Source organism: Caretta caretta, chromosome 26 (genome assembly GCF_965140235.1).
Source record: "Caretta caretta isolate rCarCar2 chromosome 26, rCarCar1.hap1, whole genome shotgun sequence".
NCBI lineage: Eukaryota > Metazoa > Chordata > Testudines > Cheloniidae > Caretta > Caretta caretta.
The window spans coordinates 16,367,224-16,438,788 of NC_134231.1; the positions used below are offsets into that span (position 1 = coordinate 16,367,224).

The window sequence follows — 71,565 nt, forward strand, 5'->3', positions numbered from 1 at the left end:
ACTACTGTAAACAGCCTGGACACTGGAAAAAAGAGTGTCCAAGACGACCTAATAATTATAAGGGAAATCAAGTGAACCCCCCGCTGGTTCCTCCAGCTGATCCCCAACCCTATTTTTCACCCCAACAATGATGGGATGCTGGGGAACCTCACAAAGTTTTAGCTCCCTTATTACCTCTGTTCCCTACTGGAGAATGTGTCCTGACTGTAAATGATCTCTCTCTCCCTTTCCTTCTTGATACTGGAGCTTCTCTTTCTACAATCCACACCACTGACTTGCCTGAGGTTCCCCGATCTGGAAAATCTGTGTCTGCTGTTGGCATTACAGGGATCCCTACCTCTTTTCCCCTCTCAAAACCTTTGTCTGTTCAGGTCGGTCCCCTCTCTGAGGAGCATGCATTCCTCCTCTCTGATTCCACCCCTGCAAACCTTCTGGGACGGGACTTGCTATGCAAACTTGGCTATTCTATTTACTGCTCCCCAGATGGTGTCTATCTGCAAATTCCTCAATCTTCCTTATGTGATTCTGTAGCCTCCCTGCTGTCTGAAACTTCCCTCTCCACTCCGGTCCCTTGCTGTCCCTTAACTCCGTCCCTAGAGCACCTAATCTCTCAGGTTCCTTCCTCCCTATGGCCATCGCACCCATCTGAAGTGGGCCGATTAAATACTGACCCAGTTCGGATTACTGTAGACAATTCCAAACCTCTGCCTCGCCTGTCTCAGTATCCTTTGAATCCTGAGGCAGAGGCTGGGATTGCTCCAGTTATATCTGCATTAAAAGAACAAGGAATTATTGTCCCTTGTTCCAGCCCCTGTAACACCCCTATCCTCCCAGTTCAAAAGGCTGATGGCAAATCATGGCATTTTGTTCAAGACCTTCGAGCTATTAACCGAATTGTCATACCTTCTTTTCCAGTGGTTCCTAACCCTGCTACAATACTAGCGTCTATTCCTCCAAATGCAACCCACTTTACTGTTGTAGGTTTGTGCTCCGCTTTCTTCTCTGTCCCAGTTCACTCTGAATCCCAGTATCTCTTTGCCTTCTCCTACAAGGGTCAGCAATATACATGGACTACCCTTCCCCAGGGGTATACAGAGAGTCCATCCTATTTTTCTCAAGCCCTAGCCAGGGATCTCGCTGATCTGGTTTTCCCATCAGGGTCCACACTGATCCAATATGTGGACGACTTACTCCTGTGCTCCCCCTCTCTGTCTGCCTCAGAAACTGATTCACTATCACTTCTCACAGCTTTAGCAAACAAGGGTCATAAGGCTTCTCGCACAAAATTGCAGCTCTGCCAAACCTCTGTCACATACCTAGGCTTCCTTCTCTCCCAGGGCTCCCGTACGCTCTCTCCAGCCCGGGTACAAGCCATCCTTAGCTTTCCCCAGCCTTGCTCTCCACGCCAGGTCAGAAAATTCTTAGGCATGACAGGGTTCTGTAGGCAATGGATTCCCCAATATGCTTCTCTGGCTAAACCACTCCAAGAACTCACTCGATCCTCTGTACCTAACTCCATGCCATGGCCACTTGAAGCAAATGCTGCTTTCATCTCCCTTAAGCAGAATTTAGCCTCTGCCCCTGCCTTAGGGTTACCAAACTATGACAAGCCTTTTACCCTTTTCTGTCACGAACAATCTGCTTGTGCCCTCGGGGTTCTTCCTCAGGAGCACGGTGACAGAAATCGCCCGGTGGCTTATTTTTCTGCAACCTTGGACCCTGTAGCCTAGGGTTTACCCCCTTGCCTACACACTGTAGCTGCTGCAGCGCGCCTGGTCGAGATGTCTGAGTCCCTTGTCCTCCGCTCTCCTCTCACTCTCCTGGTTCCCCATTCTGTGGAAACTCTCCTTCTGCAACGCAACACGGCTCACCTCTCCTCTGCTCACCTCACTAGGTATGAACTTTTGCTGCTTTCAGCCTCACATATCACTATTAAGCGCTGCTCCCGGTTAAACCCTGCTACCCTCCTTCCTTTACCTAGTGATGGTGAACCCCATGACTGCCTTGCAACTGTCTCCGCTATCACTGTCCCGCACCCCGCCCTTTCAGATGTACCTCTCCCTAACTCTGAGCTGGTATTATTCACTGATGGGTCCTGTTATAGAAATGACCAAGGCCACCTTCTTGCAGGGTACGCTGTGGTCTCTCTCTCTCTGAGACCATAGAAGCTGCGCCCTTACCCTCTGTGACCTCTGCCCAGGTGGCTGAACTGATTGCTCTAACCCGTGCCTGCTTTCTAGCCGAGGGGCTCTCTGCCACTATTTTTACTGATTCTCGGTATGCCTTTGGGGTTGTGCATGACTTTGGCAGGCTCGAGGTTTTCTTACCTCTGCTGGTACCCCTATCAAGAATGGCCCCTACATTGCCGCCCTCCTGTATGCAGTTTTGCTACCGTCTGCCTTGGCAATTGTTAAGTGTACTGGCCACTCAGCGGCAGACACCGAGGTGGCAAAAGGTAATGCACTTGCTGATGCTGCTGCAAAACATGCCGCCACTATAAAATCTTCACCAGAAGCATTTCTTGGTCCCCTCTCTGTCTCTGTAACGCCACCATCCCTGTCTCATCTCGCTCAGCTCCAGGATTCTGCCCCAGAAACAGAGAAAAACTCCTGGAGTGCTTTGGGTTGCTCTTTGCATTCTGATTCCCTTTGGCGATTGCCCACCGGTACCTTTGTAGCCCCCCCTCACTCTACCCATCTCTAGCCGCCCTGCTACATGGTGTGTCGCATGTCGGCAAGGAGGGGATGGTCTCTGCTATGAGTAAGGCGGGGTGGTGGGCTCCCCATTTCAGCTCCTTTGCAACCCGCCACTGTGCCACTTGTGTTACTTGTCAAAGCCACAATGTCGGCAAATCTGTAAAAGTAATACAAGCGTTCCGGGGTTTGCCTCAAGCACCTTTCCTACACTGGCAACTTGATTTTGTACAAATGCCAAAGTGTCAGAAATATGAATTAATTTTAGTTATAATATGTCTGTTTTCGGGTTGGATTGAAGCCTTTCCCTGTCGCAAAGCTGATTTATTGTCCGTTGCAAAATGTCTGTTAAACCACATTATCCCTACCAAGGGATTCCTGCCACTTTGTCTAGTGACCGGGGAACACATTTTACTGGAAAAATTGTTCAACATCTAAACCAGGTATTACATGTCACCCCCCTGTTGGACTGCCCTTACCATCCACAGAGTGCAGGGGCAGTGGAAAGGCGAAATGGTGTGCTTAAAAATAAGCTGGCAAAAATCTGTAGTTCCACAGGGTTAAACTGGCCAGCTGCTTTACCACTGGCCCTTATGGAAATTCGGTCATCCCCGTCCCAGAGACACAAATTGAGTCCATTTGAAATCATCATGGGACGCCCTATGCGAACAATGGCTACTATTACCCCAGCCCCAGACCTAAACCTAACTCACAGCACGCTCCTCCAGTACTGCAAAGGGTTAATGCAAGCGGTGAGCTCCTTCCATTGGCAGGTGGGAGCAGCTTGGCCGAGGGAACCCACCTCTGCTGCCTGTCACACCCCTGAGCCTGGTGAGTGGGTCTGCCTGTGGCACCACCTTCGGAAGCACGCCTTGGAACCCCGGTGGAAGGGTCCATACCAGGTACTGCTCACCACCCAGACAGCAGTGAAGTTATCCGGCATCGCTGCACGGATCCACACCCCACAGTGTAAGCCAGCGCCACCTCATGGGGACCCAGCACCTCTGCAAGACCATGCAGAACCAGCTTCAACCCCAGAAGACAAAGAGGAACAGCCTGCAATACCTTACAATCTGCGCTCTCGTAACGGTTGCCAGAAGCAGAGGGTAAGCAGACAGCAGGACCCAACAAACAAGAAGCAGTAGTGAGCCTAGCGTCTGCTGCCTGGTGGACGTAGAACCATGACTGTGATTCCCTCAAAAGGGGTTGTTGGAACCAGAAAGGGTTCTGCTTCCAACATGTATCCTTTGAGAAGCTTAATCCTCAGCTACTGTGTCCTGAGGATCTGGGGAATCCAGAGTGACAGTGACAATTCTTTCATCCAACAACAGGTGCAGATAGCCCAGATCCTGAATATTTCTAATTGCTGGGTCTGCAGCCACATCCCAGCTCACTCACAAGCTAGTATCCCCACCATGGCAATCCCTTTGAATTCCTCAGAGCTTGCTGGAGAACCCTATCCACTTGAAAGGACATGGAAGGAAAATGACACTTGGGGGCTGGGAAAAACATATGTTCCTAAACTTATAAGTGTGGTGAAAGGAAAGGGCCACTGGTGCTGTGTGTGTAATGGGACAGGGCTGAATCTAGGGAGGAGCAGCTGTCTCCAATATATCGTGTCCCGTGGTGTATGGGACTATTCAAACAAGGTTGGAGAATGGCGAACCGGGTATGGAAAGATAAACTTCCTCTCAACCTGGGACCAAACCAAAGATTCAATCTCTTGCTCCCCCTACAGCCTCCCTGAGAAAAACAGCACCATCTACAAATGTCATGTGAATGCTACCTCTTCTCCCAGTGAAAATCATCCTGTGCCCTTTGGGGGATACTATTCCTCCTTCGTAAATTCTTACATGTCAAAGGGTTGCAGTCAACCCTTCCCAGCTTTAATGGGACATCATTGGGTTTGTGGGGAAAATGCTTACACTGTGTTACCAGCAAATTGGTCAGGTATCTGTTATCCTGCTCAGCTTTTCCCACAATTCCGGGTGCTTCAATCCCTCCCACAAAACTGCCTCCGTAATTTCAGGCGAAAAAGGAGGGACTTGCCAGATGCTAAATGGTATGTGGATAACATAAGCCCCTGAACTTGGGAAGAAGCTGTTGGCATTTCTTTAGTCCCAGTAGGGGGGGTAATCCACCATGCAAAAAGGCTTTTAAGGTTACAAGCGGTGGTTGAGATCATGGCCAATGAAACAGGAGAGAGCTTAAAAGCTCTAGCGAAAGAAGCAGGAGCGGTCCGACAAGTGGCCCTCCAAAACCGTCGGGCATTAGATATAATACTGGCAGCCAAAGGAGGGACCTGTGCTCTAATTGGAACAGAATGCTGTGTATACATACAATGATAATACTAATGAGGTAATAAATCGTGCTAGCCATCTGGAGCAAATTGCATACCTTCCCCACGAAGAACCAAGTTCCTTGTGGAAATGGATAAGTAACTTATTCAATTTCTCTAGTCTGGGAAACTGGTTGTTTCAAGGAATCCTGACAATCCTATTTGGAATTCTAATAATCTTTGTGTGTTTTCAATTGATTTCTTGTTGTATCCAAAACTGCACAAGACACACCATCCATCAGGTTACCCCTAACCAGAGTGCTAATCTAATGTTGTTAAATGTCACCAGTGAAAGTAATGAAAAAGAACGATTGATGTATGGAATCCAGTAAGTCATTGGTCATGGGCGTAGCCTTGACCAAAAGGGGGGATTGTGGAAGTTGTATAAGTATAACATTGTATAAGGGGACATGCTGGATACATTGTATATGAGAGGGCATGCCAAAACATGTTACAAAGTATCGGCGGGAGCACACGTAGGGACAGTTAGCTTTTGAATGGAGAAGCAATTAAGATAGAGCCAGCATGTCTAAGAAGCAGGCATCAGAATGGAAGGTGTGAAGGGCAATTAGTTAAGTTAACTGGAAGCTGTTAAAGGAGATTGTTAAAGGTGGCAGGTAATTGAAGATACGTGACTGGTCTCAGGGATCTCGAAGGGTGGTGACTAAAATCTTTTTCTTCTTTTGTCTGTAACTTCTCTGTAACTTGTTCTCCAAAAAACTGTATAAATTAAGAGACACAAGCCCCACTCGGGGGGCTCACTTCTAAATGTATTAGCAGAGCAGCTTTGCTAATAAAACAGAGTGGTCTGATAAATTGTGAGTCTGAGTCAAACTTTGACAGTGCTGAGTGGGTGCTGCCTGCAGGGTCTGTCGGGGGCTTGATGCTTTCCCTTGTTCCGACGTCTCTCCAGAGCCTTGGAAACCAGCAACCCCTTGTTAGCACTGAGCGAGGGCTGTGCCGTGACCCATCCCAGAGTCGGGCAGGGCCTTAGTCCTGCCTCTCGTGTCAGTTACACCCAGACTGGGTAGGGTGGGATGCCCTCCTGGGAGGAGGGGGGCTCAGGGGCATCTGACACGCGCTTGGCAGAATCAGCCCGGGCCTGTGATGTTAACTGGGCCCCATTGTAGGCATGTAGCAATGGCCCCTTCTGGCTCTTGTTCAGTCAAGCTGAGCACTGTGTGGGGAGCGGCTGGGACTGCCCCCTCCAACAACACTCACCCTGGTGCTGTGCTGTGCTCTCCTGAGGCCCTTGGAGAGCAGCAGCAGCGAGCGCCTGGACATCAGCTCCATCAAGCACCAGACCCAGGTACCCAGTGCTCTTGGCTCAGGGAGGAGCTCTGGGGCCCTGCCACTTGTTTTAAGAGCTGTGGGAGTGAGAGAGCAGAAACATGCTTCCTGTTCCCTCCATGCCTCTGGCAACAGGGGGCAGGAAGGTGAGAGGGGAAGCCTGTCAGCTGGTGCTCCTGGCTCATCCTGCTCCACCCCCAGGGCAGGGAGCAGCAGCCCACCCCAGCCCCCAGGGCCTGGCCACAGAATGATCCCTGCTTCCTCATGTCTAGTTATAGCTGCTGTTGTGGAGGGCGGGCGTGTGCGTGTGAAGCCTGGTGCTGGGGCTCCTGAGTTCACCTCCTGATCCCTTTCCCACATCAGAAAGGCTTGTGTGCCTTCTCCTGCTGTTTGATGGTGCTGTGGCTCCCCCCTGCTTGTTCTGCAGAAGCAGATGCCCAAATCCTCTGTTGCCAGAGCTTATCTCTGCACGGATGGGCAAAAGGAATGAACACAGTAGGTGCCAGGTTGGTGCCAAAGGGGCAGCAAATTCTGAGCCTCCTGTGCCAGACAGAAGAGTGACTCTCTGCTGTGGTGATGTTTGAGCTTCCAGGCCAGGAAAGGCTAGCACTGGAGAAAGCAGGCAGAGCCTGACTCAGTAGGATCTGGGGATCCCTGGCAGGGATCCCATAGGACTTTGTTGGGCCTTGTGGTACATAGCCCTGAGCGTTGGCCAGTCCCCCGGAGCCTGCACCTGTGCCTGTTATGATGTTTGTTGCAGTGTCTTTCCTGTATCTGACTCTCCATTTAAAAAAGGGTCCTACACTGACAGGCCCCCGTCTCTTCACTGGGGAGCCAGGGCAGGGCTGGGCCTCAGGCCATGCTGACTCACATACTGTCTCCTGCAGAAAGTCACTCATGAGATGGACATGTGCTACAGGAAGATGGGCAGCCTCTTCCTCTGTGGTTCCCGGCAGACACTCTTCGGCAACCAGCTGATGCGCTATGCAGACCTCTACACCACTTCCTTCATCCACTTCCTCTACTAGCCCTTCAGCTACCTGTTCCGTGCACCGCCCGTGTACACGCTTGACCAGGGCTAATCCAGGGCAAGAAGATGGGCTGGGTCCACAGGGAGCCTGGAACTCCTGGGTTAGAGAGGGAGATGATGGCCAGGACTCAGCCCTGGGTCAGTCTGGCTGGTCTGTCCTGGGAGCTTGGCCATTGTCCGGAGGGAAACTCAACAGGGCTATCCAATGGGATCAGGTTCACCCGAGGCCAGGATGCAGCTGGCCCTGATGAGGGCAAGAAAGGCCTTGTGGTTCAGGCACTGGGTTGGGAGCCCGGAGAGCTGGGCTCTATTCCCAGCCCTGCCAGGGACTCTCTGGGCCTCAGTTTCCCCAACAGGCATGCTGCTACTTACCCCTCTTGTGAGGCTTCATTAATATGTGGGAGGTCCTTTTGAAGCCCTCGATGGAAGATGTATAAAGGCAGGGAGGTGGCTCTTCTGGTGTCTCTTGATATGCGGGGAAAGGCCACTGCGTCTTCTGGGCACTGGGTCCATCCAGTCGCTGCTTCCCAAGATCCATGGGGCCGCAGAGCAGGAGGAAATCAGCCAAGTACTTGCCTGTAGTACTCAGTCAGGCCACTGGATGGTTTTGAATTAGACAGGAAGGTACAACTGTCTTTTGGTTCTTTAGTGTCCATCACTGCAGTATTCCAGCAAAGCTTTGAGCTGAGCACCGCAGGGCTCAGTGACCCCAGCCTTGTACTGCCTCCCTGATCTCCTTTTCGACTGGGTGCATCATACACACAAATCAAATCGTTAGCCAGATGCTGCTGGGTCAGCTTATCCAGGCCCACGCTCATGGCTTGGGGGAGATGTCGCAACCCAGCTCAGATTTGCTGTCTTCTCAAATAAATTGGTTAGTCTCTAAGGTGCCACAAGTACTCCTTTTCTTTTTAAATGTTTAGTAACTCAGAAAACTTGAAGCTCTCCCACCAGAGTTGAGGGGAAAATACAACAGGTTGCCCTGGACCCAGTGTGGCTGTGGGCTAAAGCCCTGCAGCAGGCCTGGGATCCCGCAGGACCTGCTGCCATAATAGTGGGAGTGGGTAAAATGTACTTTGTTGTGGGTGGGAAAAAAAACAGTCTGCAGGAATTTGCAGGAAAACACTAAATATCTCATCAGTTTGTCATAAATAAAATTTCAGCAATGTAAAGCCACTTTTTCTGTAAAAAATAAAGGTTTTAATACTTAAATTTAAGTGAGGGCTAGAAAGATTTGACATTATAACCAGACAAAATATTTTTTTACATGGTTTAAACAAGATTTGCTTAGTGGTAAAAATGTCTGAATTCCATTTTTATATAATAAATTTCTCTCTCTGTCTCTCTTTTTTCCCTGAAGTTGCATGGGGGAATCCATCTCTTGTGGGAGCAGAGGTTTTTTTGCGGGTGGGAGAGGGATAAAAATGCAAGAAACAATGCAGAAATGGGTATTGCGGGGCAGGACAGGAGTGGCCTTAAATATATAGTCCTGTGCTGATACCTACTACATGAGAGGGGGTTTTAGAGCAGCAGTGACATGGACACAGCTCTCAGGTGGTGCCAACCGTCTTTTCCCCACCTACCAGCTCTTATTCCAGAACCTCAGAGGCATTTTTCAGGACACTGACGAGGCTGAGGATGACGACGACGACGACTGAGCCGGGCCACAGGCTGATTGCTGACTGGACAGCAGCCGCCAAACCTAGAACAAAGCATTTTTCTGAGGCATCAAAATCCTGTGAAACGGGAGGTTTCAGAGGAACAGCCGTGTTAGTCTGTATTCGCAAAAAGAAAAGGAGTACTTGTGGCACCTTAGAGACTAACCAATTTATTTGAGCATGAGCTTTCGTGAGCCACAGCTCACTTCATCAGATGTAGTGAGCTGTGGCTCACGAAAGCTCATGCTCAAATAAATTGGTTAGTCTCTAAGGTGCCACAAGTACTCCTTTTCTTTTTGTGAAACGGGAGGGTGTTCTGAAACTGTCCCTGCCTAGGAGGCCCCTTTGGAATCCAGCAGTTATTTGCATTTTCCTCCAGGGGTTTATTCAGTGGAGACAGTTCATGGCCAGACATCCCCTCAACTGCCCCCTGAGGCAGGAAAGCTTGCAGCAGCCAGGGAAGGGAAGAGGCCACTGCTGATGCACAGGAAGTCTGGGGTACCCTAGTTTCTCTGTCCAGTCCCAACTCTGATTTCTCCTTTGCTAAATTGACTCATGTAGCAGTTGTTGCTTTGTGCAAGTGTACTACAGCGGTGGGATTCCTGTAGTCAGATACCCACCCCTTACAAGCCAGGAGTGACCCTGACCGATTCCACTGCCATTACATGGGATGTTTTGGAAAAGAAGGCTCCCCATTCTCTGGGGATTGTGGCTGAACCTGGATTCTGGGGCTTGGAGCAGGCAGTGCTGATCTGTGCCCTCTGCCTCCACTCCCCATCCATCCCCCCAGGCAGTGTGAACTCTCATTCAGTGTACATAGGATTTATTTGAGCTGGAATCCCAGCTCCTTCAGGAAAAAGAAAAGGAGCACTTGGGGCACCCTAGAGACTAACAAATTTATTTGAGCATAAACTTTCATGAGCTACAGCTCACTTCATCAGATGCATGCAGGAAACACTCTGCAGCCCCACTGCATTTATATCAGCAGGGATGCTTGATAGTGCCCAACCCCCTCCCACAAACTGAGTACTGTTAAGTTTCCTAGCCTGAGAACATTGGGCTTGTCTGTCTCACTGCAGTCTCTGTTTTTAAAGGCTTGTGCTATACAAATGAAGGCTTATGAATGAAGGTTGCCCTAGGTCTGTTCAAGGGAAGAAAGGAATCCAAGTTGTCCCAGTAAGGCTCAAACCTGACTGAAGTTTAAAGTCACAAGCTCCATACTTTTTCCCTTTGGTGCTAAACGATGGCTCCACTGGAAATGCAGGTGTACCTTAGCACTGCAGCCTTCCAGAGCAGGGCAGAGAAAGTTCCTGATCATAAATTTAAATCAAGTCAGCTACCAGAGTGGTGCAAAGACTATCCCATAAAGTGAATAGGCATCCAGATCACAGCAGCATCCAAGTATACATACCATCTATCCCTGAAATAGTGCTGAGAGGGCCCTACCTATCATAGGTCAAAGGGGATGGAGTGTGTGGGCGCGCATGCATTCTCCTTTGGGTCTGAGCACCCTAGGCTGTGTGCAGAGCTGCTCCTGCATTGCCTTTCATGGCTCAAAGCACACAGGCAGCTCTTTGAGAATGGAGGAGTTTGACGAGGTGGGAGAATTTTTAAGGCTATTGTATACATTTTTTAAAATTTAGTTTATTCATAAAGACACTACAAAATAAGACCAGCGGCTACTGTCTTCGGAGGGAGAGGGTCTGATATATGTCCCCCAACTCAGTGTGGAGACTGGGACCAGGCACAACCCCCTCTTGGTATTGAGCATTCAAGATGCTTTAGAAATACTTAGTCACCTGAAGAAAGGTGGTCACTGAAATACTGCACTGCTGTGGTAGTGGGAAGTCCTGCAGCCAAACCAGCTGCTCTAAATTAATCCTGAGAGTTTTCCTGCACCATTTTAAGAGGCACAAGGCTATTGGAGGTGCCAACATCAGTTGTGCTGAGAAGCCCTGCCCATGTGGTGGGATTAGGGCCCAGGGCCCCTTTGCAAGGTCTTTGCTTTGCTCTGGTGTCCCCTCTTGGCTCATCATACTGCAGGGCTGCTATTCTAAGGCCTGCAGTATGTGGTAGGGAAAAAAGCTTCTATTTAATGCTATTTAATGGCTCAAAGTATTCAGCATTAGTTTATTCATCACAGTACCACCACCTAGGTCTTACATAGTGCTCTTCCATGCATTGATCTCACAGCACTTTACAAAGGAGGTTGGTATTATTATCCCCCACTTTACATATGGGGAATGTGAGGCACAGACAGATGTTCAACGTCACCCAGCAGGCCAGTAGTAGAGCCAAAAACAGCTACCTTGTGTCCCAGGCCACTGTGCAATGTGCTAGGTTATACTGTGTCAGAGGGTATGTACATTATTAAGAGTAGTAACACTGTAGAAAGGCAATTACACATTTCCCCCAGTATATTTACAGCCTCCCCTTTAGTCAGGCAGAGGAAGCCATAACAGAAGCTCTGGCCATGAAGCTTGGATAACACTGTGGGTGCCACCAGCCTGTGCTTGGGGCCCCTTTTGATGCAGTGGAAATGCTTTGGATATTCTTGCTGCAGCATTTCTCTTCTGAGCACTACAAGCCCTAAAGCTCCAGGTCCTCCTCTTCCAGCAGGGCCTCATTTTTACGAAACACGAACTGGCTCACATCCTCCATGGCCATTATTTCATCAAGGGAAGACACTACAGTGTCATGTTCCTTCAGCATCTCTGGGTAGCTGGATATGGCATGCTCTATCCGCAGAGAACGCCGCACTGGGGTTAAGAATTTCCAGTCTTGCATATCAGACAGTCCCTTTATTCTGCAAAGAGAAGAAGAAAAAAAGCCCCTTAGCTGAAGCTTGGCTGGTTGAAGAGTCCCATTGCCCTGGTCTGGTCTCCCACACGTAGACCCTAGACAAAGACACAGCACTATAAAGCAGAAGAGGTTTGGGGAGCTACTAGATTCCTACCATCCAGGCTGGGATTACCCCTACCCACAACGAAAGGCCCGCGCCCATCTGAAAGGCTACAACATGGATCCCTTCACTGAGGCTTCCTTCAGATCGGTCTCCCCCTTAAAAAAATCACTAATCAGGGGTACCACAGCTCTGCAGGGCTCACTGTGATGATGGCCACTCTGCCCACCCCTGTCCGCCATCCTGTTAAGGTCTTCCCCACATTTTGCTGACCTGGAAACAAGAACTCAGGGCTGATGTAGTTGCAGCCATAATCCAGACACTGCAGGATCAAAGCCCCAGGGAGCCTTGCCCTGCAAAGCTCAGGAGCAAGACAGGAAGCCAAAAACTGCCTCATGACCCCACACACTGATGGGAGAAGCATGGCCGATCTCTTGGCCAGTGACATGCTGGCTGATAGCAACAGGTAGAAAGGTCTGATCACTGGACGTGAGGAACAGTATACAACAGTAGGGATAAGAGCAGCTTGAACTGCAGGTTACAGGTTCTTACCTGGGCACTGGGACAACTTGTAACTTGACCAAGGAGACTGGCTTGCTAGTCAAGAACCTTAAACTGGATTGTGGAGTTGCCACAGCCTGCTCTCTCAAGCTAGGGCAAGGAGTTCTGGGCCCCTGAAGCACTGGCTGTTCAGCTGTATCCTCCACTATGAGAGAGCTGACTTCAGCAGAAGGGTCTGCAGGGACCCCTGGAGAGGAAGAAAAAGGGCATGTGTCACTCTTCCTTCCCCACGCTGAACTCTGGTGTACAGATGTGGGGACCTGCATGCAAGACACTCTAAACTTATTTTTTTACCAGCTTAGGTTAAAAACTTTCCCAAGGCACAAATTCCACCTTGTCCTTGAACAGCATGCTGCCACCACCAAGTGATTTAGACAAAGAATGAGGGAAAGGATCACTTGGAATTCCTGTTCCCCGTAAATATCCCCCCAAGCCTTACAACCCCTTTCCTGGGGAGGCTTGAGAATAATATCCTAACTTATTGGTTACAATGTGAACACAGACCCAAATCCCTGGATCTTTGGACACTGAAAAAAATCAATCAGTTCTTAAAAGAAGAATTTTATTTAAAAAAAGAAGAAAAGGTAGAAATCCCCGCTGTAAAATCAGGTTGGAAGATAACTTTACAGGGTAACAAAAGATGCAGAAAACACAGAGGAACCCCCTCTAGCCTTAGTTTCAAAGTTACAGCAAAACAGGGATAAACCTCCCTCCAGCAAAGGGAAAATTCACAAGTTGAGAAAACAAAGATAAACTAATATGCCTTGCCTGGCTGTACTTACAATTTCTGTAATATGATAGACTGGTTCAAAATGGTTTGGAGGACATGGATTGATGTCCGGTCCTGCTTAGTCCCAAGAGCGAATGAACACAGAAACAAAGAACCCAAAACAAAGCCTCCCCCCACCCAGATCTGAAAGTATCTTTTGTCCCCCTTGGTTCCTTTGGTCAGGTGCCAACCAGGTTATTTGAGCTTCTTAACCTTTTACAGGTAAGGAGGAATTTTAGACTACCCTTACGGTTATGACAGCATGTCAATTCCAAGTTTTGTGGCCCCAGCTTGGCTTAAAGAGGGAAGGAAGGAAGCTGCAAGCTCAAGTAGGATTACAGTAATGCAACACTTTGGAAGAAGCCAGTTTTCAATCTGTTATAGCAAACAGTGACTTGCAAAAGAAAACTGGTCGTGGGTCATTCTCTGTGATGGAGTGAGGCACTGCTAAGGAAGGTATTTTTGTTTTTAGAAATATTAGAAAGCTGATTTCTGAAAAATTCACCCTGGAAAAAAGGCACACAGGGAGGGAAATTAACAGGGAGGGAAATTAACCCCCAGATCTGCTTCCCAAGGGATGGGATAAATTCATCAGCACATGAGTCTTTAAATCCAGATTGGAAATCTTTTTTTTTTTTTTTTTCCTACAGAGATATCTTGTAATGCAACCGCGAATTATTGGGCTTGACAGTGAAATCACAAGGTGATAATCTCTTGCCTGGATCACAATGGCCATTTCTGGCCATAACATCTATACAATATGTATCTTCTCTAAACTGGAAAGCACTATAGATCTTTGGAGAAATTGATGTATTATAGCAAACACCAAGGAAGTGACAGCTGATTAGCTGAGAAGGGAAAGGGACTTTTATTCCAACTGTAACCTCTATTTAACCCAAACACCCTACAAACAAATGGGAGAAAAGAGTTCTCTATTAAGATTTAGCAACACTGCCCCATGAGTGGAAAGCTCTTAACACACCTCCAAGACTTCCAGAAAAAACAGGTTTGGTGGTCTCGATACTAAGATAACAAACAAGCATGAAAAATATTTAAAAACCTGAGGCCTTCTTTATCTCAAAGCAGCAAAAAGACAGACCTCTATTTATTTTTCTTTGGCTAGTCACCTTTACAGAGCATTTTCAGTTAGTGACTCATTCAGTTAGGAACATTAAGCACATTCATGTTCCTCAGAAGGATGAGCAGATTAGAGAGTGGATGCCGAGATACCAGATGTACTACTGGGGATGGATGTTTGATTAGAAGACCAGCAGAGGCTTGAGGGTGGGGTGGGACAAGAGGTATTATCTTTTCTTAACTTCTTGATAATGGTCATCACTGCTTCTCTCCCCCATTGCATGTGCACTGAGAAACCTGCACTTCATCTCTTAACGATCGCAGGAAACTAAGGGTACAAGACCAGGATTCCCAGGCATACCTTTCTGCTGCCCATAGGTGGAGAAAAGCTGAAAACTTTGCTGTCCTGCTCTGTAACACCTGATCTTGCATCCTTTACCCTTCCACATAGGCCCTATTCCAGCCCCATATGCAAGGACATGTTGCATGGTCAGGCTTAAGGGAGCATTGTATTCAATAGACTCCATTGTTACTTTCTATCCCCTTGCATATAGCATGACCTACCATAGGCACTGACTTTTATTGTTCCCAGTGGGTGCTCCACCTCCACTTCACCCTAGAGCCCCGTCCTACTCCACCCCCTCCCTCGAGGCCCCACCCTCGCTCCAACTCTTCCTGTCCCGGCTCCACTCTCTGCAGGCCCCGCCCTCATTCCACCTCTTCCTGCCTCCCCCCACCCCCCCCAAGGCCCCATGTCAGCTGCCAAACGGTTGAAGGGCAGCCCAGCTGTGGCTAGCAGGTGTTGACCACCCCCACTATTTTTTCCTCTGGGTGCTTAAGCCCTGGCGCACCCACAAAGTCAGTGCCTGTGCCTGAGTCTCTCCTCACTTGTAGCAGTGTAAATCAGGAGCAATCCCAACGAGATCAGTGGAGTTACACTGGTATAAAATTAATGAATCATAGTTGGTTCACCAGCCTGGGAAGCAGTCTAATGAGTGGCTCTGTGGTTCACCAAGACAGAGAAGGCATGTCAGACTGGCAGTGCCAGCAGGAATCTGAAACACATTTCTTGAGTTGAAGAGGGCACTAAGCAGGGGTGAGTCTAGCTGGCATAGTTTAGGGTTGGGAAAGGCACTGTAGTGTAAACAAGACCTGCATTAACCATGTTTTTCGGCAGTTAATTTACATTTTTTCTTGAGGAAGAGCTGTTTGTGAGGGGGCATAATTGGAGGGCACCCATGGGAGGGGAATGATCGGCCACTTTAGCTACCAGCTCTGCCTTCCTCCTGTCCCCACCATGCCCCCGGTAAGGCGGGAAGGGCCAAGGGAAGAAAGGGGGATGGTAACTGATGGGCTGTGAGGAGCACATCCACCAGCTGGAGGCAGCAAGAGGAATAGCAGGGAGCCCCAGACTTTGTATCTACTTTAGGGAGCTAGTGTAAAGGAAGGGGCTCTGCACAGCCCTCTGCAGTACAGGAGTACTGTTGATGTGTGGAATGGCCCATTCAGTGGGGTGTGCTCAGATGAATTACGATGGTCCAAAGAGATGAATAGTCTAACGCAATAGCTCTGGGTGGTGTGAAATGACCGATTTATCTCAATGGGAGTTCCCCTGTATCTCAGTTTCAGTTGTGGAATACCATTGTTCAAGGTAATCTCACTATGCCTCTCAGTTTTAGAGCAACTGGAATATTAAAATTTTCTTATGGGGTGGGGGAGGGGAAGGAGAGACAGTATCTGAGAAACGCCTGACCCAAATTATTCCAAACTTTCACCGTTGCCCCTGTTGTGGTATACCAATATCCTAGATAATCTCACTGTGCATGTGGAATTTAGAGTACTTTGAAAAAGAAGCTTATAATGCAGGGGGAGGACATATATTGGGAACCTATTGACCAAATGACCTAAATTTGCACCATAAATTCTACCCCAAACCCTGAATAGCTTTTTAATTATTTCTTCCCCAAAACGGAAGTGGGTGGTGAGAATTATCCCACGATTGATCCCAAAAGAGTAATATCAGGACCAGAGGCTTAGTTTGAAGCCCCAAGTATGTGTAAAAAAAAAAAAAAGTTATTAGAAGTGTAAAATTTGAATGTTACATGATTATTTTAGTGGGACTGTATCTCACTTAAACGACCTTAAAAATCTTGACTACTAAACCAACCCTGTGGTTATTTTCAATGACAAGATTTTTTTGAGGCCCTCTTTTTCTTAATCAGCTTTCTCTTACCCTAACCCAGCACTCTGTTCTATATGAACTTGAAACGGTGGAAAGGGAGAAATTTTCACACCCAGATCCAGTCTTTCATCCCCACAAAGTCAGCAGTTACCCTGATTTCAGGGAATTAGGTTTGTAAAGAATAATTTCATTTTTAAAGTTGATCTGTAAGGGGCAATAACTGAGACTGTGCCTTCATTTGATTTTTTTCAGATGTGTAAAGAAAACATGTGTGCATGAAGATTTGGGGGCCTAGGTGTTTTGTTTGTTTGTTTGCATGTTTGTTTTGGGAAGGGAAAATACATTTATGTTGCCTCCTTTTATATTAAAGACCCAGGTCCTGCCTAGCCTGGGGGACTCATGCTTTGGCTTTGTCTAGACTGGAGTTGGTGGTCCTCTTATAATTTGAGCTAATTGATTGCAAATGCTAATTATGTTGATAACTGAGGTTCTCCTCAATTTTTTTTTTGGGGTGGGGCACAAAGTTTTGTGGTTTGCCTGAGGCTGAGCCACCATGTCCTGATACTTAGCAAGCAATTGGCAATCTGACAGTAAATGCTAATAATTACAACAGGAGGACAAATGCTAGTCCAGACAAAGCCTATGATATCAAGAGAACTAGTGAAACGATATCATTCACAAGAGTCAAGAGACAGAAAATTGAGCAAAGGAGAGGAGAAGGGATTTTAAATCACATTTTGAAAAACTCTGTTTTGTCACATTTTGTTAACACCTATTTAATTTCAGTGCCAAATGAGTACTTTAGATAAAGAATGAATAGGTGCAAGGGAGGATGAGAGAAACAAATTTGCCCCCATATTTTTACTATCCTGGGGGGGGACGGGGGGCAGGACAGTTCCCCCACCCTTCCTCCCCTAAATAGTACCCCTGAGGACAGACACCTCCCCACCTAGGCAGAGCAGAGCAGCTTGGCATTGGCAGAAATTGGGGAAGGCAGTGCAGTGACTCTGCATGTCCCCCCACCCCTAAACTGCGCCCATGGTGGACTCCCCTCCCCCTCTCCTGACACTGCAGTGCCCCCACTCCAGCCAGGCTCCCTCTGCCTGAAATACGACTCATCTAGTGCTGCTTGCAGTTGGAGCTGGTTGGGAGCTGGATCTTGAGCAGGAGATCTAGGTAGGAGGCAGGGCGACCCAGGTGAGCAGGGTCTCACCGCTGCTGATCAGGCTGGGCTTCTGCTGAGCAGAGGGAGCCCTGCACTCCCCCCTCGTCCACCCCTAACCCTGGCTGAAGCAGTGGAGCAGCTCCCTGAGGCTGCTGGAGGAGGGCCCCACCCCCACACCGAGGGCTGAAGTAGGGCTGGGTCAGCCTCTGCAGCAGCAAGACCAGGAGCTACAAAAGTTGAACAGCTCATAGGTGATTAACGCAGCTGTCTACTAACTGGTTGGTGGGGGCAGGGCTGCCTAGGAGTTACTGATACCTGGCTGGGACTGCAGCTCTATGTGACCTACATTTTCAAGACTTAACAAGCTAGCCTGGCTTTCAGAGGAGCTGAGCATCTGCAATCTCCAGGCAAGTCGGGGGGGTGCTTGGGGGGTTGCTCAGCACCTATGAAAATCAGAGCACTTTGATGCCCAAATTTAGACACCCAAGTCAGAAAGCTGTGACCTTATTTTCCTCCACTCCTAAGGAAACATCATCCCTCTTCAGAGGGCCTTTTCCCATTCATGCGTTCTTCCAGTTTCACCCAGCTAACCATTTGCTCAGTCTTTTCAAGGCTTAAGTTTCATTTAGTATGTGTTACCTTGGGATGCATTGTCTGTATTTTTCAAAAACTCAACAACAACTTCTCTCAGCTCCTGGATTGGCTGCAAGAAAAAAAATTGAGAACTTTAAGGTCAGAGCACACTTGACTCAGGAAAATGTGGGCACCCGAACCAAGACTTTGGGTCCCAAAGAGTGTAGTGTGTTCGGAACTCACTATTCCATTAAATCATAACCCATCTCCCCACACCAGGCAGCCAAACTAAGGTGAATCAGTGATAAAGAGAAGAGGAAATATTTGTAAGCAGACTGAAGTCTGTTCTTGAACAAGCAAGCAGAGGATTGCTAGATGCTGTCAGCAAGAAGAGAAACATTCCACCCCCTCCACACTTTGGTCTGTGTCGTTACAGTTCTGGTGTCCACAGTATGTTCCTGTCCTCTGGGAAAGCCTGTCACACACCTCAATGTCAGACTTTCTAAAATAAAGATTAACTGCCACCATCCCATGCTCCTGAGAGGGCTACAAGCCAGAGGCTGCAGTGACACCAGGTGGAAACAGACTAGGCTTGAGTAGATGGAAGATAACAAGAAATAGTACAAGTGCATAAGAGACCTACATACTATGGCTGCAAATTGTCAGCTGTGCAGTCTGCCCATAGCTCCTCCCACAGCCCCTCCCACCAAACTATGCTGCCTTCATCAAGCCACGGCGACTTCCAAACTCTGGTTGAACCGAAAACTTAACATTGCCCTCCTTCCTACACTGTGATGGGGAGCAGGTGTCTCAGTAACTCCTGTGTGTTTGGAGAAATGATTATACAGTTGACCAACTATCCTCACCTAAAATTAGGGCTAGAGTGTAGCCATTTCATTGTGTCTATTGTTAGGCAAGACTTAAAATTCAGTTAGCAGTAAGACAGAAACCTATGTAACTAACAAGCAGAAACACCGGAAGCCCAAGGACACTGACAACTGTAAACACTTAATAAATGTATATGGTCAAATGTTCGCCCAATAATTCGGCTTTTAGAACAGAACAAACCTTCTCTTCACAGCCCTCCGGATATATGTAAACACTCACCCCCACCCCACCCCTTCGCCTTAAGGTAGTTATGAATAAGTGATGTAATCAAAACAGTTTGATACGTATGTTCTGTTCCTGTCACTGTCATGTTAAGTGCATTCTCTGTCTCTGAAACAATGTTTGTCTCTGTAAGAACAAAATAAATGCAAATGAAGTGATAAAAGAAAGGTATATAATTGGTCACTGCAACCCCACACATTGGAAGGTGTTTATCAGTCTTCCCGGTACCGTAAATAAACCCCTTTCAGTATTGTCTGTGCTTGCCTGATTCTTGGGGAAAAGAATCTTTTTGCCTAACACTATTCACCCCCATATAAGCAGCTTTAAGAGACATTCAACTAATATGTTTACCCACAAACACACACCCTCTAGTCAGATCTGCCTATTGATCTCTGGAAAATTTGTTTAGCTTATTGGAGACGATGGGTCACCATCGCTGTTTTCCCCAGCCTTCTGAGACAGGAAATATCTGAATGAGGTTTGCTGATGTCGAGGCCACCCGAACTAGCTGGGACATTTGCAAATTCAGAGGAAGTTCTGATGAGAAGTTTGTGGAGCAATCACTCACCGCAGCACCAGCACAGACCGCTGCTTTATACAACCCAGTCATGTCAATGGTGCCATTACGAGCCAGCAGCTTTGCCTTACATATCCAGAACTTTGCAAACTTCTCTGCCTCTGGAACACTGGACAGTGTGGTGAAGAGCTCCTCTGAAGGAAATCCCTACAAATCATATCAGGAAGAAAGCTGCAGGTTAGAAGGGAGGAAAGCCACTGACAAGGTTAACGGTTAACATCCCTCAAGGAGAGGAAGGATGGTCTTATATTTGAGGCACCTGACTGGGACTCAGTTAAATACCCAGTTCTGACATATATTTACTGTGGTGACATTGGGCAAATCATAGAATCATAGATTATCAGGATTGGAAGGGACCTCAGGAGGTCATCTAGTCCAACCCCCTGCTCAAAGCAGGACCAATCCCCAACTAAATCATCCCAGCCAGGGCTTTGTCAAGCCTGACCTTAAAACTATCTAAGGAAGGAGATTCCACCACCTCCTCAGGTAACACATTCACTTTCTCTGTGCCTCAGTTGGTCATCAGCAAAATGAGGATAATGTTGTGACAGGCCTATTGGTGGTTCACAGCTGTGTGTCAACAACTCATTAGGCCTGACATACTCACTACACCTAATACACTGGTCAGGATATATACCCCAAAGGTGTCATGTAATAGGTCATTGAAAAACTAACAACTTATTAATCATTAATATTCTTGAAAGCTATATGTATGATCAACCCACAAAGGATTATACAGATGTGCTGGAATTATGATTAAAATGTATTTAAGACAGACAGGTATGGGGGAGTTGATAAACAGGTATTTTCCAGACAAAGGAATGCAGTTCCGCCTGCTTGAATGTGTCTGCTATGTAAATTGAGCAAGGTGTGACCCGAGACAAAGAAAAGCCTATTTGCATGCCAGGCAATCAAAGCCATCGGCAGAGCACGTGGAGGAAAAAGTGATCACTTAATCTCACCGCGGGATGGAGACTGCGCCCCCAGGAAACCTTCCTGCCTCTTGAAATTTGAGTGAGTGAGAGAGAGAGACAGACACTCTTTTCAAAGGTTTACTGGACTATAAAGAAAAGGGCAGAGAACCCCGAAGTTATCCTTCACCTGAGAAGACAAGGAAAACCAGCACCTTGGATTCTGTGGGGATTCTGACTAAGAGCTAGTCAACCACTGCTGGAAAAGAAAGATCGTTCAAGGAGTCCTCACCAAAGACTGTAGCTTGTTAAGTTAGGTCTTAGGTCATTAGAAAGCATATTTTTACATTTGTTTGTAATCCTTTCTATCTTTATTCCTTGCACCTGGTATCACTTAATCCTGTGTCCTTTTGTTAAATGAACTTGTTTTACTTTTACTATAAACCAGTTCAGTGCTGTGATTGAAATGTCCGTCAAATCCCAGTTAAATTAATGAGTTGTAGTGTATTGTCTCTTTAAAAGAAGCAACAAATTTAACTTCTGCAAGTGCTCCAGGAGAGGGCTGGACACTGCAGGGAGACAGCTTTGGGGAAATTTGGGACTGGGAGAATGTTGGTCACTGGACGGTGGAAGCCAGGATGTGACCTGCACGATTGTGTGCACGCTGTTGGTGTCAGAGCTGTCAGCCGCAGCAGCATAACATTTAAGGTACCCAGGGTTGTGGGGCAGGCAGTGACACAATCCCTTCCTGGTCTGGGTTGAACCCCGAAGTGTCACAGATGTATCACAGGGGTGTTGCGATGATACATTTAATTTCTGAGGAGCTGATACTGTGGTGATGGGGGACCATATAAATACCTATACAGATCATGTACAGTCATGTGGCATTTCCAGCAAAGAAATTCAACAACAGTAAGGTTCTTCAAAAATGTACAGATTTAGACACAAGTTAAGGTATGATGCTGGACTTGGAAGTTTCTGGGACAAAACGCACTGTGAGCAGCAAGAAAAAATTTGTGACAAGAAATTTTAAATCGTGGGTAACGCTCAAGGTATCAATTATTTTGTCATCTATTAATGATGTAAAATTCCCATTTTAGCACAGATTTCAGTGCTGCTTTGCTCCGTAACGGAAATCTCCACAGTCCACAGGATCTCAATTATATCTCTTACTGCAGTGGGCTATGGAATCCTTCAAGGAAAGCTGAGCAACAGATTTTCATCCTATCACATTAATATTTCATTGGTAGGAAAGAAATTCGGTCAGTATGGACACTGCAATTTTGCCTTAGATCTGTACTGGGAGTTTGCTCCAACCCAGATGGCTGCACCTAATTTAGGCATCAAAGAGCAAATTGCAATGGTCCTCATCTTGACTACAGAGACACTGCAGAATGGGGCTGATTGATAAGAACTATAAGAATGGCCAGACTGATGGTCCGTCTAGCCCAGTATCCTGTCTTTCGACAGTGGTCAATGCCAGATGCTTCAGAGGGAATGAACAGAACAGGGCAACTATCAAGTGATCCACCCCATTATCCAGTGGCAGCATCTGGCAGGCCAGATCCAAGCAGTAAGGCCACTGAGCAAAAAGAATGCTGCATGCTGGGGCCTGCAGTCTTCACAAACCATGCCCCCGTATTACAAGTTAGGGTTGCCTCAAGCTACCTCTGCAAAACTTCATATGCTATCTCTGCCTAACAGTCTCCCAAAACACATTAAGAGGAGCAGATTGTTAAAGCCACTCCTGCTCTGTCCTCACCTTCTCAACGAGTTCCAGACACTCTGCCAACATGCTGTTGATCTTGTCCGACACGCAGAGCTGCTTTCTCTTCTCCTCCTCCTCCTCCTCCTCCATGCCATCCCAGAAGGACAGGTTCCTCATCGTCTTGGTTGGCTTTTTAGTAGGCAGTGTCATGGGTGGACGTTTATACGATTTCCCTTTGGATGCCAGCCACTGCTCCAGTTGCTTCCTATCAAAGGGCAAATAGATCATTAGGCCATCAACATCGGATCACCAGTTCTCATTTACCAATGCTATCCCCTGGGCTACAGCTCTGATTTTTGTCTTAGTCATATGTTGCTCATAAAGAGCTAATAGATATGACAAATATTCCAAGATCTACTGAAAGAGCTGGGCAAGGCTAGGAAAGAACCCTCCTTTTTAAAATTAAAGAATCAGTTGCACCTCTTCTTTCCTACTCAGTAAGATGGTGAGATCACTGGTATTTCCAGTCAGACCATGGCTACAGTGCTTGATTGATTTATAAACAAATTATTACATTCTGAATACAGCGTTCTAATGATTCAGCATTAAACCAAAGCCATAAGCTTCAACACTTGTCCTATGCTACGGGAAATTTCAGAGAACCCTTCTTGCTGCATCTGAATTTACAATCCCTTTCTATCCAAAGTGCATCATTAGCACAATCTCATTGCACTCTCAGGCCCACTGCAAAGCGAAACTGACCCTATTCTAGCAAGTTTCACTTTACTGTTTTTGCTGGGGGTAAGTAGAGGGGTGGGGTAAGATATGCACAGGAGAAAGGGAATTGCAGAAAGGGTATCATGCTGTTGCTATTGTTGCTGCTCAAGGAAGAGCTCCAAGTTTAGCAGAGAGCTACTTACCAGGTTGATATGAAAGAAGCTACCCAGTGAGTTCCAGAGACAACACTCTGATGGGAGGAGAAAGGAGCCCAGAGTGCCTCCCTTCCCTTCTCCTAGGGGTTACCCTTGAATTTCAGCAGGACCCTGTCTCCATTCTTGATCAACCTTTAGTTAATCAGGTACATTTTTGAAGCTCAGACTAGAAGATATGATGACCTGGAAGATTTAGGCCCTAGTAATGGGCAGCTCTAAGCAAACCCATCCAGTTTAAAATTATTATATTCAGGGCCAAATGTTTGCCTTAAAGCAACTCCATAATTCATAGGATCTTTCAGGTACTTTCAAATACATTAGAAGGTTTAGATTCTGTGCTTTCCAATGAGCCCAGACGGCAGCTTGAAATGAGCACGAGAGAGAGGAATTCAATAGGCAGCAAAGTTGTAGGGTTTTTCTGGAGGTGCGGAGCAGTGATTTTAGTAAAAGAATGGGCCCACCATCCAAAATGATTGCTTTTCAAAGCAGCCTGTTTGCATAGTCTGCAGGACAGAGGGGAAAAGAGTAAGGTTCTTTACCTTTCAAATGTTCTGGTCAGAAACAGGCCAGAGCTTGATTGTAACCTGGATGCTAAGGCAGACTCGTGGCTTAGAAATCTCATCTATTTCTCATTCATGTGTTTTTTCGGTCTCTGGACCAGGGATCGGCAACCTTTGGCACATGGTCCACCACAGTAAGCCCTCATTGCGAGCTGGGCTGGTTTGTTTACCTGGCGTGTCCGCAGATTCGGCCGATCGCAGATCCCACTGGCTGCGGTTCGCCGCTCCAGGCCAATGGGGGCTGTGGGAAGTGGCACGGGCCAACGGATGTGCTGGCCGCCCTTCCCACAGCCCCCACTGGCCTGGAGCGGTGAACCGCGGCCAGTGGAAGCTGCGATTGGCCGAACCTGCAAACGCACCAGGTAAACAAACCAGCCCAGCCTGCCAGGGGGCTTACCCTGGTGGGCTGCATGCCAAAGGTTGCAGATCCCTGCTCTGGATATTAATACCAGTCAGAATGTAAAACACCTCAGTAGCCCCAAACCACTAAAAACGACAGACTACTACCAACAGAACTTGCAGGTCAATTTAAGAAGATATTCCATCTCCTTTCAGGTTGACATAATCCTGAATAGATCTGGTAAACTATTTTTGAAGGAATAGAACACCTATTGAAATGTTACAGATATCTTGGTGCAGATTAGCAGCATGTCTACCTGGCACTAGGTAATAAACATTTCACTTCCCCAGACCGGATCTGTCCATATCCCAAACAATAGGATTTACCCTAGCCTGCTTTCAGCAGACCACCTCAAACAATGCACTGAATACAATTCAAAGAGCTGCATTTCCTGCATATGTTTTAGATATTGCTTGTTGCATGGGAAATACTGAGTCCTTATCTCTTATTCACAGTGTTGTTTAGAAGGGTACTGACAGAATACTGCAGTTTAATACATATCCAAATTGTGGACGAAATCTGGTGGGAAGCATCCATCTGAGAGGTGAAAAAACACTGGGATCCTGGTGAACAAATGAACCTCGAGCATCTCACTCTGCCTCAGGATGGCTGTATCTAATTTAGCAATAAGTAAGCTTTCTCTTGAAGAGAAATTTCCTTCAAGAGGTATCAGTAGCTGAATTAGACACAGTTACTGCACCAGTGGGGTGGGGGAGAAGGTAGAGGCCCAGCCAGGGCATTTGACCCCCTCATGGAGAGGGAGGCAGCAGAAAGGTAAAGCAGAGCCCTTGCCACCATGAGGCAGGAGCTCATCTCCTTTGGGTTGACTCTGAAGAGGCATTACCTCCTGTCTCTCCATGAAGACAACTTGGCTTGGTGAAGGAGTGAGGAAACAGGTTAGCTGCCATGTTCAGGGTTACAGGCAGGAGAGAAATGAGGAGAGAACCAGAAAGGAAGTTACTTACTTGCGATTCTCAGCAGCTGGGGTCTTGGGATCCTGATTACCCGGAACCTCTCTTACCCTTAACAGCTCTTGCTTGGGTGTTTCTCTCATATTCCTAAGCATGCCAACACTGGCTTGGTCTCTGGACATGCATGTGCTTGCAGTACAGTTTCTGGGGAGAGTGCTTTTGGATTTTGTATTATAAGTCTGAGAAGCTTTCTTCAAGTCTTTAATGCACTGCTTCCCTTTTGTTGCATTCATTTGCCAGTTGGCTGTGCCACTTGTTTTTGAATTGGGTCTCTCTGACATGGGTTTTGATTTTGCTTTCAGTTCCATCACAGAGGGCCTCTTGGAAACATGAGAATTTATGGGACACCTTGTCAGTTTCAAATCTTGTCCAGCTCTAGCCTGTTTGGACCTTCCAACTTCCAGAGCACCAGGAGTTTTACATGTTCTTGAGTGCTTCACATATTGCTTTTGTGTGGCCTGTCCTCCAAGACCGAGCCTTCCAACTGCCTGTAATTTCACTGTGTTTTGCCTCACAAAACTGGGATGTAGACACTGTTTTTCTGCACCTGATTTCTTGGATAGCCAAGTTCTAGAAACAGTAAATATCTGGGAAGGAGGCACTGACCCCAGGGCTTTGCTGCTTGGTCTTTGAGGATACATGATTTTACAGCCAGGTGGAGATTTTGCTAGTTTATTCTGAATTAGTTCCTTACTGGTCCAACAGGCAGTAACTCGGTCTTTCAGACCCACATTGTTCCTTGGAGCTGTGCCCAAGGTATGTCTGTGAACCAAACCTATTTTCCTCTCTGGCTTGTTTAAACCAGTCCTAGATTGTACTTTGATGTCCAGCCCAGACTCTGTCCTGTTCTCAGAAGATTCTAGAGTGGTTTTACTAGGAAGGTTTACTTTATCACAGTCTACCATTTTTTGCAAATTCTCAGTTACTGAGTGGTGCTCCCCACACTGGGGATCTTTTCCAGTCTGGGTCAACATTACAGCCCTTTGATCTGTGACTGTCCCCGGATTTTCAGATTTCCCAGTCTCTTGTATTTGATTTAACTGATGACAGGTAGAAGATGATGCCATTCTGTTCAATTGCACACAATGGCTTTTGTTTGGCAGAAGGTTGGCAGGTGGCCCTGTACTCTTTCCCAGAAGGTTGGGAGGTACAGTCTTTGGCCTCTGGGACCCAGGGGCATTTGAGGACCTGTGCTGAAGAGCATGACCTGCACTTCTTGTATTTTTGACAGCAGGTGCATGATCCTTCGGTATGCATCTGGACCCTTTTGAGAGAACATCCTTCTTGGGCTGGACAACCTGAGGAAAGAGAGGATAAACATTAGTCTTAAAAATAAGAGAAATGAACAGAATCCACCCCCAGATTCAAAATTAGATCAGGAGTTCATACTTCATATACATTTGAGAGATAGTTCTTTCTTGTTTGCAATCCTTGGGCCCTCTTTCCACACCCATTCTCTATCGCACAGAGGCCCTGTGGTAGCTGTTTACATGAAAGAGTAATGGATGCAGCTGTCCTGAAGTTTTCAATATCAGAGGCCACATGCACAGACCTCTCCATAAAGTGCATCCTGAGAGGAGACTCAACTTTTGAGTGCACTTAGAGAAGTCTGTGATGTGCCCATCTTCTAAGCAAATGAGGCACTGAGTGTATCCATCATTAAAAGACACAAGAGCCTTGCAAACGGGGTAGCTCTTAAAGCTTGGGAATGTACGCATTGTACTCAGTGTTGGAGTACTATCCCAATACATACATGTGCCAATCCAACAGGGACTGCTGACCAAAAGCCTTCAGCTCAAGTGCACTAGGCATGCACATACCAACAGTGAAATATGTATGTTGACAATCACCCAAAGGAGAACAAAAATCATTTAAAAATAGCCATTTAAGGTGGTTTAGTTTTGTTTGGATGTAATCCACACTTTCAGTTCTGAACTTCTGTGCAGTGTTGCTACCCTGGTAGACAGCTGGTGTTTCACCCCAGAGATAACTCTATCTTAGCAGTGGCTGAAACAACAAGCATATTGGCATGTTTCCAGAAGGAAAGAGCTATAATGATGATATTTTAAAGTCTGAATTTAATGCTTATTGACTAGAGGTCTTCAGCATTTTTAATATATTTAGTAAGAAAAGATTTGTATTTAATTGCCTCTTATGCCAAGCTAGCTAGCACTCTATTGACACCAATCTCTTTAGGGCAAGAAATCCATTTTATTGTGTCAGGTTTCAGAGTGGGTAGCCGTGTTAGCCTTTATCAGCAAAAACAAAAGGAGTCCTTGCGGCACCTTACAGACTAACAAATTTATTTGGGCATAAGCTTTCGTGGGCTAAAACCCACTTCATCAGAGGCAGGGAGTGAAAAATACAGTAAGCAGTATATATATTACAGCACATGAAAAGATGGTTTCCGTACCAAGTTGGGGTGTGTGTGTGTGGAGGGGTCAGTGCTAATGTGGCCAGTTCAATCAAGGTGGAAGGGACCTATTCTAAACAGTTGACAAGGGGTGAATATCAACAGAGGGAAAATTACTTTTTGTAGTGACCCAGCCACTCCTAGTCTTTATTCAGGCCTAACTTGTTGGTGTCTAGTTTGCAAATTAATTCCAGTTCTGCAGTTTCTCGTTGAAGTCTGTTTTTGAAGGTTTTTTGTTGAAAAATCACCACTTTTAAGTCTGTTATTGAGTGTCCAGGGAGATTGAAGTGCTCTCCTACTGGGTTTTGAATGTTACAATTCTTGATGTCTGATTTGTGTCCATTTATTATTTTCCATAGAGACTGTGCAGTTTGGCCAATGTACATGGCAGAGGGGCACTGCTGGCATATCATAGAATCACAGAATATCAGGGTTGGAAGGGACCTCAGGAGGTCACCTAGTCCAACCCCCTGCTCAAAGCAGGACCAATCCCGAACTAAAGCATCTCAGCCAGGGCTTTGTCAAGCCTGACCTTAAAAACCTCTGAGGAAGGAGATTCCAACACCTCCCTAGGTAACACATTCCAGTGTTTTACCACCCTTCTAGTGAAAAAGTTTTTCCTAATATCCAACCTAAACCTCCCCCACCGCAACTTGAGACCATTACTCCTCGTTCTGTCATCTGCTACCACAGAGAACAGTCTAGATCCATCCTCTTTGGAACCCCCTTTCAGGTAGTTGAAAGCAGCTATCAAATCCCCCCTCACTCTTCTCTTCCGCAGACTAAACAATCCCAGTTCCCTCAGCCTCTCCTCATAACTCATGTGTTCCAGTCCCCTAATCACTTTTGTTGCCCTCCGCTGGACACTTTCCAATTTTTCCACTACAATTCTTCTTGTAGTGTGGGGCCCAAAACTGGACACAGTACTCCAGATGAGGCCTCACCAATGTCGAATAGAGGGGAACGATCACGTCCCTCGATCTGCTGGCAATTCCCCTACTTATACATCCCAAAATGCCATTGGCCTTCTTGGCAACAACGGCACACTGTTGACTCATATCCAGCTTCTCGTCCACTGTAACCCCTAGGCCCTTTTCTGCAGAACTGCCGCCAAGCCATTCGGTCCCTAGTCTGGAGCGGTGCATGGGATTCTTCTGTTCTAAGTGCGGGATTGTGCGCTTGTCCTTGTTGAACCTCATCAGATTTCTTTTGGCCTAATCCTCTAATTTGTCTAGGGCCCTCTGTATCCTATCCCTACCTTCCAACGTATCTACCTCTCCTCCCAGTTTAGTGTCATTTGCAAACTTGCTGAGGGTGCAATCCACACCATCCTGATATGTGCCACCATATTATGGCATATATCACATTGCGAGATGTTCAGGTGAATGAGCCCCTGATGGTGTGGCTCTTATTGTGTGTTTCTACAGAGCCCCTAACCATGTCTGGGCTGATTCCAACATAGAATACAAAACTAGAGTGTCATAAGAGAAAGGTCTTTTCTACTTACAGGCCCTGATTTAGAAAGTGGTGGTAACTGTGGATTTGGCTGATTGGTCCGGTCCTTTAAATAGGGTCTATAGAAATCAAACAAAATATCAATGTACCAAACAGGGTGTTGGATGAAGGATTAAACATTAGGCAACAATTCAAAAGCAGTTTTAGTGTTAGCAGTTTCTGAGAAGCTTTTTAATAGCAGAGACCAGTTAGTAAACTGTGTGACACTGGCAGACCAGGTGCCAGCTCACGCCAGAGCCCCACGTCAATTCACTTATGTATTAGTATAGATCAAAGTGACTGTTAAATGTATGTGTGACACTCTGTACCCTAAAGCAACACCCTGGCAACCCCATATTTACAATGGTGATAGGATTATGATATGTTTTGTACAAAGCATTCCTTGTAAGGTATCATTTTAAAAGTCTTAATCTGTTGAACATTAATATCCTGTGGAATTGTATGTGCTATCATTGTATGTGGAGTTATGGAGTTTTGCTATGTGTGTGTTACTGAAAACTGTTGTGAAGTTGGAAACACCCACATCCAGCCTTTCAGGTACAACAATGGAGGAACCAGGTGCGCTAATGGCCCATTAAAGGGACTACATACTCACAAGGACTGTCCCAGGAACCATATACAATGGAGACTTCTCAGAGATAGCACCTATTGAGACTGCTTGCCTCACATCATAGCAAAGGATCTTTCCAGCAAGCTGGAAGAAGCTATAAAATGGGGAAGTGACATCATCGTTTGTCCTGACTCCCCTCACAACTCAACACCTGGAAACACATCTGGAGAACAAAGACTGAACTGGGGAGGCGGTCCGAGGATGAAAAGAGAACTCCCACCCCCTGTGTATGAAGGAACTATACCATTAGGGTGAGACACTGCTTGATTTAAATCATGTCTAGTTTATAGAACGCAAATTGTGATTTTACTTTTATTTCTTGGGTAACCAATTTTGATCTGTATGCTTATTACTTATCACTTAAAATCTATCTTTCTGTAGTTAATAAATCTGTTTTATATTTTACCTAAAACAATGTGTTTTGGCATAAAGTGCCTGGGAAATCTGTTCAGGAACAAGAGCTGGTGCATGTCCTCTCCACACTAAGGGAATGGTGGACTGGGTTATAAACTTACACTGGTCAGGCTTCTGTCCAGGGCAAGACGGTACAGTTCTGGGGTCCTAGACTGGGGAGCTGTGGGGAATTGGCTGGAGCCTCTTTAGTGTTGGTTCATGAGTGGTTGGCAAAAACATTCATGTATCACAGCTTGGTGTGTCGCTGCCTATGGATTTTTTTTTTTTTTTTAAATTGAAGTGAAGATATATTTACCATTGAAATAAACTGGCATTGGAGGCTAGGGCATAGGCAGTTGTGAGCCAGATCTAATGCTGCAGCAGCCAGCGTGAATGCTAGATACAAACCCCAGGAAAGGCACAGCACTAACATGTCCAGGGCAGTTCTCCCTACTTCTCATGAGGCTTGAAACAGCCAAGCACCCACGTGGGGTGCAGAAGGTGAGAACCACAGCAGCCATGTTAGGCCTGGAGGGTTATTCCATCTCCACGTCCTGCAAAGGGAGTTGCTGTTAGTTTCTCACCCACGGTACCAGCTCCGGCACATGCGGGTCATAAGTCCATTTAGGAAAGATGCACTTGTACAGATTCAGCAGCACCATGTCCTGGGATTTCAGCTGTCCATCAATATGACACTTCATGTGACCATGAGTCCCTAGTGGCTCTGTGATTTGTCCTTTGTGGCCCCACTTGGTCCTCAGCTCCACTGGCTTAAACCACAGCACATCCTCTCTGTTAAAGAACAGCCATCTTGCTAAAGATTTTGAAAGGGTGACCACTGAGCACCAGCTGCTTGATGATGTGTTAAGTGCAGTACCTGGAGAGGTCTGGAGTTTGTAACAGCATCACAGTGTGAGAAGGAGCCCAGGTTGGTAAGCCAGAGGGCTCAATGGTACCCCAGTTCCAGGTTGCACCCCGGGGAACCTGTCACAGTATCAGAGTGTATTTGGTGTTTAAACTTCATGAGAATGAATGGGACGTTTCTTGCATTGTTTTCACTTATCTGTATCCTGTTATAATGTGGTAGCAAACATTTACATTGTGTATATCCCTGTAACAAAATAACCCATCAAAGGACAAGGACACCTTGTGAAATGCAAATGAAGAACTTTAACAGAAAAGTACTAATTTCAAAGCAAGTGATCATTGTGTGAGATGACCGAGGTCAAAGACCCAAAATGCATTCCTTGGTCATCAAAGGAAAAGCCCACGTGGGTATTAACACTGTCAGCTTGTGTTCTGTGAGAAGCAGCTATAAGTATGGATTCAAGGAAAGATCTTTCATCTCTGGATTGTTTGGACTCTTACAGGGAAGTGCACCAGACACAAAGCAGAAATCCCCCGAGACAATCGGAGTATCCTGAAAAGACTTTTGGGAAACTGGCAGTTTATTATATCACTGCCACCATTTGGAATGACAAACTGTGACTTATCTGTCAACATATTTTACCTGCTTTAACCTCTCAATAATTCTTATTTCCCTTTCTTAGCTAATAAAACTTAGTTTACTACAGAATTGACTACCAGCGCTGTCTTGAGTGTAAGATATAGAGCACCAGTTGATTTAGGGTAAGTGACTAGTCTCTTGGGACTAGAAGCAACCTAAATGTGATGTGATTTTTGGTGTAACCAACCATTTTATCACAAAGTCCAATTTTGTCTGGGTGGCAAGATACACTGGAGAGTCTAAAGGCCTGGTCTACACTTGCAAGTTTTTGCACTAAAAAAGTCAGCTTTTTGCACTGAAACAAAGTGGCATCCACACTGACAAGTCATTTTTTGCACCCAAACTCCTCAGTTGCAGCGCTGTAAAGAACCATCCCAATGATAGACATAAGGCCTTTTGCGCTGAGCCTTTAATACTGTAGTGCCAGTGTGAACGCCTTGGTTGCTTTTATCACTGCAATTGGCCTCCAGAAGTGTCCCACAATGCCTGCAGTGACCACTCTGCTCATTGTTTTGAACTCAGCAGCCCTGCAGGCATGCATCCCTCCCCTTTCAAAGCTCCTTTCTGATGTTCTGACAGCCTGGGCTGCTGTGCTGCTCTGGGACATAGAGCAAATCATTATTGAGGAATGCTCCTGCTATCTCCTACAACAGGAACAGAGGCAGGCAGGGGTGCATATGTATGTGTGACAGTGAGAGAGACTGTGCTATGCAGAGCTGGGGGGGGGTGGGGCAGCTGAGGTTGGGGTCTCCCCCTCCCCATGTCTCAGGACTGATTACTTCCAGCGCCTGTCTGAATTTATGAGACAGCATGCCAACACTCTCCTGCAACACATGATGTCTGTCTTCTCCCCCTACACACACTTGCTGTCACACACTGTCGTCCCCCCCCCCACGTCAGTTGAAAAGCAGCTGGCAATGGAATTGAGAAACCTACATCATGTGAGGCTGTACCTGCCCTGTGAGGCATTGCAAATCCTTCCCAAAGCACCCTGCGGCCAGTTGCATAGTGGAATAGCTACCACAGCTGCTCCAGCAACACAAGGAGCTAGTGTGGACATGCAACAGAGCTTTTAATTGAAGTGCTTTAAAAATGGTATAACTTTTCGCATCAAAACTTACCAATGTAGACATACTGTAAGGCAGGGGTGGGGAACCTCCAGCCCCCTACTTAATTTCATCTGGCCTGCGGCAATTTCATCTGGCACTGGCTGGAAGCCCTGAGCCTCGGTGCCCCCTCCATGGGGCTGGAACTGCAAGCACTGGCTTGCCCCACTGTGTGTGGAAGCTAGGATGCCAGGGCTGTCAGTTAGCTATCTCTGCAGCCCTTTCTAGGCACAGGGGTGATCAGGGAAGCTCCAAGTCCATGTGCGCCTATTCCTGCCTGCACCATACAGAGCCACCTGGCCACATCAGGAGTGGCACAGGGCTAGGGCAGGGAGAGGAGCCCGTTACGCTGCCACCTGAGGTAAGCGGCACCTGGCCAGAGCCCAGACCCTTCACCCCCTCCTGCACCCCAACCCCCGGCCCCAGCCCTGAGCCCCCCCTGCACTCCAACCCACTCCCAGAGAACGTACACCCACCCCAAAGCCCCTGCCCAAGGTCAAAACTCCCTCCCCCACCCTAACTCACTCGCAGAGCCTGCACGTCCACTCTGAACTCCCTGCCCCAGCCCTGAGCCCCCTCCTGCACCCCAACCCCTTGCCCCAGCCCTGAGCCCCCTCCCACACCCCAACCCCCTCCCAGAGCCTGCACCCCAACCCCCTACCCTAGCCCGCTTCCTGAACCCCTCATTTCTGGCCCCACCCCGGAGCCTAGTGGAAGCCCTGACGGCCCCTCCCCCCCCGACAGGGCTGTGTGGGCCCCATGACTGATTTTTCTGTCGGTCAGTGGCCCCCAATAGAAAAAAGGTTCCCCACCCCTGCCCTAAGGGGACTGTCTGTGACTCCATAATAAGACTCGTATAGTGATCCAGGAGTTCACATTTATTACTGGCTTGGTGAAATCTAATTATAGAACACACCACCAGCTTGGGGTGTCGGCCCTAAGAGAGGGACTCAGGGTCAGGAGCCGCTCCAGACAACATGACAAACTGTAGTGCAATATTAATAAAGATTACCAACTCAACAGGAATTTCTAGAGAGATTAATTTTTGCTCAGATACCACTTGGATGGTGGGATACAAGGGCCTAGATAGAGAATATATATCTGATCATAACTGTGCACTGACTAAGTGACTGAAAGATTATGGATTTTCTCCCCTCCCTACTAAGCTGTATTTCTGATCTTTAGGAACCGCCAAGCCATGCAGTCTTCGAGGCCCTCCACTACCACAGGCAACATATGGATTCAATTTTGGCCATTATTTGAAAGGCAGGGACCAGTTTTCTAACCCTGGCTCCCAGCCCTTATTCCTCATCACCCCACAAACATGTATGAATTTTTTTTATTTTTATTTATTTATTTATTTTACAAAGAGGACTCACTTTTGCCATAGTACTAGTACCTGTCAACTGAACATTATGCCAGAATTAAAGAGTCAAGATGAGAAAGTCTCTAATGCCTCTCCTCTACCACCTCACACTATCTGAGCTATTTGATTCCTCTCCTTGGTAGCATGACTTTAAAAATATTAGCACCAAATCTCCCCATATCACCTTCAAATTCCCCTGCTCTATTCTCTCCAGGTCACTGTTATTAGGTTCTGCTGCCCTATATTTTTACTACCTCTCTAATGTTGGCATCAGGCACAAAATGCAGTCATTGTGCAATTTACAAACCTCAATTAAAGACAGACAAAGCATTTACACAGAATATAGTTGAAAGTCAACTAGAAATCTAGTTTTGTTTTTTTTTAAAAGGTGAATTAAGAACAATTTCAGGTTCTACACCTGCTCCTTCCCACACGACTCCATCTGCCAATTGTGGCTTTACAACCTCATTTTTAAAAAGTGAAACGTTTTTCTGTGAGAGACCCCCACAGAAACAAGGGAAACTGACCAAGGCCGCTGTCCTCCAACAGGATTTCCTTAAGCATAAGAGTCTGTCCTCAGAAATCCTACTCCAGGATTGAGCCCTAACTCACAACGAATAAGATTTTTTTGTCAAATACACAGGGTGATTAATTTTTCAGTTACAGTAATCTTAGGTCTAACTATAGTCAACATATTCGGACCAGTGTAATTTGAGTCAACTGTATCCCTTTAATTGGACAAAAAGACTCAAAAAATACATGAAGAGGCTATAACTAAGAAGAGATGATTCTGTTTTGTGACAGCAACTCTGTGGGGCCCACAACTTGAGAACCGGGGTACTAAAATATGTTCCTCTTTGTAATTATAGGGGGCAGCTAAGCACAGGGAAACAGGAATTCTCAGCTAATCATTAACTGAGAATTCTGAAGTTAAATATTAGCAAGCAAGACAGGATTCAATTAAAAATTTGTTCAAACTCACTTTGTATTTGGACATTTCAGCTTTCCTTTAGCTGCTAAATACTCCTGAAGCTTGTTCTGCCGCTCTTCTGCAACGAGATCATAGTAAAGTATAATATACATTTTAAAAAAAATCATAGGACTTAATATTTCTAACATATTAATTAGAGTGGCTGATTTGTTTTAATTCACATTTAAATTATTTTACCCTAAAACATCTCTTGGGCTCCCTTCTCTGCTGACTGCACTAGGCGACACTATTCCTAGAAATATGTCACTGAAATGGATGTACCATAAAACTAGTTTATATTTGTGGTGTTAATATTCAAGCTAACATCTGAAAGTAAGACTTGAGTTCTATAAGGCATAACAAAACAAGGTCTCATCTTTCAGATGAAAGTTTGTTTTGTTTGGGGTGATTTTGGGAGTACAGGGCAGGATGGTGCTGTGCTGAATTGTTCAAAGGTTAAACTAAAAAGGAGAACTGAGGCTATGTCTACACTACGGACCTTACAAAGGCAAAGGTCTCCTGTGTAGCAGCTCTATGACAGTGGGAGAGCGCTCTCCTGCCGGCATAATTAAACCACCTCCAATGAGTAGCAGTAGCTATGCCAGCAGGAGACACTCTCCCTCCAACATAACGCTGTCCACCGATGCTTTTGTTGGTGAAACTTATGTCAGTCAGCAGGGTGGTTTTTTCACACCCCTGACCGACAGAATTTTGCCAACAAAAGTGCTAGTGTAGACAAAGCGTAACATGATGTTTACTGCCATCACATAGTTCACTCTGTTTGTCTGTTATACCCCTTGCCCCACCTGGTGTCTGTCCTATCTATTTAGACTGTAAGCTTTTGGGGACAGAAATCATCTACTACTGTTTGTACAGCGCCTAGCACAATGGGGTTGGCCCCTAGGCACTAGCATAACAAACATGTTAACTAAAATGAGTTAACAGATGCTTTCCCCCACCCCCAAAGTGAGTGTGACATTCCTCTCTGGTATTATCTGGACCAGTGATCTGCTAGGTTACTCCAGTCCTTGACTGGGAATTGGTCCTGCTTCGAGCAGGGGGTTGGACTAGATGACCTTCTGGGGTCCCTTCCAACCCTGATATTCTATGATTCTATGACTCTGGGAGCCAGCCTTACCCTGCTCTGCTGTGAGAACCCCCATTCCTAGGCTGTTCTTGCACAGCCTCTGGCATATAAGCTGCTCCCCCTTGGATTGTGCAACCGAATGACACTAGCCAATATCTCCGGTCCCAGACACAACCCTAGGAAACCTCTGTCTTGCAGTGTCCAGGTATGCCCGCTGGACGCTGCAAGCTTATATAAGTTCGTCAGTTTAACAAAGATATTGATATGTTATCAGGCTTGTTAGCCCAAAGGGAGTCTGACACGCTTCAAACCAAACGCACCGCTTCTGGTTGAACAAACAAATTTATTAACTATGAAAGATAGGTTTTAAGTGATTATAAGTCAAAGCATAACAAGTCGGATTTGGCCAAATGAAATAAAAGCAGAACGCGTTCTAAGCTGATTTTAACACTTCCAGCACCCTTACAATCTTAGGGCATGGCTACACTTGCAGATGTAGAGCGCTTTGAGTTAAACCAGCCCTAGGAGACCCCAGCAGGGAAGCGCTGCAGTCTGTCCACACTGACAGCAACAAGCGCACTGGCGTGGCAACATTTGCGGCACATGCAGCGGCATTGGGAGCGGTGCATTATGGGCAGCTATCCCACAGAGCACCTCTTCCCATTCTGGCGCTGTGGCTTGTGGGAAAGGGGTGGGGCATTCTGAGTCCTGTCCCAATGCCCCGTGATGCATCGCTTCGCATCCCAGCAATCCCTGTGATTCCATCCACATTTGGCACCATCTTTCAACGTTTTTTGTACTGCGCGCGCTGTCTTCCCTTTCGGTCTGCGGGAACGGATGCCGAACTGCTGAGGAATATGCTGATGGGTCTCGCCAGCATGTCACGAATTGCAGTCGAGTTACTCCTTAAGCTACAAACTGACAGTGAGGAGTCTGACGATGTCGACTAGCATAACGCATACAACATGAAATTGCTTGTGACATTCACGGACATGCTCACCACAGTGGAACGCTGCTTTTGGGCTTGGGAAACAAGCACCGAGTGGTGGGATCACATCGTCATGCAAGTCTGGGATGATGAGCAGTGGCTGCAGAACTTTCAGATGAGAAAAGCCACTTTCATGGGACTGTGTGCTGAGCTCACCCCCACCCTGCGGCGCAAGGACACAAGATTGAGAGCTGCCCTGCCAGTGGAGAAGTGGGTGGCTATTGAAATCTGGCAACTCCAGACAGCTACTGATCGGTCACTAACCAGTTTGGATTGGGAAAGTCGACTGTTGGAATCGTGTTGATGCAAGTTTGCAGGGCCATTATTTGCATCCTGCTCAGAAAAACCGTGACTCTGGGTAACATGCATGACATTGTGGCTGGCTTTGCACAAATGGGTTTCCCTAACTGCTGAGGAGTGATAGATGGGACGCACATTCCAATTCTGGCACCAGCCCACATGGCCGCCAAGTATATAAATGGGAAGGGATATTTTTCTATGGTTCTTCAGGTGCTTGTGGATCACTGTGGGCATTGACATTAACACAGGCTGTCCTGGAAAGTTGCATGGCGCACCCATCTTTCGGAACACTGGCCTGTTCAGGAAGCTGAAAGCCAGAACTTTCTTCCCAGACCGGAATATCACCGTAGGGGAAGTCGAAATGCCCATTGTGATCCTTGGAGATCCCACTTACTCTTTAATGCCGTGGCTCATGAAACCCTACACAGAGAGCCTTGACAGCAGCAAGGAGCGGTTCAACAACAGGCTGAGTCGGTGCAGAATGGCTGTGGAGTGTGCTTTTGGCCATTTAAAGGGCCGCCGGTGCTGTCTGTATGGGAAGCTGGACCTGGCCGATGACATCACCCCATGGTTATATCCACATGCTGTACCGTCCATAACATTTGTGAAGGGAAGGGTGAAAGATTCACTCGGGCATGGACCTCGGAGGTTCAACACCTGGACCCTGAATTTGAACAGCCAGAGACCAGGGCTATTAGAGGGGCCCAGCGCAGGGCTGCAAGGATTAGGGATGCGGTGAGGGAGCAATTTGAGGCTGAAAGCCACAAGTAATGTTTGTTGCCCTGCACGGGAGTGAAGTGCAGCAGTTCCAATGTTAGTAGGAATCTGTGTTTGCTATGTATGATGCACTGACTTGCAGTGCCCGTTGCTTTCCTGGGCTATGGTATCTTTTACTTAATGCAGTAATAAAGAATGTTTTCAAAGCCAAAAAATTCATTTATTGAAAAGAAACACAACTGCTTGGGAAACAGAAACGGAATGACACATCTGTGCTGTGTGGCACGAGGGAAGGGAGTGGAGTGGGGAACAGGACAATCATGGATTTGTGTATGTCCTGTTATCATACTCAGCCTTTGTGTCTGGAGTGCCATGCAATGAGTGCTGCACTTCAGGCTGGCTAAAATGCATGGTGATGGGGGTTGAGTGCAGTGGGTAAGGGTCGTAGTTTGCAGGGCTGGGTGGTGAAGCTACAGGTGCTGGAGGCAGCTGGTGGCGATAAGAACCTGGATGTTGGGAAAAGTGGGTTGGCGGTGACATGGGGGGCACAAGGGCAAGTTTTGGGAGAAGGGCTGCAGGGGGCACAGGCATGGAAGTTCTCCACCTGCAGTGCTATGAGTGCTTGTATCAAGTCTGCTTGGCGCTCCATGATGCTTAGCAGCCGCTCCGTGCTTTGGTGCCGGCGATCTGCATTCTGCTGGTGGACCCTCCTTTCACTCTCCTGCCACTCCTGCACTTTTTGATTTTCATTAAGGACTGCTGCATAGCAGCATGTCCTCTTTGCTTCTTCACGGACGCTTTCTGACTTTTTGGAGTCTTTTGGTCGTTGATAACAAGGACGGCTGGGATCTCAAGGTTGCATCTGTAAAGCCAAAATGCAACACTTAACGTAGGCAGCATTGTTCACACCAGACAGAGCAATGATTCGGACGTACTTAAAGACAAGTACAGTGTACACAATAGCAGAAATTGCCCGTCCCAAAGCGAGCGCACATAACCCACAGGAGTCCCAAAATGATGAGTAAGCACAGGGGCAAGGGGGACTGATTGTTTTACAGCCGTACTGTCCTCTGGGGTTCTGTGCCTTGGGGAGAGCCAACAGCTGCAGGAGGACCTTATACTGAACACTATCCCCACATTTTCCACAGGATGAGTTCATCCTGGAAGATATCTCGCTGCTGAGGGTGACCTGGGAAGCAAGGGAGGGTCTTCTACTACAATGCGGCTTCTGCTCTGGCCCATATACAGCTTGCCTGTGTGCAGCAATAGTCCCCCCAGCCCACCACGGCACAGTGGTGCGGACATGTTAGCCTTACTGGGACAAGGAGCACAGTAGCTCTGCCAAGGAACCTGCGCAAGCGGATTCCCCAGCTTCTGCATGAGACCTTTGAAGAGATCACTGAGGCCAATTACCACAATGTGAGAGAGCACATCAATGTCCTATTCCGCATCTAGGCATGCATGCGGCCCTACCCTCCTAGCCCCAAGAGCCCGCACCAAACAACTTCCTTCCCAAAATAAAAGCCGCTTACCAGGAACGTCCTCTGCTGTTTGATCTTCCCCAAGCACCGTCCGCTGCGACCGGCTACCTTCCTCCTGGCTTGAAAACAGCTCCTGGCTGCATGCATCTAGGGATGCCAGGCTGTCCCCCTCTTTCTCAGCACGCTCGCTCCCGCTTTCCTCTTCCTGCCTTGTTGAACTGGGCTCTGAAGTGTACCTGGTGGTCTTCAGAGTGGAGGTGGGGTCACCCCCAAGTATTGCGTCCATCTCTTTGTAGAAATGGCAGGTCACGGAGGCAGCACCAGAGTGGCGGTTTGCCTCCTGCGCTTTGTGGTAGGCATTCCGCAGCTCCTTCACTTTAACCCTGCACTGCAGTGTGTCCCGCTCATGGCTCCTTTCCATCATGTCCCTTGATATCTGCCGGAAGGTACTGTAATTCCTACAGCTGGAGCGCAGCTGGGACCTGAGAGCTTCCTCCCCTCAAACACTGAGGAGGTCCAGCACCTCGCCATTGCTCCATAGTGGGGATCGCCTAGCAGGTGGAGGCATGGTTACCTGGAAAGATTCACCAAGAGCACTCCACGCCTGGCTAAGCAAACAGGAAGGGGATTTTCAAAATTCCCAGAGAATTTAAAGGGCGGGTCTAACAGTTGGTCACCTGAGGGCAGGGCAGTAGAGTTCAAAGTGATGACCAGAGTGGCTAGAACAGGCATTGTGGGACACTACTGGAGGCCGATCCGAGCGCATTAATAGACCAGGGCATCCACACTGGCACCGCGATGCTCCAGCTGGGGCCCAGCAAGCGTTCTGCTTCTCAGAGGTGGATTATCAGGAGTGCTCCAGCCGTGGAGTCCAGGCGCTCTACGTGCCTTGCCAGTGTGAACACGTCAGGGGTTAGGGTACCCTGGGCTGCTTTAATACACTCTAACTTGCAAGTGTAGCCAAGCCCTTAGATCAAGGACGGGCAAACTTTCTGGCCTGAGGGACACATCGGGTTTCCAAAATTGTATGGAGGGCCAGTTAGGGGCGGTTGTGTCTCCCCAAACAGCCAGGCGTGGCCCAGCCCCCACCTCCTATCCGAACCCCCAGCTTCTCACCCCCCAACAGCTCCCTGGGACTCCTGCCTCATCCAACCCCCTGCTCCATGTCCCCCCCACCCCTGACTGCCCCCTGCCACCCCATCCAACTCCCCACTCCTTCCTGACTGCCCTCCCGGGACCCCTGCCCCATCCAACCCCCCTGTTCCCCACCCTCTGACTGCCCCGACCCCTACCCACACCGCCGCCCTTGACCACCACCCCCTGCCCTCTATCCAACCCCCCCCGCTCCCTTACTGTGCTGCCTGTAGCACCGGCTCAGGCCGCAGCTCTGCAACTGCACTTCCCGGCAACCCAGAGCACAAGGCTGAGGGGGAGGGAGAACAGTGGGGGAGGGCCCGGGGGCTAGCCTCCAGGGCCAGGAGCTCAGGGGGCCGGGAAGGAGGGTCCCGCGGGGCAGATGTGGCCCACGGGCCGTAGTTTGCCCACCTCTGCCTTAGATGCTTCTCACCACAGGCTGGCTGGTTGCCCTTCAGCCAGGCTCTCCCCTTTGATCAGTGCTTTAGTCACTTTGTGTGGTATCTGTAGATGTAGGTGGAAGAGAGAGGAAGCACGGCAAACATCTCTCCCTTTTATCTTGTTCTTTCTTCCCTCTTGGCTTTGCCCCCACCCTTCAGAGTCATGTGAGCATTACCTCATCACAGTCCCAAACTGACCAAAAGAAGGGGGTGTGTGACTCACTTGAGAGTCCAACAGATCCTTTGTTGCTGCAAAGGACGCTGGCCTAGGGCTCCTGTGAGGCTGGACTGGATTTGTCCCATACATGCCCTGATGAGGTGTGAACTGCCTCTTTCCTCTTAGAGAGTTTTTGCCTGGGCTTATTTTAAGCCATGAAGACACATTTTCAGCCTCTTAACTATATACATAGTCCAGGAGAGCTGGCTGTATTTCAAGGAATCCCTGTTGAGGTTACAGGGACAAACCATCCCAATGAGTCGAAAGAATAGTAAATATGGCAGGCGACCAGCTTGGCTTAATGGTGAAATCCTAGCGGATCTTAAACATAAAAAAGAAGCTTACAAGAAGTGGAAGGTTGGACATATGACCAGGGAAGAGTATAAAAATATTGCTCGGGCATGTAGGAAGTCTGCTGCAGTTTCCACGGTAAACATCTGATGAAGTGAGCTGTAGCTCACGAAAGCTCATGCTCAAATAAATTGGTTAGTCTCTAAGGTGCCACAAGTACTCCTTTTCTTTTTGCGAATACAGACTAACACGGCTGTTCCTCTGAAACCGTTCAGGTATGTTGGCAACAAGAAGAAAGCCAAGGAAAGTGTGGGCACCTTACTGAATGAGGGAGGCAACCTAGTGACAGAGGATGTGGAAAAAGCTAATGTACTCAATGCTTTTTTTGCCTCTGTCTTCACTAACAAGGTCAGCTCCCAGACTGCTGCGCTGGGTATCACAAAATGGAGAAGAGATGGCCAGCCCTCTGTGGAGATAGAGGTGGTTAGGGACTATTTAGAAAAGCTGGACGTGCACAAGTCCATGGGGCCGGACGAGTTGCATCCGAGAGTGCTGAAGGAATTGGCGGCTGTGATTGCAGAGCCATTGGCCATTATCTTTGAAAACTCGTGGCGAACCGGGGAAGTCCCGGATGACTGGAAAAAGGCTAATGTAGTGCCCATCTTTAAAAAAGGGAAGGAGGAGGATCCTGGGAACTACAGGCCAGTCAGCCTCACCTCAGTCCCTGGAAAAATCATGAAGCAGGTCCTCAAAGAATCAATCCTGAAGCACTTGCATGAGAGGAAAGTGATCAGGAACAGCCAGCATGGATTCACCAAGGGAAGGTCATGCCTGACTAATCTAATCGCCTTCTATGATGAGATTACTGGTTCTGTGGATGAAGGGAAAGCAGTGGATGTATTGTTTCTTGACTTTAGCAAAGCTTTTGACACGGTCTCCCACAGTATTCTTGTCAGCAAGTTAAGGAAGTATGGGCTGGATGAATGCACTATAAGGTGGGTAGAAAGCTGGCTAGATTGTCGGGCTCAACGGGTAGTGATCAATGGCTCCATGTCTAGTTGGCAGCCGGTGTCAAGTGGAGTGCCCCAAGGGTCGGTCCTGGGGCCGGTTTTGTTCAATATCTTCATAAATGATCTGGAGGATGGTGTGGATTGCACTCTCAGCAAATTTGCGGAGGATACTAAACTGGGAGGAGTGGTAGATACGCTGCAGGGGAGGGATAGAATACAGAAGGACCTAGACAAATTGGAGGATTGGGCCAAAAGAAATCTGATGAGGTTCAATAAGGATAAGTGCAGGGTCCTGCACTTAGGATGGAAGAATCCAATGCACAACTACAGACTAGGGACCGAATGGCTAGGCAGCAGTTCTGCGGAAAAGGACCTAGGGGTGACAGTGGACGAGAAGCTGGATATGAGTCAACAGTGTGCCCTTGTTGCCAAGAAGGCCAATGGCATTTTGGGATGTATAAGTAGGGGCATAGTGAGCAGATCGAGGGTCGTGATCGTTCCCCTCTATTCGACATTGGTGAGGCCTCACCTGGAGTACTGTGTCCAGTTTCGGGCCCCACACTACAAGAAGGATGTGGATAAATTGGAGAGAGTCCAGCGAAGGGCAACAAAAATGATTAGGGGTCTGGAACACATGACTTATGAGGAGAGGCTGAGGGAACTGGGATTGTTTAGTCTGCAGAAGAGAAGAATGAGAGGGGATTTGATAGCTGCTTTCAACTACCTGAGAGGTGGTTCCAGAGAGGATGGTTCTAGACTATTCTCAGTGGTAGAAGAGGACAGGACAAGGAGTAATGGTCTCAGGTTGCAGTGGGGGAGGTTTAGGTTGGATATTAGGAAAAACTTCTTCACTAAGAGGGTGGTGAAACACTGGAATGCGTTACCTAGGGAGGTGGTAGAATCTCCTTCCTTAGAGGTTTTTAAGGTCAGGCTTGACAAAGCCCTGGCTGGGATGATTTAACTGGGAATTGGTCCTGCTTCGAGCAGGGGGTTGGACTAGATGACCTTCAGGGGTCCCTTCCAACCCTGATATTCTATGATTCTACATGAAATTATAACCTATAACATTGCTGTAACAACAATTATGTTAACATCACTATAACAACAATGCTCAGTGCATCATGAGCCTTCTGAAGACACCCGACATGCCACACTTTGCACTAGATACCACACAATCATTTTACAAGGATGAACATGGGGGTGCTGGGTGTTCCCCCTGAGGTACAGAGCATCACAGTGAGTCTTGCCTAAAATTTCTTCTCCCTCAGTTATTTAATTTTCATCTTCTTAAGTCATAAGTCACTAGTTCTCTACTCATCCAGAGTCCTCTATTAAAAATGGGCTAGACAAGACCGGATGTCTAATATTAAAAAGACAACCAGAAAAAATATAGAACTCTTAACCTTTATTTATGCAAACTAACCAAAAAGAGCACAATTTTCTCTTCTTTGTAGGCTAACACTTAATTTCAAACTCTTTAGACAAACCTCAGTGATGTTAGGCAACAGTTAAAATTCAGTTAGTCATGAGACAGAAACCCACCTAACTAACAAGCAGAAACACCGGAAGCCCAAGGACACTGACAACTGTAAACACTTGATAAACTTATATGGTCAAATGTCCGCCTGGTAACTCAGCTCTTAGAACAGAACGAACACTCCCTTCACAGCCCTCCGGATATCTGTAAACACTCACCCCCACCCCATCCCTTTGCCTTAAGGTAGTCATGAATAATTAACGCAATCAAAACAGTTTGATGGGTATGTTCTGTTCCTGTCAGTGTCATGTTAAGTGTGTTCTCTGTCTCTGAAACAATGTTTGCTTCTGTAAGAACAAAATAAATGCAAATGAAGTGATAAAAGAAAGGTATATAATTGGTCACTGTAACCCCACACCTTTGAAGCTGTTTACCAGTCTTCCTGGTACCATGAATAAATCCTCCTTCCATAGGCGCCAACTCCATGGGTGCTCCAGAGCTGGAGCACCCACGGGGAAAAATTGGTGACTGCTCTGCACCCACTAGCAGCTCCCCGCCCCCCCCCCCCAGCTCACCTCCGCCTCCTCCCCTGAGGGCGCCGCCGCGTCTTGCTTCTCCCCCTGGCTCCCAGCGCTCGCATCGCGAAACAGCTGTTTTGCGGCAGCAAGCACTGGGAGGGAGGGGGGAAGAGGGGGAACGTGGCGCGCTCAGGGGAGGAGTCCAATAGGGGCATGGAGGAGGCAGAGTTGGGGCGGGGACTTTGGGGAAGGGGTTGGAATGAGGGCGAGGCAGGGGTGGAGTTGGGGCAGGGGGGCACAAGCACCCACCAGCGCCAGGAAAAGTTAGCACCTGTGCCTCCTTCGGTATTGTCTGTGCCTGCCCGATTCTTGGGGAAAAGAATCTCCTTGCCTAACAGATTGGCGCAGCGAGCAGGGTGTGATCGGGAATCCTCGGAGAGTTTCTCACAACCAGGGATAGAGGTGAGTACTCTTTTACTAGCGTGCACCTTGGTTTGGGACTCCCTGAAACACCCCTTCACCCCCCTTCTTAATACAAACCACATATAGGACGCACAGACAAGAGGACTGAACGGGACTGTGTTTGTGGCCAAGGTTTTTGGGGTGCAGAGATTGCTGGAGGCGAAGGCTGCAGTGCCAAGGTTTTTGGGATGCAGGGATCGCTGGAGGTGAAGGCTGTACCGCCAGGTACTGAACACCAGAGTGCATGCTGCAGTAGACTGAGTACAAGGGTATGCTCAGTCGGTCTCTCCTGAAGCGCAGCTTAAGTGGGTTTGAGGAAGCTGGGATACGATGTTGTATGAGTTGCCCCAGAATGTGTCAACTATACCCTCTATGGGAGGGGGACTTGTTGTCATGCCCCAGGGTGCACCAATGATACCCTCTACAGGAGGGAAACTCATTGACTGGCCCCAGGGAACATCAATGATGCCCTCTACAAGAGGGCGACTCATTGATTTTATAAAAGGAAAACATGAAAAGGTCCAAAAGTTGATGGCAAAAGATGGATGGAATGAGGGTAGGAGTACAATGGATAGTGTGTTGTGGTGATCTGGTCAGACGAAAGGAAGATTAGAGAAGGGGATTGTAATAATATACTGTGAATATGAAAGGAAATTACGGGAATTAGAAATGCTCCAAAAGACTCTTACATCAGAGCTGAAGCAAAAGACAGATTTAAACCACATATTAAGTAAGCTTCAAGCAGAAAACAATACTCTGAAAGCAAAAATAAAAGAAACCAGCTCCTCTTCACGCCGTACTGCTGCTAGCATACAACAGAAGGGTAATTTTACTGACCCTGATTCAAGCAGCGATACTGAAAAAGACCAAAACTAAATTAATTGGAAATACCTTGAAAAACAAATCCAAGACTGGAACCTGGCACACATGGGGAAAAACTGGGATAATTGGCCTCCTCCCTCTCCTCCTCCTCACCGAGACTTAAGTGCCAGCACTCCCCTGGCCCCTCTCCAAGTAACCACACCATGGTCAGGGTCAGCAGATAACAGAGTGGCTCATAATACTTATAATTACACTCCTCTCCACACAGAAGAAATGAAAGGCTTACTGAAAAATCTCCCTGATTTAAAGCCCAAAGATCCAAATTTTTGAAAAAAATAAGTCAGATGGTTACCACCTATACATTACATCCCAGGGACCTTCATATCCTAACTAAGGCTAAATGCCTCGACCTTTCATGGGTCAATAGCCTCTCAGAAGAGCACCGGAATGGCACTTGGACCTCTGTCAAATTTAAATCAGAAAATGATATGATTCATGCCCGCACTGATTTTAAGGAAGCCATCCAAAACACCTTGGGCAACAGAGCCAGTAATTGGGGACTAATAGTGGGATGCGTACAAGACAAGGATGAACCTGCTGCTCAATATTGTGAGCGAAAATGGGAAATGTATTCAAGTAATGCAGGCATTGCCAATCCAAAGAAAACTGATCAGGTGTTTCTAAAAATGCTAAAGGAAGGTTTTAACTCCCACCTGCAAATAGCCCTTAACTTGGGAGTGAATCCAGGCTCTGATTATGAATACATCTATATGTGGGCCTCTGAATGTGAAGCCAGACAAGCTAAAGATCTAAAAAGCCAGGCTGCTCAGACATTCATTGCCAGTTTTCAGGCCTTCAGTCACCTTCATTTCAATCTGGGTGAATTCAATATCCTGGACCTAGAGTAAGAACATGAGTCACAGCTGAGTCAAGAGCAATCACACCCCCATCAATGGGCAGTACAGACGGCTCAGGCAGCTGGAATATGGAGCCTTTTATTTAGCAACTCACCGTAACCAGGTGTTGTGTACAACCACTGCATTTGCGGTAACAGCAAAAAATAATGTAACCTGTTATAACTGTGGGTGTCTCGGACATACCCAAAAGAACTGCAGGTGCAAGGCCCAAAAGCCTAGTCAGGGACAGAATCATGGCCAGTTGAATCCCTATAGTACCTCACTGCCCTTTCAATCTGGTCCTGGTCCCAACCCCACCGCCCCCCCTACCTTGCAGTGTTTTGTATGTGGGGAGACCGGACATTGGGCAGCTGGATGCCCAAGCCGAGTAGCCTCGGGCAACCGGCCCCAAGTGATATCTCAACCAGCTGCCAACCCTAACCCAGCTGAATCCCTGCAGTACCTCACTAGTGTAGACCAGCCTAAAGATGTCTGTCATTGAAGTATATAGCTATTTCCATTTTATTATTTGCATTACCATAGTGCCTAGGAACCCCCAGTATACTGTTGTGCCAAATGCTGTGCAAATAGAACTAAAAGATAATCCCTGACCCAAAGAGTTTACAACCTACTATAAGACTAGAGACAACAGACCATACAGACAGACAGATGGGGCAAAACATAAGGAAACAGAGACACCCTTAATTTGAGTCCCATAAAATAAAGAGGCAACATCATTCTGGAGAGAATGCCCTAGTGCAGCAGTTTGGGTGCCTGACTGTGAATATAGGGGAAGGTATTAGTCCAGTATGGCACACACAAATGCGTTTATTGACCAAAAAACGTAAAAGAAAAGAAGAAAAAACAACAGTTCAGTGTTCAGGCGTTTGGCATAAAGGGAATTCAAGGTGGAAACAGAATGAGGTATTAGACTAGAGCAGTGGTTCATTAGACTAGTACCAGGTGTACCCATGGGGATACATTGAGGTCTTCTAGGGAGTACATCAACTCATCTAGATATTAGCCTAGTTTTACAACAGGCTACATAAAAAACACTAGCAAAGTCAGTACAAATTAGGGATGTAAGTAGCATGTAAAAACAGTACCCATGTAACCGATTAAAATTCTATCGGTTACATAATTAAACATTTACCTGGGGAACTAGGGGTCCCAGTCACTGGCCCCCACCCAGGGTCCCACAGCCCAGAGAGACCCCAGGCACGCAGGGATGCCAGGCAGCAGCAGGTCCGGCAGCCCAGAGGGACCCTGGGCACCTGTGGCCAGCAGCCCCAAGCTACCTGGCCAGAGTTTAACCATTAACAGAAACCAGTAAGCAACAAGCTTATCAGTTAACCTCTTACATCCCGAGTACAAACTAAAATTTCATCTCGACAAGGAAATATTTATAGTGCTCTATATACCAGACACTGAGATGTCAGTACAATACTTATATGCCATTTGGTTTTATACTTATAAGCTAAGGTGAGAGAGCCAGCAAGCGTTCAGTCACAGCGTGACTGTGACACCGTCACCCGTTTGGGGGGGACTTTGTAAACAAGCCGTTTCTAAGGGAGGGAAGGGGGGACGCAAGACCAGCGGTTCCTATACACGCCAAGAGAAGCACGGCTGCCCCCACCCAGCCCCTGACCCGCCGCCGCCGCTCCCGCCCGGGCAGCGCCCCGGGGCCCGCACGCAGCCCGGCCTCTCCCAGAAGCTGGGGGCGGGCGCCCCACAGCCCGGCGACCAGCGATGGGGCCGCCCGCGCCGCGCAGGCCCCTGAGGGAGGAGGAGGCGCCCCCCCCGCCGGGCCCCCGCACCTCAGCCCGGAGCCCTTCCTCCCCGCCAGCCCCAGCCGGGCGGCACCAGGGCTCCCAGCCGGGCGGCACCAGGGCTCCCAGCCCGCACTCACCCTGGGCGGCCGTGGCCGTGGCCCTCGCCCGCCCCATGGCGCCCCGGAGCTCTCCGCCGCAGCCGGCAACGCGCCCCTGCCCCGCCCTCGCCGCAGCCGACCGTTCCTGCGCGCTCATTGGCCAGCGCCGCGTTCGAAGCAGCCAATAGGAGAGGAGACGAGCTTGAGGCCGTGCGCGGCGCCGGCGATTAGCTTGCGAGGCGCGCGAGCGGGACCGCGGGATGTCAATCATGGGGTGCGCGCTCCGTTCCCGCCTCTTTTCTGAGGGGGCGGGGAGAAAGGCATCTCCCCGGCTGAAGTAGGGCGGGGCTGGCTGTGGGATTGCAGGCCAGGCTTGGGATCAGGGCGCTCGGCGCTGTACACTGCACCCAAGGCACTGTCTCACTGCTGCGGGTGCCAACTTTCTGATGAGGACTAACAGATTTATTTAGTCTTTAAAGTGCTACCAGACTCCTCCTTGTTTTTGTGGATATAGACTAACGGCTACCCCTCTGATACTTGGCAATTTTCTAATGGTACAAAACCAAACCATTGGTTAGGGGTGGAATAGCTCGGTGGTTTGAGCATTGGCCTGATAAACCCAGGGTTGTGCGTTCAACCTTGAGGGGGCCATTTAGGGATCTGGGGCAAAAATTGGGGATTGGTCCTGCTTTGAGCAGGGGGTTGGACTAGATGACCTCCTGAGGTCCCTTCCAACCCTGAGATTCTAGGATTCTATAACACTCCTGCCCTGCCGCTGCTTGCTCCATCCTCCCTCACTTGCTCTCCCCCCACCCTCACTCACTTTCACAGGGCTGGGGTGCGGGAGGGGGTGTGGGCTCTGGATGGGGGTGGGGCTGGGGATGAGGAGTTTGAGGTGTAGGGGGGCTCTGGGGTGGGGCAGAGGGTTGGGTTGTGGGAGGGTGAGGGCTCCATTTGGGGGTGCAAGCTCTGGGGTGGGGCCAGGGATCATAGAAGATTAGGATTGGAAGAGACCTCAGGAGGTTAGCTAGTCCAACCCCCTGCTCAAAGCAGGACCAACACCAACTAAATCATCCCAGCCAGGGCTTTGTCAAGCCTGACCTTAAAAACCTCTAAGGATGGACCTTCCACCACCTCCAGTGCTTCACACACTCCTAGTGAAACAGTGTTTCCTAATATCCAACCTAGACCCCCCCACTGCAACTTGAGACCATTACTTCTTGTTCTATCATCTGCCACCACTGAGAAGAGCCGAGCTCCATCCTCTTTGGAACCCCCCTTCAGCGAGTTGAAGACTCCTATCACTCTTCTCTTCTGCAGATTAAACAAACCCAGTTCCCTCAGCCTCTTCTCATAAGTCATGAGCCACAGCTCCTTGATCATTTTTGTTGCCCTCCATTGAACTCTCTCCAATTTGTCCACATCCTTTCTGTAGTAGGGGCCCCAAAACTGGACGCAATACTCCAGATGTGGCCTCACCAGTGCCAAATAGAGGGAAATAATCACTTCTGTTGGGGACACTGGGGCATGGCCACTAGGTAAATCGAGGGGATGGAAGACCACCAGTGTCGATGAAGCCCCCTCGCACTAGGCCCAGGTGTCCTTGCCCCCCTGCCTGGAGGCACTCGCAGCAGTTATGCTGAGGATCTGCAACAATATGTTGCAAAGTCAGACTGACTGAAACTAAACAAGGCCAAACAAAGCAGATATGGAAGAACAATGCTGAATAAAGCAGCTTTATGTATGGTTTAACAGATGGTACAGAGAACAAGGGAACTAGCTGGGAACTGGATTGGCTGGCTAGATGGATACTTAGGGCAGCTTGCTATTGGATAAGTATGCTGAAGAAAGGATGTATAAAAGCCTGTGTAACTTCCTGCTCTGTGTGCAGGATTTGAGATTCTATTCTCCCTGTACCTCCTTTGCAGCTGCAAATAAACTTTTCTGCTTCTCCACCCCGTTGTGATTATTGGGTGACGCACACCGGGCAACGAACCTTGCTGTTGTTCGCCTCTGGCACTGGGTACCAGCAACAGCTTTTGGCATCCCTGGGTGAGCAACGAGGCCGCTATTTAGCCTTGCCCGGACCCCTCCTGGAGGTCGAGGATTGCGGCGAGAACCGACGCCCAGCGCGCACCGGTGAGTTCATCAGGGGCCTCGGAGGAGATGCGATTTGATCGACCCCGGAGGGCACAACAGTGCAACGCACTCATATAGTGGAGAAGCAGCTGTGGGAACCGGTGGCTTGGACATAGGGGAGGAGCAGCTGCGGGTGACGGTGAGGAACCGGTCCCTTGGATAAGGTAGGAACCTTTTGAAATCCGAATTGTATGCTCTGTTGGAACCTGGGAACGCTCAGAGTTACCCTGTAGGTATGGGACAGGGACAGAGCTCAGAGGTTAGGGCACGGTGTACTCCCCTAGAATGCATTCTAGCAAACTGGAAGGTATTTGGTGAGGATCAGATGACTAAGAGTCAATTAAAACAATTCTGTACAGTTGACTGGCCTCAATATCAACTAGAGGACCAGGAGTGGTGGCCACCAGGAGGGTCAATTAATTACAACACGATCCTCCAGTTACTCCTGTTCTGTCAGAGAACAAGGAAATGGAATGAACATATGTATGCACATTTGTTTTTGGCTTTATGTACTCGACCAGATACTTTACAACAATGTAATCTGACTCTGGCTGGTTCGGTAACAGCTAATGTTAGTTCCCAGACCCCCACCCCCACTGTAATGGCAGAGCCGGTGTCCCCTTCGGCCCCTACACCCACACCTTGTAAGTCCCCAATGGTTGGCCTATACCCCTTGATCACCGAAACTAAAGTTGCCCGGTGTGGATCGGACAGGCGTCCGGCCACGACTATGCTGGTCTATACTCATGTGCCCTTTAACCCTGTGGATTTGGCTGCTTTCAAAGCACAAGCAGGAGAGTTTTCCACCAACCCAAGCAAGTTTATTTCAGTTTTTGAGGGATGTCTTAGCAGCCACAAGCAGGACTGGGATGATTGTAACATCCTCCTGCGAACCCTATTGTCTGAGGTTGAAAGACAACAGGTTGTGTCCAAGGCAAGGGAGGAGGCGCAGAAACGGTACAACCAGGATCATATCAATGTCCCTGACCTGGATGCACAAGTCCCCCGAGCAGACCCCAGGTGGGATCCAAATGATCCTGGGGCTATGACCCACCTTACCTCCTATAAGGAGTTGCTTTTGCATGGACTCCGTCACTTGGCTGTCCGACATAATAATTGGGCAAAGCCATATGAAGTAATGCAGGATTTAAAAGAAAGCCCAGGGACCTTTCTACAGCGTATTCGGGACACGATTCGACAGAACACTAATGCAGACCCCGATGATTGGGCAACTGAGTCAATCATTAAGGGAATTTTTACGAGCAGAGCAGCCCCTGATATTAAGAGAAAGTTACAAAAAAGGAGGATTTAATGGGCATGACCATGGCACAAATCTTAGAGACTGCAAACCGAGCTTATAGTCTGAGAGAGACAGAGAATGAGAGAAAGCAAGTGAGACTGATGGTAACAGCGGTACAGGCCGGCACTAAGGGAAGTGGCCAGGGAGGAAGGGGCCGTGGACAAGGACGTCCGGGCTCGCAGGAGAGACGACTGGGTCGCAACCAGTGTGCCTTGTGTCGACAAGAGGGACACTGGAAAAATGAGTGCCCAAAGAGGAAAGAAAAGGGGGGTGCATCTATGATGGTGATGGCGGAGCAGGAATAGGGGTGTCAGGGGAGACGGACCACCCTACCCCCAGAATCCCAAGTAGAGATGCGGGTGGGAAGCTCAGAAATAGATTTTTTAGTGAACTCTGGAGCAGCACAAACTGCCGTAAATCGACCCCTTCAGCTGCCAGTAGCAGATTCCCTTACCATGGAGGGAGCCACAGGCAGAGACACCAAGTGCCCAGTGTATGCCCAGCGGAATGCACTTTGGGAAACAGGACTGTATCCCACAAGCTGGTATACCTCCCTGAGTGTCCAACACCTCTGCTGGGACGGGATCTGCTTTGTCGCCTCGGTGCCACCCTGCATTTTACTGAGGATGAAATAACCCTTACCTTACCCCCTGAGAATGCATGGATCATGACCCTTGCAGTTGAGCCCTCAGCTATGCAAGCCCCAGAATGGAGCCCGTGGGAAGACCAGGTGTACCCCCTCGTGTGGGCATCAGGGATCCCAGGAAAGGCCACCCACCAGACCCCCATTACTATTCAACTCATACCAGGGAAAGGCCCAGTGCAAGTAAAACAGTATCCAATCAAGAGGGAAGCCAGAGAAGGTTTACAGAAAACTATAGATCAATTTCTGATGTATGGTATTCTCCGGGAATGTCAGTCAGCCTGGAACACTCCCAATCTACCCGTACGGAAGCCTGATGGCACGTATCGGCTGGTACAGGACCTAAGGGCAGTCAATGAATGGGTTCAGACTCTGCACCCTCTTGTCCCTAACCCGTATAGTTTATTGGCTTCTATAGCGGGACAGTATACCCATTTTTCAGTCCTCGACCTGAAAGATGCTTTCTTTACCATCCCAGTTGCTACCCCGTCACAGGAGATCTTCTCCTTCGAGTGGGAGGACCAAAATAGGGTTAAAAAGCAACTTTGCTGGACAGTGTTGGCCCAGGGATTTAAAAACTCCCCCACCCTCTTTGGCCAGGCTCTGGCCAGGGACCTAGAGGAGTGGGATAATGAGGAGGCCCTCCTTCTGCAGTATGTAGATGATTTGTTAATTGCCACTGTGGGCCTAACCCCCTGCCTTAAAGCCACCGTGAGCCTTCTGAATTTTATTGGACTCCAGGGATATCGCGTAGCACGGAGTAAGGCTCAAATCGCCCTTCCAGAGGTACGGTACCTCGGGTTCCACATACGGCAAGGGGAGCATCAGCTTTCAAACGAAAGGAAGGAAGCTATATGCCAAGTTCCTATCCCAAGTAATCGTAAGCGACTCAGGGCATTTCTGGGTATGGCAGGCTTTTGCAGGATGTGGATCACAGAGTTTGGACTATGAGCTAAACACCTGTACGACTGTGTAAAAGGAGCAGATCATGACCCCTTCTATTGGACCCCAGAGGCTGACAGGGCATTTAAAATCTTGAAAAGGAAGTTGCTGGAAGCCCCGGCTCTGGGCCTGCCGGATCTCTCTAAGCCGTTTCAGTTGTATGTACATGAACGAAAGGGGGTGGCCCTAGGAGTGCTCACACAGCTGTTAGGAGCATGGAGACGTCCCGTGGCTTATTTTTCTAAGCAACTGGATCAGGTTGCAAAGGGTTGGCCGGCATGTTTACGGGCAGTCACAGCTACTGCCCTAGTGCTTGAGGAAGCCAAGAAGCTAACATTGGAAGGGGTTATAAAAATCTATACTCCCTATATGATCCGAGCCTTATTGGATGCAAAGGGAGGGCTCTGGCTCACCCAGGCTCGGATTGTTCGGTATCAGGCTAAGCTGTTAGAGAACTCTGAAGTCATCTTACAGTCTTGCCCCTCCCTTAACCCAGCCACCTTCTTGCCAGAAACAGAGGAACAGAAACATGACTGTTTAGAGATCATAGATGCCCAGTACTCCAGCCGTCTGGATTTAAAGGATGTACCTCTCCCAAATGCAGATTATGAGTGGTACACTGATGGTAGCAGTACTGTAATAGATGGGCAAAGGAGGGCAGGTTATGCTGCTGTGACCCTCCATGACACTGTGGAAGCTGAAGGTTTGCCTGCTGGGACCTCTGCTCAGCTTGCCGAACTAATAGCCCTGACCCGTGCACTTGAACTGTCAAAAGGAAAACGGGTCAACATTTTTACTGATTCAAATTATGCTTTTGGTGTGCTGCATGCTCATGCTGGCCTATGGAAGCAAAGGGGAATGCTGACAGCCCAAGGCTCCCCAGTCAAGTATGGGCCCCAAATCCTCCAGCTCCTAGAAGCCGTACAACTTCCCTCGGAAGTGGCGGTGGTACACTGTAAAGCCCATCAAAGGGAGGATCAAGATGTGGCCAGAGGTAACGCCCGGGCAGATAGAAAGGCTAAGCATGCTGCCACCCTGCCATCCCCTCAGACTGAGAACGCCCATATTCATGCCCTTATCCCATCAGTAGGGGAGCTTCCAACCCCTCAGTACTCTGGGGAGGAGAGACAGCTAACTGACAAACTCGGTCTCCGGGAAAAGGAGGGATGGCTCCATTCCCCAGAAGGGAAGGTCCTCCTACCAAAGGGCCTGATCCGGCCGGTGCTGCAGAAACTACATCAAACCACTCATGCTGGCAGGGAAGCACTTATCCAGCTAATGGGAAAATACTTTATCACATCCGGACTCCGACCCCTGGCTGCCCAGGTACAAGCGGACTGCTTAGTCTGCCAAAAGAATAACCCCTGACCAGGACATCCTGTGCCACCAGCTGCCCTAGAACCCACTCCGGGCCCCGGATGGGTGTGGCAAATAGACTTTACCGAGTTTCCCCTGACCCAAGGGCTCAAATATCTCCTTGTCATAGTAGATCGGTTCAGCGGATGGCCAGAGCCTTCCCATGCCGTAACTGCACTGCCAGAACAGTGGCCTTCAAGTTTGTTAATGAGATCATTCCTCTCTTTGGACTCCCCCAGTGGATGGAATCTGACAACGGGACACACTTCACGTCAAAAATCATTCAAAGCATCTCAAATGCCTTACAGATCCCCTGGAAACTCCATACGCCCTGGAGACCGCAAGCCAGTGGTGTAGTGGAGCGTACCAATCAGATCCTTAAACGGCATCTGTCAAAAGTGTGCCAAGAAGCCTCACTGCGATGGCCTGATGCTTTGCCCCTTGTCCTACTCCGTATCCGCGTTCTCCCAAAGAGTAGATTAGGGCTTAGTCCCTTTGAAATTATGTTTGGAAGGGCATGGCCTATGAATGGCACCCCGGTTCTGTCAGGGGAATGGGAGTTGGGTAATGGTTTTTTGTCTCAGTATATGTGTTCCCTGTCTGCTGTTCTCTTGTCTCTTCACAGGTATACCAAGGATTCCCAGCCTCTCCCCTTGGACTCTCCCGTCCACTCCTTACAGCCCGGCGACTCCGTGCTTGTTCGTACCTGGAAAGATGAGCCTCTCCAGGAAAAGTGGAAAGGACCCTATACCATCCTGCTGATCTCCCATACAGTGGCAAAGATCGAGGGACACAAGAACTGGATCCATCACTCGTCTAAAGGCAGTACCCGCCTCCTCGTCAGCAGAACAGTGGACTGTCCAACCTGCTGACTCTTCATCTAGTAACGATCGGGCTAAAGCTACTGTTCAAGAGACACAAATAGCAGGCACCTTAATGCTAAAATGGGCCCACCCAGGTACTGGAGACCCTGGGTTGGAAAGACTCTGGTGATAATTAATTGGGTAACATTGTTATTCTCTGTATTGTTATTTCCAAACTGCATATCGGGAGCATAACTCCTTTGTTTTGCTTGTGCACCATGTTGCTACTTTAACAAACCAGACTAATTGCTGGGTATGTGCTCCAACTCCACTGTCCCACTGGAAAAATCATGGAGCAGGTCCTCAAAGAATCAATCCTGAAGCACTTGCATGAGAGGAAGGTGATCAGGAACAGCCAGCATGGATTCACCAAGGGAAGGTCATGCCTGACTAATCTAATCGCCTTTTACGATGAGATTACTGGTTCTGTGGATGAAGGGAAAGCAGTGGATGTATTGTTTCTTGACTTTAGCAAAGCTTTTGACACGGTCTCCCACAGTATTCTTGTCAGCAAGTTAAGGAAGTATGGGCTGGATGAATGCACTATAAGGTGGGTAGAAAGCTGGCTAGATTGTCGGGCTCAACGGGTAGTGATCAATGGCTCCATGTCTAGTTGGCAGCCGGTGTCAAGTGGAGTGCCCCAAGGGTCGGTCCTGGGGCCAGTTTTGTTCAATATCTTCATAAATGATCTGGAGGATGGTGTGGATTGCACTCTCAGCAAATTTGCGGATGATACTAAACTGGGAGGAGTGGTAGATACGCTGGAGGGGAGGGATAGAATACAGAAGGACCTAGACAAATTGGAGGATTGGGCCAAAAGAAATCTGATGAGGTTCAATAAGGATAAGTGCAGGGTCCTGCACTTAGGACGGAAGAACCCAATTCACCGCTACAGACTAGGGACCGAATGGCTAGGCAGCAGTTCTGCGGAAAAGGACCTAGGGGTGACAGTGGACGAGAAGCTGGATATGAGTCAGCAGTGTGCCCTTGTTGACAAGAAGGCCAATGGCATTTTGGGATATATAAGTAGGGGCATAGCGAGCAGATCGAGGGACGTGATCATTCCCCTCTATTCGACATTGGTGAGGCCTCATCTGGAGTACTGTGTCCAGTTTTGGGCCCCACACGACAAGAAGGATGTGGATAAATTGGAGAGAGTCCAGCGAAGGGCAACAAAAATGATTAGGGGTCTAGAACACATGACTTATGAGGCGAGGCTGAGGGAGCTGGGATTGTTTAGCCTACAGAAGAGAAGAATGAGGGGGGATTTGATAGCTGCTTTCAACTACCTGAAAGGGGGTTCCAAAGAGGATGGATCTAGACTGTTCTCAATGGTAGCAGATGACAGAACGAGGAGTAATGGTCTCAAGCTGCAGTGGGGGAGGTTTAGATTGGATATTAGGAAAAACTTTTTCACTAAGAGGGTGGTGAAACACTGGAATGCGTTACCTAGGGAGGTGGTAGAATCTCCTTCCTTAGAGGTTTTTAAGGTCAGGCTTGACAAAGCCCTGGCTGGGATGATTTAACTGGGAATTGGTCCTGCTTCGAGCAGGGGGTTGGACTAGATGACCTTCAGGGGTCCCTTCCAACCCTGATATTCTATGATTCTATGTCCCCCAAAACAGGAATGCCCCTTGACATGTTGCCCTTGACCCTAGCAGAATTAGCCGCCACCAAAGAGCAGGAAAGAACGGACTCGCCGTTCTGGAACAAGACCTCTTTACAGCAAGCCACCTATCAGGACGAGGAGTATTCAGTTGCAGTACTCACTGAGGGAGTGTTATGTTTTATCCGAAGCCAATCTGATCACGATGGGCGTCCTGTGGGAAAAAGCTCCTGTGTTATTACACAGTGGCCTGATGGGTATTGGATAAAGACCAAGAAGGGAGGTCAGCAGTGTGGGTGTAATGGTTCCTCCTCTTTTGGGGAAACTCTTACAAATAATCTTATCACAAAAGAAGGGTTTGGAAACATAACTTGCCATCCAGTTAATATCTCCAATGTAGCAAGCCAATGGAGGGTTTGTAGTGGTCCCTATGGCAAGTGTAACTTAAACGGCACAATCAGAAACACTCCCACTTGTACCCAATCAGGAGAATGGGATGCCCCCTTAGGGGCATATAAACTGTTTGGAAAAGCAGCCAAAGCAGCCTTAAATATCCCAGGAATCCTCTTAAAAAACAGTCCTTACTGGGCCAAACAGGGTCACTATTTTGTATGTGGCCAAAAGGCTTACAAGGTGCTGCCAGCCAACTGGACAGGTAGCTGTTATATAGCTCATGAAGTTCCTCATCTATCAATAACTGCCACACTGCCAAAGAAAAGATTAGAAATGCCCGAGATACCTCTGTTGAGTCACGAGAAAAGACTCTGCGGTGACTGACTACGGCATTGGAGGGCAATATAAAAAATCCCCTCACAACCAAGAAGCTTGTAGGGTGCTCTGTACTGGGAATAGCGCCACTGTTTACCGGGCCAGCCATGGCATGCATAGGCAGCTATACTGTAAGGCTGCAAATGGTACTTAAAAAAGTGCCTTAAAGTTAAAGGACTCGGTTAGTAATTTAGGGTAAGCAGTAAAAACATTAAATAAAGAGGTACAACAGCTCAGGACCTTTTCCCTCCAAAACAGGCTGGCTTTGAACGATCTCTTGGCATCCCAAGAAGGGGTTTGTGCCCTCGTCGGACCCCAATGTTGTATATATGCGTAAGCAGTGTCAGGATGAGCTCCACCCTGACATCTGGTGGTGAGGTGTGGCAAGTTGTGGAAAAGAACTTCAGGGGCCGATCTCATTTGCATAGGCACACCCACCCCGCCTAGAATATGGCCATAGCTGCCCAAATGGTCACTTTGGCTGCTGTGGGATCCCCAGTGTCTCTGTTATTGGGGCAGGAAGAATAAATTGTTATTACCCTGATTATGGGAACTGTGCTTGGAACTGTACTTGGCCTTTTGTTATGATGAAGGGACTCACCATCAACTAAGTAGCACTCGCTAGGCAAGGGTCATGGGTTCCAAAACTCTGTGAATTGAGAGAGGTTGGGGATAAGTATTAATACTTGGTGGCATGGGCCCCTTGGTGAGGGCCTTACATGCTAATTACCCTTCCTCCTCTCTCCACTGTGGACTATCAGAGCTAATTTTGATTTCATTAGAAGTCTAGTTACAGGTTGCTGAGCTCACTTTGGGCTAATGGTGCACCAGCACTGAGGCTCCTCTACTACAAACTGAATTCACTAAAGAGCTGAAATCGCTGAGTGTTGTGTTAAGTAGTGGGGGAGCCTGAAAATATATTGTGGAACAGTTTGTGGGACGGCTGGAGTGCCTTGGGGACAGGCTGGTGGAGTAGTTCATGGGATGGCGGGAGCTGCTGGTGGGACACGGAGCGGAGCAGTTCGTGGGACGGCGGGAGCTGCTTGTGGGCCGCGGAGCGGAGCTGAGTGAAGCAGTTCGTGGTGGGGCTGGCGGAGCGGAGTGAAGGCCTATGGAGCTGTGGGGCGGTCAGCTTCAGATCATGTAAGGTGCCTTTTACCCCCGCCCCCATCTCCACCCAGGTTGGGAGGTAAAGCTCTGCAGATAAACTTTTGAACTCTGGAGCTGCCCTTACCAGGGACAGAGACTTTTGGGTCATTGGACTTTTGGGACTTTGGGTGATTTCGGGTTGCTGGACTCAAGAACCAAAGGGAAAGGGCATGCCCCAATTTGCCTGGGGTGGGTTTTTTTGCTCATGGGTTGTGTTATGAATCCTGTTGGTGGTGTTTCCCCAACATAATGCCACATTGTTTCTCTCTGTTATTAAAAGGCTTTTTGCTACACTCAGACTAGGTGCTTGCGAGAGGGGAAGTATTGCCTCTGGGTGGCGCCCAGCGGGGGTGGTATATATTTGTCCCAGGTCACTGGGTGGGGGCTCGAGCCAGTTTGCATTGTGTTATTGGAATGGATCCCCTAGATATTGAACCCGGCCCTTGTTGCTGCCAACTCGGACAGGCAGAAGGGTTACATATGTAAATAATAGCAGTTATAAAATTTATAAAAAGATGGTACAGGCTGAGGCCCATGCCCGAGCTGGAGCACAGGTTGCCTGTACTTCCCCCGAGAGCGATTGGTTGCAAACCTTGTTTTCAGGCTGGGGTTTGTCGTTTTGGCTTGGTGGTTTATTTAGCATGTTATTAAAACTTCTTTTTCCTGTATTGCTTGTATCAATGGTATTATGCTGTGCAGTATCATGTGTCAGGACCCTTTTGCAAAAGTTAATAAGTCATTCTCTTTTAGGCTATCACAAAGGGCTTATGCAAAGTCCTATTGTAAAGAAATAAGTAGCCCAAGTGAGAAAACTCAGAGCCAAGGCTGTTGAGTGTTCTCAAAGGAGGGAGTAGTTGTTGGGGACACTGGGGCATGGCAACTAGGTAACTCGAGGGGATGGAAGACCACGAGTGTCGATGAAGCCCCATTGCACTAGGCCCAAGTGTCCTTGGCCGCCCCCTGCCTGGAGGCACTCGCAGCAGTTATGCGTACTAGGCCCAAGTGTCCTTGCCCCCCACCCCTGCCTGGAGGCACTCACAGCAGTTATGCTAAGAATCTGCAACAATATGTTGCAAAGTCAGACTGACTGAAACTAAACAAGGCCAAACAAGGCAGATATGAAAGATCAATGCTGAATAAAGCAGCTTTATGTATGGTTTAACAAATGGTAGTAGGGGCATAGGGGTATAAGTAGGGGCATAGCGAGCAGATCGAGGGACGTGATCGTTCCCCTCTATTCGACATTGGTGAGGCCTCATCTGGAGTACTGTGTCCAGTTTTGGGCCCCACACTTCAAGAAGGATGTGGATAAATTGGAGAGAGTCCAGCGAAGGGCAACAAAAATGATTAGGGGTCTGGAACACATGACTTATGAGGAGAGGCTGAGGGAGCTGGGATTGTTTAGCCTGCAGAAGAGAAGAATGAGGGGGGATTTGATAGCTGCTTTCAACTATCTGAAAGGGGGTTCCAAAGAGGATGGCTCTAGACTGTTCTCAATGGTATCAGATGACAGAACGAGGAGTAATGGTCTCAAGCTGCAGTGGGGGAGGTTTAGATTGGATATTAGGAAAAACTTTTTCACTAAGAGGGTGGTGAAACACTGGAATGTGTTACCTAGGGAGGTGGTAGAATCTCCTTCCTTAGAGGTTTTTAAGGTCAGGCTTGACAAAGCCCTGGCTGGGATGATTTAACTGGGAATTGGTCCTGCTTCGAGCAGGGGGTTGGACTAGATGACCTTCTGGGGTCCCTTCCAACCCTTATATTCTATGATTCTATGGTACAGAGAACAAGGGAACTAGCTGGTAACTGGATTGGCTGGCTATATGGATACTTAGGGCAGTTTGCTATTGGATAAGTATGCTGAAGGAAGGATGTATAAAAGCCTGTGTAACTTCCTGCTCTGTGTGCAGGATTTGAGATTCTATTCTCCCTGTACCTTCTTTGCAGCTGCAAATAAACTTTTCTGCTTCTCCACCCCATTGTGATGATTGGGTGACGCACACCGGGCAACGAACCTTGCTGTTGTTCACCTCTGGCACTGGGTGCCGGCAACACTTCCCTTGATCTGCTGGCAATGCTCCTACTAATGCAGCCCAATATGCCGTTAGCCTTTTGGCAACAAAGGCACACTGCTGACTCATATCCGGCTTCTCGTTCACTGTAATCCCCAGGTCCTTTTCTGCAGAACTGCTGCTTAGCCAGTTGGTCTCCAGCCTGTAGTGGTGCATGGGATTCTTTTATCCTAAGTGCAGGACTCTGTACTTGTCTTTGTTGAACCTCATCAGATTTCTTTTGACCCAGTCCTCCAGTTTGTCTAGGTCACTCTGGACCCTATCCCTACCCTCCAGCATATCTACTTCTCCCCACAGTTTAGTGTAATCTGCGAACTTGCTGAGGGTGCAATCCATCCCATCATCCAGATCATTAATAAAAATGTTGGGAAAAAAACGGCCTCAGGACCGACCCCTAGGGCACTCCGCTTGATTAGGGGTTACAGTGGATGAGAAGCTGGATATGAGTCAACAGTGTGCCCCTGTTGCCAAGAAGGCCAATGGCATTTTGGGATGTATATGTAGGGGCATTGCCAGTAGATCGAGGGACATGATCGTTCCCCTCTATTGGACACTGGTGAGGCCTCATCTGGAGTACTGTGTCCAGTTTTGGGCCCGACACTACAAGAAGGATGTGGAAAAAGTGGAAAGAGTCCAGCAGAGGGCAACAAAAATGATTAGGGGACTGGAACACATGACTTATGAGGAGAGGCTGAGGGAACTGGGATTGTTTAGTCTGCGGAAGAGAAGAGTGAGGGGGGATTTGATAGCTGCTTTCAACTACCTGAAAGGGGGTTCCAAAGAGGATGGATCTAGACTGTTCTCAGTGGTAGCTGATGACAGAACAAGGAGTAATGGTCTCAAGTTGCAGTGGGGGAGGTTTAGGTTGGATATTAGGAGAAACTTTTTCACTAGGAGGGTGGAGAAACACTGGAATGTGTTACCTAGGGAGGTGGTGGAATCTCCTTCCTTAGATATTTTTAAGGTCAGGCTTGACAAAGCCCTGGCTGGGATACTTTAGTTGGGGATTGGTCCTGCTTTGAGCAGGGGATTGGACTAGATGACCTTCTGAGGTCCCTTCCAACCCTGATATTCTATGATACTAGCTGCCAAATAGACATCAAGCCATTGATCACTACCCTTTGAGCCCAAAAATCTAGCCAGCTTTCTATCCACCTTATAGTCCATTCATCCAGTCCATACATCTTTAATTTGCCGGCAAGAATACTGTGGAGACCGTATCAAAAGCTTTGCTAAAGTCAAGATATATCATGTCCACCACTTTCCCCATGTCCACAGAGCCAGTTATTTCATCATAGAAGGCAATCAGGTTGGTCAGGCATGAGAAGAATAGACAGGCCTGTAACCAGAGCTGATCCAGAGAATAGAAGGGTGTGCTGTCTTCCAGGTGCTAAGATTCGGGATGTAGACCTGAGGTTGAAAAGGATCCTAAAGGAAGTGGGAAAGAATCCCCTAATTATCCTTCATAGAATCATAGAATATCAGGGTTGGAAGGGACCTCAGGAGGTCATCTAGTCCAACCGCCTGCTCAAAGCAGGACCAATCCCCAATTAAATCATCCCAGCCAGGGCTTTGTCAAGCCTGACCTTAAAAACTTCTAAGGAAGGAGATTCCACCACCTCCCTAGGTAACGCATTCCAGTGTTTCACCACCCTCCTAGTGAAAAAGTTTTTCCTAATATCCAACCTAAGCCTCCCCCACTGCAACTTGAGACCATTACTCCTTGTCCTGTCCTCTTCTACCACTGAGAACAGTCTAGAACCATCCTCTCTGGAACCACCTCTCAGGTAGTTGAAAGCAGCTTTCAAATCCCCCCTCACTCTTCTCTTCCGCAGACTAAACAATCCCAGTTCCCTCAGCCTCTCCTCATAAGTCATGTGTTCCAGACCCCTAATCATTTTTGTTGCCCTTCGCTGGACTCTCTCCAATTTATCCACATCCTTCTTGTCGTGTGGGGCCCAAAACTGGACACAGTACTCCAGATGAGGCCTCACCAATGTAGAATAGAGGGGGATGATCACGTCCCTCAATCTGCTTGCTATGCCCCTACTTATACATCCCAAAATGCCATTGGCCTTCTTGGCAACAAGGGCACACTGCTGACTCATATCCAGCTTCTCGTCCACTGTCACCCCTAGGTCCTTTTCCGCAGAACTGCTGCCTAGCCATTCGGTCCCTAGCCTGTAGTGGTGCATTGGGTTCTTCCGTCCTCAGTGCAGGACCCTGCACTTATCCTTATTGAACCTCAGATTTCTTTTGGCCCAATCCTCCAATTTGTCTAGGTCCCTCTGTATCCTATCCCTGCCCTCCAGCGTATCTACCACTCCTCCCAGTTTAGTATCATCCGCAAATTTGCTGAGGGTGCAATCCACCTCCTTCATGTGGGAACAAATGATATGGCTAGATTCGTGCTGGAAAGTATTAAGGGAGACTGGCTGACTTTCAAAAATTAAGGAAATTAGTAAGGGAAGTGGATTGGACTGAAGAACTTGTGGATCTAAAGGCAAAGGAGGCCTGGGATTACTTTAAGTCAAAGCTGCAGAAGTTATCAGAAGCCTGCATCCCAAGAAAGGGGAAAAAAATTATAGGCAGGAGTTGTAGACCAAGCTGGATGAGCAAGCATCTCAGAGAGGTGATTAAGAAAAAGCAGAAAGCATATAGGGAGTGGAAGATAGGAGGGATCAGCAAGCAAAGCTACCTTATTGAGGTCAGAACATGTAGGGACAAAATGAGACAGGCTGAAAGTCAAGTAGAGTTGGACCTTGCAAAGCGAATTAAAACCAATAGTAAAAGGTTCTATAGCCATATAAATAAGAAGAAAACAAAGAAAGAAGAAGTGGGACCGCTAAACACTGAGGATGGAGTGGAGGTTAAGGATAATCTAGGCATGGCCCAATATCTAAACAAATACTTTGCCTCAGTCTTTAATAAGGCTAATGAGGATCTTAGGGATAATGGTAGCATGACAAATGGGAATGAGGATATGGAGGTAGATATTACCATATCTGAGGTAGAAGCAAAACTCAAACAGCTTAATGGGACTAAATCGGGGGGGCCCAGATAATCTTCATCCAAGAATATTAAAGGAATTGGCACATGAAATTGCAAGCCCATAAGCAAGAATTTTTAATGAATCTGTAAACTCAGGGGTTGTACCGTATGATTGGAGAACTGCTAACATAGTTCCTATTTTTAAGAAAGGAAAAAAAAATGTGATCCGGGTAACTACAGGCCTCTTAGTTTGACATCTGTAGTATGCAAGGTTTTGGAACAAATTTTGAAGGAGAAAGTAGTTAAGGACATTGAGGTCAATGGTAATTGGGACAAAATACAATATGGTTTTACTAAAGGTAGATTGTGCCAAACCAACCTGATCTCCTTCTTTGAGAAAGTAACAGATTTTTTAGACAAAGGAAATGCAGTGGATCTAATTTACCTAGATTTCAGTAAGGTGTTTGATACAGTGCCAGTTGGGGAATTATTAGTTAAATTGGAAAAGATGGAGATCAATATGAAAATTGAAAGCTGGATAAGGAAATGGTTAACAGGGAGACTACAGTGGGTCATACTGAAAGGTGAACTGTCAGGCTGGAGGGAGGTTACCAGTGGAGTTCCTCAGGGATCAGTTTTGGGACCAATCTTATTTAATCATTTTATTACTGACCATGGCACAAAAAGTGGGAGTGTGCTAATAAAGTTTGTGGATGATACAAAGCTGGGAGGTATTGCCAATTTAGAGAGAGACAGGGATATCATACAGGAAGATCTGGATGACCTTGTAAACTGGAGTAATAGGATGAAATTTAATAGTGAGAAGTGTAAGATCATGCATTTAGGGATTAATAACAAGAATTTTAGTTATAAGCTGGGGACGCGTCAATTAGAAGTAATGGAGGAGGAGAAGGACCTTGGAGTATTGGTTGATCATAGGATGACTATGAGCTGCCAATGTGATATGGCCATGAAAAAAGCTAATGCGGTCTTGGGATGCATCAGGCGAGGTATTTCCAGTAGAGATAAGGAGGTTTTAGTACCATTATACAAGACACTGTTGAGACCTCACCTGGAATACTGTGTGCAGTTCTGGTCTCCCATGTTTAAGAAGGATAAATGCAAACTGGAACAGGTACAGAGAAGGGCTACTAGGATGATCCGAGGAATGGAAAACCTGTCTTATGAAAAGAGACTCAAGGAGCTTGGCTTGTTTAGCCTAACCAAAGGAAGGTTGAGGGGACATATGATTGCTCTCTATAAATATATCAGAGGGATAAATACCGGAGAGGGAGAGGAATTATTTAAGCTCAGTACCAATGTGGACACAAGAATAAATGGATATAAACTGGTCATCGGGAAGTTTAGACTTGAAATTAGATGAAGGTTTCTAATCATCAGAGGAGTGAAGTTTTGGAATAGGTCTTTTGCCCCCACTGCTTCCCTTGGAAGGCTATCTGGCTTTAAGATTAAACTTGATAAATTTATGGATGTATGATGGGATAACATGATTTTGGCAATTAATTGATCTTTAAATATTCATGGTAAATAGGCCCAATGGCCTGTGATGGGATGTTAGACGGGGTGGGATCTGAGTTACTACAGAGAATGCTTTGCTGGGTATCTGGCTGGTGAATCTTGCCCACCGGGGGAAGGAGACCAAAGCCCTGAGGTAAGTGGGAAAGCGGGATACCGGGAGGAAGCACAGGCAGGAATGTCTGTGAGGGGAGGGCTCCTGCCTCATACTGGGAATGAGGGGCGATCAACAGGTTATCTCAAGTGCTTATATACAAATGCACAAAGCCTTGGAAACAAGCAGGGAGAACTGGAGGTCCTGGTGATGTCAAGAAACTATGACGTGATTGGAATAACAGAGACTTGGTGGGATAACTCACATGACTGGAGTACTGTCATGGATGGTTATAAACTGTTCAGGAAGGACAGGCAGGGCAGAAAAGGTGGGGGAGTAGCACTGTATGTAAGGGAGCAGTATGACTGCTCAGAGCTCCGGTACGAAACTGCAGAAAAACCTGAGTGTCTCTGGATTAAGTTTAGAAGTGTGTGCAACAAGAGTGATGTAGTGGTGGGAGTCTGCTATAGACCACCGGACCAGGGGGATGAGGTAGATGAGGCTTTCTTCCAGCAGCTCACGGAAGCTACTGGATCGCATGCCCTGATTCTCATGGGTGACTTTAATTTTCCTGATATCTGCTGGGAGAGCAATACAGCGGTGCATAGACAATCCAGGAAGTTTTTGGAAAGCGTAGGGGACAATTTCCTGGCGCAAGTGCTCGAGGAGCCAACTAGGGGGGGCGCTTTTCTTGACCTGCTGCTCACAAACCGGGTAGAATTAGTGGCGGAAGCAAAAGTGGATGGGAATCTGGGGGGCAGTGACCATGAGTTGGTTGAGTTCAGGATCCTGACACAGGGAAGAAAGGTAAGCAGCACGATACGGACCCTGGACTTCAGGAAAGCAGACTTCGACTCCCTCAGGGAACGGATGGCCAGGATCCCCTGGGGGACTAACTTGAAGGGGAAAGGAGTCCAGGAGAGCTGGCTGTATTTCAAGGAATCCCTGTTGAGGTTACAGGGACAAACCATCCCGATGAGTCGTAAGAATAGTAAATATGGCAGGCGACCAGCTTGGCTTAATGGTGAAATCTTAGCGGATCTTAAACATAAAAAAGAAGCTTACAAGAAGTGGAAGGTTGGACATATGACCAGGGAAGAGTATAAAAATATTGCTAGGGCATGTAGGAATGTTATCAGGAGGGCCAAATCGCACCTGGAGCTGCAGCTAGCCAGAGATGTCAAGAGTAACAAGAAGGGTTTCTTCAGGTATGTTGGCAACAAGAAGAAAGCCAAGGAATGTGTGGGCCCCTTACTGAATGAGGGAGGCAACCTAGTGACAGAGGATGTGGAAAAAGCTAATGTACTCAATGCTTTTTTTGCCTCTGTTTTCACTAACAAGGTCAGCTCCCAGACTGCTACGCTGGGCATCACAAAATGGGGAAGAGATGGCCAGCCCTCTGTGGAGATAGAGGTGGTTAGGGACTTTTTAGAAAAGCTGGACGTGCACAAGTCCATGGGGCCGGACGAGTTGCATCCGAGAGTGCTGAAGGAACTGGCGGCTGTGATTGCAGAGCCATTGGCCATTATCTTTGAAAACTCGTGGCGAACCGGGGAAGTCCCGGATGACTGGAAAAAGGCTAATGTAGTGCCAATCTTTAAAAAAGGGAAGAAGGAGGATCCTGGGAACTACAGGCCAGTAAGCCTCACTTCAGTCCCTGGAAAAATCATGGAGCAGGTCCTCAAAGAATCAATCCTGAAGCACTTGCATGAGAGGAAAGTGATCAGGAACAGCCAGCATGGATTCACCAAGGGAAGGTCATGCCTCACTAATCTAATCGCCTTCTATGATGAGATTACTGGTTCTGTGGATGAAGGGAAAGCAGTGGATGTATTGTTTCTTGACTTTAGCAAAGCTTTTGACACGGTCTCCCACAGTATTCTTGTCAGCAAGTTAAGGAAGTATGGACTGGATGAATGCACTACAAGGTGGGTAGAAAGCTGGCTAGATTGTCGGGCTCAACGGGTAGTGATCAATGGCTCCATGTCTAGTTGGCAGCCGGTATCAAGTGGAGTGCCCCAAGGGTCGGTCCTGGGGCCGGTTTTGTTCAATATCTTCATAAATGATCTGGAGGATGGTGTGGATTGCACTCTCAGCAAATTTGCGGATGATACTAAACTGGGAGGAGTGGTAGATACGCTGGAGGGGAGGGATAGGATACAGAAGGACCTAGACAAATTGGAGGATTGGGCCAAAAGAAATCTGATGAGGTTCAATAAGGATAAGTGCAGGGTCCTGCACTTAGGACGGAAGAACCCAATGCACAGCTACAGACTAGGGACCGAATGGCTAGGCAGCAGTTCTGCGGAAAAGGACCTAGGGGTGACAGTGGACGAGAAGCTGGATATGAGTCAGCAGTGTGCCCTTGTTGCCAAGAAGGCCAATGGCATTTTGGGATGTATAAGTAGGGGCATAGCGAGCAGATCGAGGGACGTGATCGTTCCCCTCTATTCGACATTGGTGAGGCCTCATCTGGAGTACTGTGTCCAGTTTTGGGCCCCACACTTCAAGAAGGATGTGGATAAATTGGAGAGAGTCCAGCGAAGGGCAACAAAAATGATTAGGGGTCTGGAACATATGAGTTATGAGGAGAGGCTGAGGGAGCTGGGATTGTTTAGCCTGCAGAAGAGAAGAATGAGGGGGGATTTGATAGCTGTTTTCAACTACCTGAAAGGGGGTTCCAAAGAGGATGGCTCTAGACTGTTCTCAATGGTAGCAGATGACAGAACGAGGAGTAATGGTCTCAAGTTACAGTGGGGGAGGTTTAGATTGGATATTAGGAAAAACTTTTTCACTAAGAGGGTGGTGAAACACTGGAATGCGTTACCTAGGGAGGTGGTAGAATCTCCTTCCTTAGAGGTTTTTAAGGTCAGGCTTGACACAGCCCTGGCTGGGATGATTTAACTGGGAATTGGTCCTGCTTTGAGCAGGGGGTTGGACTAGATGACCTTCTGGGGTCCCTTCCAACCCTTATATTCTATGATTCTATGATTCTATGATTCTATATGCTCAGGGTTCAGCTGATTGCCATATTTGGGGTCAGGAAGGAATTTTCCTCCACGACAGATTGGAAGAGGCCCTGGAGGTTTTTCGCCTTCCTCTGTAGCATGGGGCACAGGTCACTTGCTGGAGGATTCACTGCTTCTTGAAGTCTTTAAACCACAATTTGAGGACTTCAATAGCTCAGACATAGGTGAGAGGTTTTTCGCAGGAGTGGGTAGGTGAGATTCTGTGGCCTGCGTTGTGCAGGAGGTCAGACTAGATGATCATAATGGTCCCTTCTGACCTTAATATCTATGAATCTATGACTTACCCTTGGTGAATCCATGTTGACTGTTCCTGATCTTTGAAAACTCGTGGCGAACGGGGGAAGTCCTGGATGACTGGAAAAAGGCTAATGTAGTGCCCATCTTTAAAAAAGGGAAGAAGGAGGATCCTGGGAACTACAGGCCAGTCAGCCTCACCTCAGTCTCTGGAAAAATCATGGAGCAGGTCCTCAAAGAATCAATCCTGAAGCACTTGCATGAGAGGAAAGTGATCAGGAACAGCCAGCATGGATTCACCAAGGGAAGGTCATGCCTGACTAATCTAATCGCCTTTTATGATGAGATTACTGGTTCTGTGGATGAAGGGAAAGCAGTGGATGTATTGTTTCTTGACTTTAGCAAAGCTTTTGACACGGTCTCCCACAGTATTCTTGTCAGCAAGTTAAGGAAGTATGGGCTGGAAGAATGCACTATAAGGTGGGTAGAAAGCTGGCTAGAGTGTCGGGCTCAACGGGTAGTGATCAATGGCTCCATGTCTAGTTGGCAGCCAGTATCAAGTGGAGTGCCCCAAGGGTCGGTCCTGGGGCCGGTTTTGTTCAATATCTTCATAAATGATCTGGAGGATGGTGTGGATTGCACTCTCAGCAAATTTGCGGATGATACTAAACTGGGAGGAGTGGTAGATACGCTGGAGGGGAGGGATAGAATACAGAAGGACCTAGACAAATTGGAGGATTGGGCCAAAAGAAATCTGATGAGGTTCAATAAGGATAAGTGCAGGGTCCTGCACTTAGGACGGAAGAACCCAATGCACAGCTACAGACTAGGGACGGAATGGCTAGGCAGCAGTTCTGTGGAAAAGGACCTAGGGGTGACAGTGGACGAGAAGCTGGATATGAGTCAGCAGTGTGCCCTTGTTGCCAAGAAGGCCAATGGCATTTTGGGATGTATAAGTAGGGGCATAGCGAGCAGATCGAGGGACGTGATCGTTCCCCTCTATTCGACATTGGTGAGGCCTCATCTGGAGTACTGTGTCCAGTTTTGGGCCCCACACTTCAAGAAGGATGTGGATAAATTGGAGAGAGTCCAGCGAAGGGCAACAAAAATGATTAGGGGTCTGGAACACATGACTTATGAGGAGAGGCTGAGGGAGCTGGGATTGTTTAGCCTGCAGAAGAGAAGAATGAGGGGGGATTTGATAGCTGCTTTCAACTACCTGAAAGGGGGTTCCAAAGAGGATGGCTCTAGACTGTTCTCAATGGTAGAAGAGGACAGAACGAGGAGTAATGGTCTCAAGCTGCAGTGGGGGAGGTTTAGATTGGATATTAGGAAAAACTTTTTCACTAAGAGGGTGGTGAAACACTGGAATGCGTTACCTAGGGAGGTGGTAGAATCTCCTTCCTTAGAGGTTTTTAAGGTCAGGCTTGACAAAGCCCTGGCTGGGATGATTTAACTGGGAATTGGTCCTGCTTCGAGCAGGGGGTTGGACTAGATGAACTTCTGGGGTCCCTTCCAACCCTTATATTCTATGATTCTATGATCACCTTCCTCTCCTCCAAGTGCTTCAAAAGGGTTTCTTTGAGGACCTACTCCATGATTTTTCCAGGCACTGAGGTGAGACTGATTGGTGTGTAGATCCCCAGGTTCTCCTTCTTCCCTTTTTTAAATATGGGCACTATATTTTCCTTTTTCCAATAGTCTGGGACCTCCCCTGATTGCCACGAGCTTTCAAAGATAATGGCCAGTGGCTCTGCAATCACATCAGCCAATTCCCTTAGGACCCTCGAATGCATTACATCTGGACCCATGGACTTTTGCATGTCCAGCTTTTCTAAATAGTCCT

At 47.9% G+C, this 71,565-nt stretch overlaps 1 protein-coding gene and 1 long non-coding RNA gene across 3 annotated transcripts; both read right to left on the reverse strand.

Moving 5' to 3' along the window:
* Positions 1-11,110: 11,110 nt before the first annotated feature.
* CKAP2L (cytoskeleton associated protein 2 like) lies at positions 11,111-49,166 on the reverse strand. Of its 2 annotated transcripts, XM_048829161.2 has the most exons (9): positions 49,037-49,166; positions 35,300-35,366; positions 29,328-29,394; positions 25,402-26,705; positions 22,599-22,809; positions 19,917-20,072; positions 18,305-18,368; positions 12,464-12,659; positions 11,111-11,815 (listed from the first exon to the last, which is right to left on the reverse strand). In XM_048829161.2, the coding sequence occupies exons 1-9, from the start codon at positions 49,152-49,154 to the stop codon at positions 11,599-11,601; spliced, it is 2,400 nt and encodes a 799-aa protein (XP_048685118.2). In that variant the 5' UTR covers positions 49,155-49,166; the 3' UTR covers positions 11,111-11,598. The 2 variants fall into 2 exon arrangements, with proteins under 2 accessions (XP_048685118.2, XP_048685119.2); XM_048829162.2 differs by lacking the exons at positions 29,328-29,394; positions 49,037-49,166.
* On the reverse strand, positions 38,578-40,914 carry LOC142070141 (uncharacterized). Its single transcript, XR_012666111.1, has 2 exons — positions 39,912-40,914; positions 38,578-39,241 (listed from the first exon to the last, which is right to left on the reverse strand). It is a non-coding gene; the product is annotated as an uncharacterized LOC142070141 (long non-coding RNA).
* Positions 49,167-71,565: the final 22,399 nt, after the last annotated feature.

What these genes read in the sequence shown, in the direction of transcription:
- CKAP2L (XM_048829161.2), bottom strand. Translation starts at nt 49,154, where the DNA reads ATGAGCGCGCAGGAACGGTCGGCTGCGGCGAGGGCGGGGCAGGGGCGC. An exon ending in CACGGCCACGGCCGCCCAGG is followed by an intron (nt 35,367 to 49,036) that starts GTGAGTGCGGGC and finishes ATCTCGTTGCAG; the next exon opens with AAGAGCGGCAGAACAAGCTT. An exon ending in GTCTGGAACTCGTTGAGAAG is followed by an intron (nt 20,073 to 22,598) that starts GTGAGGACAGAG and finishes TATGATTTGTAG; the next exon opens with GGATTTCCTTCAGAGGAGCT.